Genomic DNA, 60,979 nt, shown 5'->3' on the forward strand with positions numbered 1-60,979 from the left:
GGTATGTAAACTTTTGACTTATAAACTTTGGGTCTATAAACTTTAGGTGTATAAACTTTAGATGTATAGAAATACTATATATATAAAATATTTGAATTCAAATTCAAATTTGAATCGGATATAATTTGTCAAGGTTATGGATACCACATACCTAATAGTAATTGACTAAATCTCGGCAGGATCCACCACATACCATGTCTTATACGGAAATTGACTTCAGATATGGAGGGAGTTCTGGATAAGAAAAGACAACCAGAGTTCTACATGGAAACGACGAGGATTACTCGGATTGTATTCATATTGGTTTCCCTAGTTCTACTTGGACGAGGGGACACCTATGGGTATAAATACAAGCCCCCCTAGGAGGACAGGGGGACACCCATGATATGAGACGATCAACAACCATCATGGGGGACGAGACAATCAACACCCAACGGGATTAACACCTGACAAAATCAACACCCAACACAATCGACATAGAAGCCACAGCATACAAGCCAACATACACCAAGACAAGCCGCCGGATATCGACATCAGAGATACGCCTGGATCGACCCTATCCGGTACCTTCAGAGGCCGGCCATAGGGATCTAGCACTGTCTCTGATTCCGTCAGGGCGCGAGCTCAAGGAGGAAGGCTACCCTGTTGTCGACTACGAGTCAGATCTTCAGACCGCCATGTCGACAACAGTTAGATAGGCTACCCCACATATTGTACTGGTGTGATTATAGTGAATAAAGAGCAATACCGGCTTCGGCCAACAGGATGTAGGGTTATTACCTGACAATTCAGGGGCCCGAACCTGTATAAAAATCCTCGTCCCCATCTCTTTTACCTCAGTCTCGCATATATCCTAGCACCGACGATCCCCATACTGTCCAAATACCGTAGTCGAGACATCAAACGTCGACATAATTCAAATTTAAATTTGAATCGGGTATGTAAACTTTTGACTTATAAACTTTGGATCTATAAACTTTAGGTGTATAAACATTAGATGTATAGAAATACTATATATAGAAAATATTTGAATTCAAAGTCAAATTCGAAACGGGTATATAAACTTTTGACTTATAAACTTTAGATCTATAAACTTTAGTTCTATAAACTTTAGGTGTATAAACTTTAGATGTATAGAAATACTATATATAAAAAAAATATTTGAATTCAAATTCAAATTTGAATCGGATATATAAACTTTTGACTTATAAACTTTTGGTCTCTAAACTTTAGATGTGTAAACTTTAGGTGTATAAACTTTAGGTGTATAAATTTACTAAAATAGGAAAATAATGCAGTGCCAAAAATAAAAACCAGGTGGAGGGAGGGAGGAGAGGATCGATCGCTGATCCATCCCCAGGGCGATCGATCGCCAAACAGGATTTCCGCTTCTTAGTGACCTAGAAGCAAATGTTGAAAAATAAACCATTTGGAGCATGCATGACATCAGCACATAAGACCATGCACTGATCGGATTGGTGGACTCCCCGTACAGTACACGTGTATCATCTCGGGAGCCACGTGTGATGGCTGTTCACCATATGCAAGTCAAATAAGGTAATTAGTAAGATTGATTTTTAATTAATCTAATAATTCCGTATATACATCCGGCATGTATCTACAAAGGTACGCAATATTATATACACAATTTACCGTACCTACTTTTCAGATCATACAGTATTGTCAGATCAATAATTTATTATGTTTACCTAGAGCATACTTCTTATACAATATCCATTGTGCGAGTACTTCCGACGATAGGCCAACTATTGTCTAACGCCGGGGGCTCACTCCGTTCTCTTATGTATAAATCATTCTTGTTTACGGTTTACATAATGCCTAATAATTACATCTGCTCGTTATGTCCTGATAATACTAGAAGATCCATGCAGTTTTTTGAGTACATACTCGATATTATCTGCTATATATCTTGCATTCTAGAAAATATTTTTCAGGAACAATTGAGCACTCGAGTAGGTTATGATCGAGTACACTCCATTATCGAGAACATTCTCGACAAATGCGGAGTTATCGCACCCAACCTGCCAACGAAGACCGACGACCTATCTCATAGCACCGGCCATCGCTGGACTACTCGAGAAAAGGTTGTTAACGGATAATTCCTCGCGAACGCCGTCGGCTTGATCACCCGACATGATTGCGAACGGATATCCGGATATGCTATAAGTTGGGTATGGGAGTCATGCTGGCCACATGATATGCACATGTAATAAACCAACTTTAGCGCCCCTATAGGTGATTAAGAGACTCCTACTCCTGGTTCTCGAACCAGTAAAACGTAGTGATCTCTCTTGCCTCACTTTAAGTGGTCGAGTTACGACTACTGCCTGGTCCTCGACCAGCGATGTAGCGTTTCTCCCATCACTTCCACTTTAAGTGGTCAAGTTACGACTACTGCCTGGTCCTCGACCAGCGATGTAGCGTCTCTCCCACTACTTCCACTTTAAGTGGTCGAGTTACGACTACTGCCTAGTTCTCGACCAGAGATGTAGCGTTTCTCCCACTACTTCCACTTTAAGTGGTCGAGTTACGACTACTGCCTGGTCCTCGACCAGCGGTGTAGCGTTTCTCCCACTATTTCCACTTCAAGTGGTCGAGTTACGACTACTGCCTGGTCCTCGACTAGCGATGTAGTGTTTCTCGTTTCTCCCACTATTTCCACTTCAAATGGTCGAGTTACAACTACTGTCTGGTCCTCGACCAGCGATTCTCCCATTACCCCTGCTTCAATAAAGTTGATGTTAGGTACACAAGATCGCCAAGTGTTTTACCCAGAGATCCCTTACCCAGATGACACCTAGCGTTGAAACCTATCCTACTGTCCCTTTACGCCGTCTTGACAAGGCCTCCGAGGAACCTGAGGGAACTTCGGCTGGGCACGCCCAGAGCCGATAAGGCCTTGTCGGATCCTTCAGAGACGAAAGACCATGTAAGATCTGGTCGTGTAAGAGTTCTCGCCGTGCGTATTAACTAAGCCGTGTAATCGGAAATGGATTTTCCAACTTCACGGCTAGGGGCTAGAATCAGTGCTTGTTCAACCGAGGCAGGTCAAAGGTCCAAGAGCCTTATCTTCTGATAACGATTCTCCGACGACAAGGCTGGGGGCTACGGAGAGTGTATGACTCTACAAACTGACTGATCGGAGTCGGTAAGAGAGAAGACACTCATATACAAAGCACTGGTCTGTACATTCAATTCACTAGTCTGTCATATTATAACGTGTCACCCTTTGAGCGTTCGCTCGGGGGCTATTTTTATTTGATATTCTTTTCTGAGTATTGATTTCAGGAAAATTCTATTCGACATTGACGAAGACTCCATGTCTCTATGGTTCTACACCAAGATCGACTAAGGCGAGTACGACCAATGTCGACAAAGTTCCGTCGCAGACTCTACGCCTTCTCAATCGCTCGAGAACGGTTGCTAGATCTCGACAAGGAATACGGAATGAAGAGATGGTGTACCCGCCGAGATAAAATTTCTTGACTTCAATCCAAATTCTCGATTACAGCAAGATGTGAGAATTAGTCGTACGCTCTATACTTTCTCGGTCGACATCAGAGATTGACTTACACAAACCCTTTCGGTGCTCGCACGAGGTTGACAAAGGAAGTCCAACGTTATCTCTAAACTCACCGAGAACGGTCACATGAGCTCGATAACAGTTACTCCAATGTTTGCGCGCGGTTGAGAATATGAATTCGTTCATTTGCATCGAAGTCGGGGGCTACTGTCAGGGTTATGGATACCACATACCTAATAGTAGTTGACTAAATCTTGGCAGGATCCACCACATACCATGTCTTATACGGAAACTGACTTCAGATATGGAGGGAGTTCTGGATAAGAAAAGACAACCAGAGTTCTACATGGAAACAACAAGGACTACTCGGATTGTATCCATATTGGTTTCCCTAGTTCTACTTGGACGAGGGGACACCTATGGGTATAAATACAAGCCCCCCTAGGAGGACAGGGGGACACCCATGATATGAGATGATCAACACGATCAACAACCACCATGGGGGACAAGACAATCAACACCCAACAGGATTAACACCTGACAAAATCAACACCCAACACAATCGACATAGAAGCCACAGCATACAAGTCAACATACGCCAAGACAAGCCGCCAGATATCGACATCAGAGATACGCCTGGATCGACCCTATCCGGTACCTTCAGAGGCCGGCCATAGGGATCTAGCACTGTCTCTGATTCCGTCAGGGCGCGAGCTCGAGGAGGAAGGCTACCCTGTTGTCGACTACGAGTCAGACCTTCAGACCGCCATGTCGACAACAGTTAGATAGGCTACCCCACATATTGTACTGGTGTGATTATAGTGAATAAAGAGCAATACCGGCTTCGGCCAACAGGATGTAGGGTTATTACCTGACAATTCAGGGGCCCAAACCTGCATAAAAATCCTCGTCCCCATTTCTTTTACCTCAGTCTCGCGTATATCCTAGCACCGACGATCCCCATACTGTCCAAATACCGTAGTCGAGACATCAAACGTCGACATAATTCAAATTCAAATTTGAATCGGGTCTGTAAACTTTTGACTTATAAACTTTGGATCTATAAACTTTAGGTGTATAAACATTAGATGTATAGAAATATGATATATAGAAAATATTTGAATTCAAATTCAAATTTGAAACGAGTATATAAAATTTTGACTTATAAACTTTAGATCTATAAACTTTAGGTCTATAAACTTTAGATGTATAGAAATACTATATATAAAAAAAATATTTGAATTCAAATTCAAATTTGAATCGGATATATAAACTTTTGACTTATAAACTTTTGGTCTCTAAACTTTAGATGTATAAACTTTAGGTGTATAAACTTTAGGTGTATAAATTTACTAAAATAAGAAAATAATGCGGTGCCAAAAATGAAAACCAGGTGGAGGGGTGGTGGGAGGGAGGGGGGAGGGGATCGATCGCTGATCCATCCCCAGGGCGATCGATCGCCAAACAGGATTTCCGCTTCTTAGTGACCTAAAAGCAAATGTTGTAAAATAAACTTTGATAACAAAAAAAACTCTAAAATCAACTTTAAATTTAAGATTAAAAATTCAAATTTTGGTTTGGCTGATAAGTATAAGTATAAGCATGAGCGAAAAGATTAGTCCAGAAGACTTGGACCTTATGGGCCAAATTCAGTTGCTGGGCCGGATGGAGAAGAGCCCAGAAAAGCGAGGGGTCCACGAGACGCCACGTCGACGCCGCAGCGCGCAATCTCTTCACCGCGGAAGCAGCCAAGCCCTCCCGCCTCGATCGGAAAAGCTCTCCATTCTCCGCACCGCACCCCGTCGCCGGGAAGCCTCGAACAATGAGCGCCGCCGCCGCCGCCGCAGCCGCCTCGGCTGCCAATGTCGCCGTCATCGGGGGCGGAAGTAAGCAGACGCAGCCCATTCCAATCCCTCATCCTCTCTCTCTGATCCGATTGCTCCCGTTTGAACTGACCCGTACCTGCGATCCCCTTTTTGGTTTGTCCACCGATGCAGTATCGGGCGCTGTATGCGCGTCGCTGCTGGCCGCGCGCGGCGTGGCGGTGACGCTCTTCGACTCCGGCCGCGGGGCCGGTGGCCGCATGGCGCAGCGGAGGTGCTCGACCAATTTACTGCCCGGGCCGCGTGTGTTGGTTCCGCGCTGATCGGTGCTGTTATTTTTTCCACCCCATTTTGCTGGTTTGTGTGGGCGCAGGGAGGTGATGGAGGACGGCACGGAGCTGCGATTCGACCACGGCGCGCCATACTTCACCGTGAGCAACGACGAGGTTGCTCGGGTCGTGAGCGGGTGGGAGGCGCGGGGGCTCGTCGCCGAGTGGAAGGCCATGTTCGCGTGCTTCGATCGGGAGGCCGGCAAATTCACTGATTTCGAGAAGGTTCTAGGCTTCGAAACCCTCCCATAGTTGAGGCTTCAACTTGAACATGTCACGTATCTAGTGGTAGCATGACTGTGGGAATTGGGATAGTTTACTGGTGAACCCCTTAACTGAATGTCTGAATGCAGAATGCAGTAGGTTGCACTTGGAATAGTAAGCCATCTTTCTGCTGCCAAATCTACTCATCACTGAATATATAATGTGCAGTACTCTAAAAATTTAGTGGATAGATCGAACTACCGTTACTCACATGTTCAGAATCAACTTAACCTGTGATGTCTCTGATGTTGATGGTACTATTGTAGTGCTGATCCTTATCAAAAGATGGAGTTGGGGGTGGATTAGAATGATATGTAGTCTTATGTATCTGCACCGCTTAAAATGATACTTTCTACTTACTAACATAAGCTTTCTGGCATTATATTCGCACAGGAGGGAACAATTAAGAAGTATGTGGGAGTGCCAGGCATGAACTCAATATGCAAATCACTTTGTCTAGAGGATGGTTAGACTTACTTTGTAGCATTATGAGTTTATGACTCTTCAGTACCAGCAATCTAGAACTTGCTGCTCATACATGCTATCTCTTGTGCCTGTTAGGTGTGGTGGCCAAATTTGGTGTCACCATTGGCAGGATGGACTGGATTCAAGATAGGAGTTCATGGTTACTGGCTAGTTTGGATGGGAGAGATCTTGGCCATTTTGATTATGTTGTAGCAACCGATAAGAATATAGCATCACCAAGATTTTCTGGGCTAACTGGAAGACCACCGCCTCTTGGTTCGTTTTATTCTATTATCTTCATAATATGCACTACCATAACACAAGTTTCAAAATAATGGGTTTATGAACTTATGTTATGTTTTGAAAGACAATATTGTACAATAGTTTTTTTTAGCAAATTATATTGATCAGGAGGTCTAGCACTACAATTAATTAAAGAAAATATTCTTTCACCATAAATTCTTTGTTCTAATTTTTCTGACGGTTTATGGTAACCAGGATAACCATATTTATCTTTGATTAGAAAAATAACTCTTGTTTTCTATAACTTAATTTTATCATTGTCTGTATCTTAAGATTTCTACATTTGTTTAAAATGTAGTAATAGATTGACAAAATAGTGAAGACAGTAAGAAAATGCTCCTATATGAATCTATGCCTGCCTCCTTATGGAAGATTGTTCCTTTTTTCCTTTTAAAGAATATGGTTTTGCAGCTACCATGTCCAAACAATAAGTTGACAGCAAGAAAATGCACATTTAATGAAGGGTACAATGCAGGTTACTTAATGTCAAAATAAACCGGTGTTTGATTGGACTCATGTAGGATACATTGTACCATTGTTCCTAATTACACAGAACAGCGGTATTTTTATGATATCTCAGCTGAATGTCTGAGCAGTTGCATTATTTTTCCTTCTCAGATTTGTCATTGCTTCCACAATTGTCAATGATGATTCAGGATATCCCTGTTCGCCCCTGTTTTGCTCTTATGTTAGCATTCTCAGAGCCTTTGACTAAGGTATATGCAACCTACATGTTAGCCATTCATGTAACTCCAGATCATCACCATTCCCCTCACTTGTTCTTCCACTTACCTATTTTATGATGAAATTTCCATGGCAAGTTTGTAACACACTTCATTCTTATCAGTTATTACAATGCATTTCTACTTGCTATTATGTTAAGTTGAATAGGATTCCATTATCTTTTATCAGTTGTCACAGCACATTTCTGCCTGCTATCAGTTATCACAATACATTTAGATGGAACCATTTGCTGAGAAAAAAATAAATTCCTAAATAGCATAGCACTAAAGGGATCTTCAATCGCCCTTATTATTCACATAATCTAATCAATCCTGCAAGTTGTCTATTATATGATGCTTGGAAAATTTTGTAGTTTTCATTCAGTCAGTTTATTCTTCTGTCCCATGATATTTCAATCAGGTACCTGTTCAAGGTTTCTCATTCAATAATTCTGACTACCTAAGCTGGGCCTTTTGTGATAGTAGCAAGCCAGGACGTGCTCATGTACCGCTTAACAGGTGTGTATTTATTTTGAGACTTTTGTACACACTGAAGATCTTTTGCTGTGTTGTGGTTCATTTTCATTAACTCTGTGTATTCAGTCAGTCTTGGGTATTGCATTCGACAGCTGAGTATGCTTCAAAGGTAATCAATAATATTGGTCCACGGAAACCTTCAGCTGATGCCCTTGCTAAAGTGGCAGAGGAATTGCTCAAAGAATTTCAGGCTACAGGATTGAACATACCACAGCCAATCTTTATGAAAGCCCACAGATGGTCAGTATTCTAGGTTGAAATCTTACCCAATTATTGATGCCATATTCCGTCGACATTGCTAGTTTTCATGTTAAACAAAATGCAGGGGCAGTGCTTTCCCAGCCATCGCTATAAGTGGAGACGACAAGTGTGTTTGGGATAAGAGCATGAAATTGGCTATTTGCGGAGATTTTTGCACAAGTCCAAGTGTGGAAGGAGCAGTCCTTAGTGGCATGAGAGGAGCCTCCAAAATACTACGGTGTTTAAACTTTCCGTCAGGGTTGTGACTTGTGAGTTGTGGCTAACCTCCTACAATTCTTCCATTTCCTCCTTGGTTTGTATTTATGTGCATCCACTTTACAGAAACAGTTAATCAAACCCCAACTGAGAGTTGAGGGCCATATTGTTTACCGACCAATTAGGTATGAAATAAGAAATCAGTACCGATGGCAATGTTATTTTTTATGAAGTTTATTTGCTTTATTATCTATTCCATGTCATATAGAAAAGCCAGGTTCCACTGGAAGTGCTGTTTCTCTGTTGGCCTACTATGCCTTGGACTAAAACACACTAACTACAAGTCTAGGTTGTCTGCCAGACAGAACCTTGTATGAGTGCACAAGATGAAATGCATGATGGATATTGTAAAGAAGCCATACACCAACCACTCCTGTTATCTGGTTGTGTATCATGGAATGTCACCAAATATTACTAGGGGGTTAGGGAACATGCTTGTCATGCAAGTGATGTAGCAGAATAGCCTTTGGAGAATGCTTGCTGAACATATTAATTTGACAGAAATGAAGGAACAATAGTTATAATTGATCAAGATTTGTTCTGTCAGTTGGTCTCAATCTCAATTCGGTGATACTTTATACAGATATGTGGAAATGTCTGCATACCCTTTATATTGGATTCTACTTCCTAAAAGTTCAGAAGTCTAACTGTAGCACATTCAAGGTGACATGATTATAATACGGTCATGTAATGCTTGAAATGTGAGTTTAAATATACTTTACAGTTACAATTTTAAATCCCATTTCATTGAGGACAAAGTTTTGCACTCCAACAATTTCTTAGCATCAGGAAAGGCTATGATTTTTGTGGTCCATAGGTCCTGTAAGGACCATCATATCTTTAAACTGTCATATTTAGATATTCCTTATAGCTTTTTTGTGTTCAAGTCTTCTACCCTTGCAATGATATCAGATGCTGCCCAGCGACCTAATATAATAAATGTCTAAGTGCACTGTTGGGAGAAATCTTTTCCAACCAGACTTCATATTCTTATAGCTTTGTTTTTAATCTAATTTGCCCAACAGAGCAACTTTCAGTTTAGTTTGGTAGTGTCTACTGATGTATTTTGGTACAATATGTGCTCTATTGTGAGTGAATAAATAGGTTAGTAAATTCACACTACTATTTGGAGCTAGAAATGCTCAAAGCAATTGTATCGCTGCACATAATGGTTCCACATCTTCAACAGAAACAGGTACGATTTTCAGTTTAAAAGAAGGCTTTGCATGGTTTGTTCCCTATGTAATCATTTCAATTATCTGTTGCATATTCTCTGAGTTCATCTTATTAGCCTTTACATTCCTATATCCTTGCATCCACCTTTTCCTTTTCTTGTTGAAGAATTTTGGGTTTGTCCCACAGGAAATTTTCATGTGCAAATTGGTCACCCTTCATGAGCATCTGTGAAAAAGGTAAGAGAATATAGCCTTATCATTCTCCATTTTTTCAAGGTATTAACTGTCACATTGAAAGGGTATATAAACTATATATAGTTCTTAAGACTATAAGCACCCACAAATTTCTTTCAGTTCAATGATTATGAGATTGGCAATAACCCAAATATGCGTATACATCTTCTGTGAGCTACTACAGAGTACTTTTCAGAGTAGCTTTTTTTTTTGTTTAGTCTAGGCCATACTTACCTGATAAATCTATACCTGGGCCTGTTTCTTTTTTTTTTTCATTCTATGAGAAAAATCCCCTTTTACTCTTGTTTCCCAGGCCCCTCTCCTGTTGTCATATATTACCAAAACAATGCCTCTTTCTCTTGAAGATGCAGTGAACTGCATCTACGACTCTGTTATATATGTCAATGAGGTTGCAAATTCATAGTAGGAAAATGCATTTGGCTATAGCTATATTTTGCATCTTTATTTATGCCAATTCAAATGCTATATAAGATATATATTGCACACCTATAGAAGTATTGCTTGCGTCAATAGTACTATACAATAATCAATACAACACATATCTTTTTCTTTAAAACTTCCATTGATTAAAACAATCTAATCGGCTGCGAGTTAGGTATAGGCAGTCTGCATGCGTTGCTCGTGCGCTATGCAGACTGATTGTTCTTGCAGGTGAGCAGCACATTTTCTGAAAGCTTCATCCAGGGTCCCAACTGAATCGAAGTACGCTACGCTGCTCACAACAGTCACAGCAGATGCATGGTCCTGGCATGGTGGCGTACGTGTGGCCACCCAATCATATATATCTATCAACCTGTCAAGTAAGCAGTCATTTTCCATTCATTTGATGCAGCAATATCCGTATCTTGTGTATTTATTTTGGATGTAAAATATGGAAGCATTTTATTCTCTTGCTCGTGTTTTGTGCTTCTTCAGAGTTTACCATTTATTTTTGGTAGTTAGGACGATCCGTCATTTGAATTTCAGACTTCAAGAAATTTCTCCATCGACTAATCATAAAAAAGAAGGAACGATCCATTGACTATTAATAAATGATGACTATAACGCAACTTTTATCCATTTCACAATTTATAACCTTGATGCTATGGCAACTACATACTTCAGCAGCTTAGCTACTTGAAAATAGCAGGCCAGTACAAAATGGAAGAGAACAACCAGAGAGCCAAATAAAAGCATGAGCATGAACAGTTTTTCCTTTGTCTGTATTGACGAATTTCGTTACAGAGATGCAGGATAGGATTCCCTAGACAAACACTGCAGGTCTAATTTGTCTATGTATATAACTTCATTAAGAAAACAAACTATAAGATCGTCTATGACAAAGCAACAAACATTAAAAATCTCCACTACTGTAGCCAAACATGTGACTAAAGATCCTAGACCCCTAAATAACCCGTCATTCTGACTCCCCAGAGTAAACTATAACAGAGGGGACGAAGCTGGTAACTGCTAACTAACCTTACCCAGGGCGGTTTTTTTCTACTTACAATAGTTAATCACTCCTCTTTCCAAGAAATCGCTTTGCAAACGTGGTTCGATCATCTTTTTTGTGCAAAAGGAGCGAGATTAGATCCAACTCTTCAAGTTGCAAGTTGTTGCATGGCTGATGAGTGATGGCTCCATTACTTCATCCCTGGGTAGAGACTAGAGAGATTCTTGGCTACTTGCATAGTTGCATTTACAAACACAAACAAGCCATAGCAGATTTATGTACTAGTAATGCTACACGTGTGACCTATGTACCTATGCATGCATGAAAATGGAATCCAAAGCAAGCAGCAGGGAGGGAGGGGGACAAGACTATAGTGTGGGCATGCAGTACTCAAAGCCTCAGCTGTACTAACTGGGAGTGTCTGGTCCTCCCAGTGAATGCCTGAATGGTGCAGTGAATGGTGATACCGAGCTCATGCCATCTGGTGCACAAGTGCTGGTTTCTCATCAGTGATCTATCTTCACACTGTAGCATGCAGTACAAATTACTGCTTTGATCTTTGGAAAAAGGCTGGTTGGTGTGGCTGGAGTGAAATTTTATATTCCCTCCTTTGTCTTAGGCATTGTCCTGACTCCTGAGTAGTACCTGTTTATCACCCCCTGGAGCTACTTTTGCACCACCAGCACTACTTTGTAGCCTGTAAGTTGTAACCTAGATCATTATGCTTTATGCATGCCTATTTACCTACTAGTATGGTCTGGTGCTGTTTACATGATGGTTTATCAACATTGCTGTTAGGCCACTCCATCATAGAAGGGGACAGTATATGTAGGTCCGATCTGTGGTGTCTGGTAAAATATACAGTAGCCCATGCACTCAGTTAATAAGCTACTCTTAACATGACCTAAATGCTCATTACTTGGGATTTAGGATCAGCTCAGTCCCCCACACCACATGAATAACAAAGTAAGACATCCAATCCTTCAACCCAAGTTGAACATGTGTTTCCTGACATCAATATATACATGCATTCTGATACAATCCCTGTTTTCTGTGATCTTTTCATTTGCACTATATCTTTTGATGGGTGGAATCAATGGTGTGACGCCTCTTGCAGGAGAGTATATATATGAGGCAAATCACATTTGAAGACAAATTTGCTGGATTTGGAGCATCTCAAGCCATAACCGATGCCCAGCTCGGCAGCTCTCCAGGCCTCCACGTTGCATGAAGAGTGCCACCTATTTCGACGGATCAAAGAATACATCACCAGCCCGTCAACACGCGCACCTCGGATTTGGTGTTTTTACTTAAAGTGAGTTAAGCTGCATGCTTCTTGCAGTCGCAGATCCGGGTCCGGCCTGCCCAGAACCTGTCTCTCCGCTGCGTTAAAGGAGTAATTAGCATACTCCCTCCGTGTTCGTAAATAAAGTCGTTTAGAACAATATTTAAGTTAAATCTTGATAATATAAATCATAAATAACTCTCAAGTTGTTGAGTTTGAAAATATAAAAATTATATGAATAGATTTGTCTTAAAAAATACTTTCATAAAAATATACATATATCACTTTTCAATAAATATTTTTATAGAAATAAGAAATCAAAGTTGTGTTTTGGAGACCGTTTCGCTGTCCTAAATAACTTTCTTTATTAGTATGGAGGGAGTACTGCTCCTCTGTTGGGCCTACAGGTAATCATGGATTTACCATTTTTCACACCCTCGTAGCTTCTGAAATACAAGAATTCTAGTACTATTTGAATTCTATAGTCAGTTTCATTTGCGTAGGAAATAACTATTGCTTTTCTGGAATATGATTAGCATTTGTTCCCTCTGGGTACAGAGAAGAAAAGAGAAATCCATTTTGCATCGAAAATCTAGACATCAATATCTCCATGACGTCTCATTCATTTCTATAGTTCTATCACATGGTAAACATTGTGAAGTTGACCGATCATGAATGAGTTTTGCATTGGATTGTGTGATAGCAGTAAATGCAAATAGCCAGATTTTATGCATGTTACTACTAATTTACATTGCCAGACAAGTTCTACCCTACCCACACTGAAATTCTCCGTGCATCAACGGGGAACGGGGTCATCACGCTAGATGTGTGAGCAACTACGTTCTATTTATTTTCTTTTGTTGGAAACTTGCGACTTGCGAGCAACTACTGTTCTGGAATCTGGAGTCTGAAGCTTGCAACTTGCAACAGCTCAGGAGTGTACCTTTTGTATTGCCTGTTGAAATTCTGACAGTACAGGCCAAGTACAATTTCTTAGAATTGTTTCATTAAATCTAGCACTTTGTTTCAGTGATCTGATCTTCTTTTTAATTAAATATATTATTATTTGCCTTGAGTTTCTTTGATTGCAGGTTGCAGCTATCACTACTAGCAGTACTTAACTTGATTCTACAGCTTTTAGTCAACTTACCAGCTCTCCATTAAGCATCCTAGGATTTAGAGGGAGATTAAAAAAAAAAACAGGCATGTCCTACGTACAGATCACGGCAAGCATGCACATTTTTGTTACTCTGCATTTACAAAATTCAGCCAAAAATAAGGGGAGAGAATCAATACATCGGAAGCACATTTCGCTTGCCACGCACGCACGTCTACAGGTCTACAGGATGGTGGTGAACATCTGGCTGACCAGGTTCGAGTACGACGTCGGCGGCGGCGTGTGGCCATCGGCGGCGGCCGCCGTCGCCGGCGCCGACTCCGACGGCTGCTGCTTGACGACGGCGGGGGCGAGCGCGCCGGCCGTCCTCCGGCGATCCCGCTCCTTGACGAGCTCGTGCGCGAACCACTCCAGCTTCTCGGCGTTCGTCTGCTCCGCCAGCTTCTTCCCCCGGAACAGCACCGACTCCACGTTCTTCTGCGACAGCATCTCCTCCGCCACGCCCCACCCCGCGCCATCGCCGCCGCCGCCGCCGCCGCATCTCATCCCTCCTCGGCTCGCCCGCGGCGACCCCATCGCCTGCAAGATCAAAGACACCAATGGAGATGGAGATTGATCAAGCTAAAGCAAACGCAAAGATATCATGGTGGTATAGTGATGGCTGTGAGTTCTCTGACCTGTATACGGATGTAGTTGTTTGTCCTATTATGTCCGAACGCCATGGCCACTGCTTGATCCACCTGGAGTCAAGGATGCGTCGGGGAGAAGGCGTTAGCCAAGGGAGCACGAAGAACAAGAATGCATGCGAGAAAGGAAGAAGAGGACCACACAGAGAGACACACTGGATGGATTGTTTTTTTCTGTACCATGTCGGCGACGCCTTCGGCGGCGATCCTGACGATCTCGGATGTCGAGGCGGCGGCGCCACCGGTGGGGCGGTTGTCGCACTCGCCGCTGCCGATGGAGATGACCAGGAGGTCCTCGACGCCGGCGGCGAGAGGGAACTCGCGCTTGTTGTTGAGCACGTGGGTGATGGCCGCCGCCGTGGGGTTGCCGAGCGCGAGGCCGCCGCCGACGGCCGCGATGCGGGTGGCGCCGTCGGAGGACCGCACCTCCACCGCCGACGCCGAGCCGTCCGACCCGGCGCAGGTGGCGGCGCACACGTCGCGGAGGCGGAAGTCGTACGCCGCCGTCTCGACGGCGTCGGCGCGGGAGAAGAGGAACGGCCCCGCCGACGCGAGGTCGTAGCACGGCACCAGCACCGGCCGCACCGTGTCCCGCAGCGTCAGGTCGCCGAACACCTTCCGGAACGCGGCGCCGGGGCGGCGGAACAGCGCGCGGATGCCACCGGCGGCGCCGCCGCCGCCGCCGCCGGACCACCCTCGCCGCAGGCTCCTCATGAGGAACGCCAGCGCGTCCTCGGCGGAGAACATCGGCCGCCCATCCCCGCCGCGCGCGACCAGCATCGCCGCGAGCACGCCGCCGGCGCCGGAGCCAGCAGCGACATCGAAGAAATCCGCCAGCCTCGCCGTCTCATCCCCGGTCCGCCGCCGCAGCGACGCCTCCAAGCTCACCAGCGCCGCGCCGGCGAGCAGCCCATCCGCCGCCCGCCCACCCCCATCAATCGACAGCACGCACACCTTGCCACGCTCCACCACCGCCGGGCCTCTCGCCAGAGTCCCCTTCACCGCCCCCTGCGGCTCGTCGCCGCCGCTGAAGACGAGCTTGGGATCATCGTAACCGAACAAGAACTTGCTCTCGAGAATGGAGAAGATCTCGTAGGTGAGCTTGTCCACGTCGAGCTGCCCGGCGGCGGCGGCGGCGGCCGGCTCCATCGCCGGCGAGGGGAGGGGAGGAGGGGTTTTGCGCGTCGACGTGCGGAGCGCGTGTGGGCGATCGATCGAGCGAGCAGTTGGTAGCACGTACGGGTAGGATTTATAGAGGCGGGATGAGAGGATGAGTGGAGTTGGGTTCGTGGCGTTGACTGACACACTCACCGGTGCGGCGGCGAGGTAACGATATGACCCTGGCTGGGCTTAATTACTCGAGTTTCGTCGTCTCGTGTAGTTAAGTGTGTAACTCGTGCGTCGAGTCAAGAATTGGATCCGGGTATTTGGGTGGTAAATTGGTGATTGAGGAGTATTAATTGGCTGATTTGGTTCAATAAGGGCATGTTTGGATTAGTGCTAATTTGTGCCATGCCAATATTTTAGTAGCTTCATGATAGTATTTGGATTGGCTAAATAGTAATAAATCTACTCTATGGCACTACCAACATTTTGGTAGGGCCTCAAACCAAATCAGCCCTAAATCTTGCGAATTTTGGCCGTTTGATCGACATCAAGATTCGTGCACTAGGTCACCAGTAGTTGAACTTTTCTTTTTAGAACTCCAGTGGTTGAACTAGAAATTTAATCCATGGGATCAATTACTGTTTGTATTTTAGGACCCTTTGAATTGGAGGAAAAATATAGTAATTTTAGAGGATTTTAATCCTATAGGAAATTTTCCTATAAAGCCCTTTGAAATAAAGGATTGAATCCTTCACAATCCTTTAAAATTCCTATGGAATGGACAATCCTATAGAGATTTTGGAGAAAATTTAGCAAGAGCTTCAACCTCTTGGTAACTTTTCTTTGAGTCTATCTCTCTCATCCAATTCCTGCGTTTTTCATGCGGCTCAATTAAACGGTCATTTCTATATTTTTTCTGCGTTTTACAATCCTCTGCTTTACATTTACATTCCTATCAAAATCCTACGTTTTTCCTATTCCTACGTTTTCTCAATCCTGCGATTCAAAGAGGCCCTTAGTGGGGTCATTTCTCTAAGGGATTAGCTATATAACTTTTGACCATTTTTTGGATGAAAAACTTTTACATGTAATTATGGTATAATTATAGTTACAATGTAACTGGCATAAAACTGATTGGAATCGTGTCATTGCTTGGTTGGTGAGGGACCCAAGCATGCACACTTGAGATCGTGGGTTCAATCCATACATCCGGGAAATGATACAGAACGGTAGCACGTTTGGACATTTCTCATTATTTAACACGATATCGTCCTATAGTATTTTCCATTATTTAGCAAATCCGTTTCTCTAATTGTGGTTTGCGGGGAAAAAGAAGGGACCTTGGATAGTTGTTAAACCCTTGGGCAGTCCAATTGACCAGCCAACCAATTCAAAACCCGGACCGCTATCTTTTACGTCAGGCATCCAAACAGTTCGAAGCAATGCCGATTTGTGGCGATAACCGTCAGTGGTATATAGTTATATACACACTGTGTTCAGATTTTAGGATTGGGAACCCAATCTTCCCGCACGGAAAACAGAGCGGTCCATTAGCGTATGATTAATTAAGTATTTGCTATTTTTTTTAAAAAAATAAATTAATTTGATTTTTTAAGCAACTTTTATATAGAAACTTTTTATAAAAAATACACCGTTTAACAATTTGAAAAACGTGCACGTGGAAAATGAGAGGGAGGTGTCGGGAATTTGGAGTTCCAAACACAGCCAATCGCCATTGGTTCAAGCCGAACCGACAGTAATGAGCTGATAATGCATGGTCGTGTGCTACTAGTATGGTGACCAAAAATCATTCAGGAAGCCATGACAGCTTCGACGTTTGGTAGGATTTTGGATTGGGGGGATGAATTTGTCACGGATACGATGGACACATTCGGAAGGGAGGAGGTATCAAGAACAGAATGATTTGGTGGTCATGCATGGATCTACACCAAAAAGAGGTGAGCCGCCAGCAAATTAAAGCTGGGGCATGGTCCAGACTCGAGAGGGAGGTGAGAATGTGAGGATGCGGCGTCAAGAGAAGCTGAGGAGGTTCACGGAATTTACTTCATCCGGTTCATAATTATTGATGTTTCCAATATAACATAATCTTTAAAATATATTTTTATTATAGTGTATATAGTAAATAATTAATTTTACTTTGTTATAGTCCTTTGTAAGATAAATCAATATATGTTGCTTTATTATTTTTTAAAAAATAATTAATAGTCAAAGTTATAAAATTTAACCCAACGTTTCGAAACGTCGAGAATGTGCATATTGCATGCATATATATGCAACAAGTTATACATATGGTGCGCCTACGTGATGCCCGTGGATGGTGGACGCAGACACGCAGTCGCGCAGCTAGGGGATTGCTAGAGGGTGCCAACACCCCCCATCTGAACACCACCACCACACCCAACTGTTTTTACTCTATATTAAGATTAACTAAAATAAGTATTTATCTAGTTTATTTGTGTAGCTTGAAATTATTATCAGCTTAGTTAGTTAGTAAGTCTAAAAACATTAGCAAGAAACATGATCTACAAAATTAGTTTGTGATTTCTCATCTTTTTCAAAGTAAAATAGATTATACTTATTTGTGAGATTATTCAATAGTTTACATTAAAAGAATTTAGCAATAAATTAAAGACTAGTTTCAAACTTTGGATGATATTATTAAAGGGCTAAAATTCCAGTTTTTTAAAGGATTAGTTTAAACATTGGTTGTTATTGAGAGTAACTATTTGACCCTTTTTTTACTATCAATATTAATATTGGTTATTCATTCTCAACTCTTATGGCTTACCCTCACCGACATCCTCCTAATCTCAAATCCTGGCTTCGCCTCTGGGTGGACGTCACTCCGATCCATTGCTGGAGATAATTGGTTGATTTTTTTTTAGTAAATTACACTTTGGTCCACCTTTTATTACCCAAGTTTCAATTTGGACCACCCTTAAACCTATATTTTCAATTTAGACTGGGTAAATTTACTATTGTTGCGGTTTGGACTACCATGAACAACTTTTCTCGTCATGTTTAACTTCCCTTTCGGCAAACATATGAACCATATATAGAGGAGATCGGCCGTATATTAGAGCTGATGTGTTTAAGATCGTTGATTGCATGAGAAAAAAAATCGTTCGTGGTGGTCCAAATCGTAACAATGGTAAATTTATCCGATCCAAAGTGAAAAGATATGTTTAAGTGTGGTCCAAAGTGAAACTTAGGTAATAAAATATGGCCCAAAGCATAACTTAGGTAATAAAACTATAATTGGTTGATTCCATCCGTCAATTCCAAAGACAACGTGCGCAATGCACCCGGCCGATCGATTCATGGTGCTCTGGTTGAGCGAAACAATTCATGCCTCTCTGCCAGGATTATCTGAACCACTTTGCCAATGCCATACATGTTTTTTTTGAAAAGAAGCCAATGCCATACAGATCACCTCAATAGATACCCGTATGGTCGTAATAGCTAGCGTAGTATCCTTTCGTTGTAAAATGAATAAATTTAATATAAAATATGATATATTCTTAATACTACAAATCTTAAGAAGTTTATATCATTCGTATCTTTATTATGTTTGTCTATTTTAAAGTGAAGGGATTACGTAGTTGGCAGTGCTGCGTACGTACGTGGTTGCTCCTCCCGGTATACGTATGTGCATGTGTCCTAGTACGAGAGCCAGACCAAACAGCCACACAGGTACAAGCCGATTCATATGCAACGCAACGTACTCCCTCCGTTTCACGATGAAAGTTATTTTAGTATTTCACACATTCATAACTAGAATAATTTTAACTGTGAAACAGAAAAAGTAATATGCAAACCTTTTGCTCACACAGTCACACATGCATGCATGCAGATACGGACGCGGACGGATGCGATCGAGCGGTACACGCAGGTGCAGACGCCGGGGGCACGGGGTGTACGGCTCATATGCGTGCTTGCCGGGGCGGCCGGGGACATCGCCGGCCCGCCCCGATCAGGACGCGTCGGCGCGCCCTCCGCCGCCGCCGGGCCACCACACTCGCCGTGCCAATGCCTCCTGGGCCCAGTGGACGCATAGGATATGTGAAAACCACGCAGATGCCTATTGTAATATCCCCAGATGCACTTGATAGCGGTGATAGAAAGTGCTTGTCATTTTAACCCCGAGGTACTCTGTTCAATTCCCAATTAATTACACGATTGTAATTATTTGATAATTAAGTTCCTCCTTGGTTATCTTTTTTTCTTATAGTAGTACTTTTGTTTAAGAATATAAGCATTTTTAAGCTAATATTAAGAAAAAAATAATTAACGAGTAGAGGTAAGATAGAAAAGAAATTAAATGACGGGTGATTAACGGAATGGTATTAGAAATTTCTACAGTTTAGAACAAGATTTAAATACCAGAATTTCTTATATTCTGCCTACTGAGGGAGTACTAGGGTGTGTTTAGTTCACACCAAACTTTTCATTACATCACATCACATCACATCCAAAACTTTTCTACACACAAAAACTCTCAATTTTTTTTCCAAACTAACAACTTTCCCCAAACTTCTCCCCAATTTCAGAAACTAAACACGAGTAGTACATGGCTGCATGCGTGGACTGATATCAACGTGACAATATGCCGGTATCCTATGGTCACTGCACGCACGTACACTTTATAGCAACCGGTAGATCGATCGATCCACAGACCGGGGAATATATCACGTCGTCGATCCTGCTCCTGCATTGGCCGGGGTAGATATATAATTGCAAGAATATATAATTATAAGCATGCATCAGCTACGAACAATCCACTACTGTATTTACTTTTCGTCGATTTGCCAACGATCGATTAAATTATTTCAGATGGGGGCAATCACCCGTGGGGTGCTGGGGAAATCTGCTGCTGCTTGGTTGATACCTAGAGGCTGTGGCTTCCTAAAGCCTAGAGAAAAAAACATCTGCATGCATGGCCCCATGTCCACAAAGTATAAAAGAAAAAAACGAAGAGAAAAAAGCAAACCCCTTGCATTTTTTTTCCTTTTCTTTTGGCGAGGAAGAGCTAGGTAAGGCCTTGGAAACAATTTGGTCACTAAACCAGCTAGAATCTAAATAAAGTGTGTAATTTCTTAGCTAACGCCTTCTTGTTAATAGTTTATTTTTGTCTGAATTCATTTTTTTTAACACACTCATATACACAAACACGCATACTTGTCTTTATAAACGTACACATGCACACCTTATGCAGTGATTGGTTCTTATAATCTTCTCAATTATTGTTTGAGAAGGTGGAGATTATGGGAAAGCTTTTCTTTTTTACTTGAGTGGTACACTCGTTTCATGTGTCACTCAAAAAGTCATAAAAAATTAAAACAATTTGATCAGTATGTAATATATTACTTCGTAAACATACAAATTTAAATTCGACTTACATGAGTTGAAACACAAATGATAAATGTGGCTATCAAACGTGCGTAACTTTTATAGTTGATATTTGTTGTTTCTTTTCCAAATTATATAAGTCGAATTTGACCTTATATGTTTGTGTAGTGATATCTATTTTATAAAAAAACATTTTTGTAACATTTTGAAAGATATGCATGAAACGAGTGTATGTCTACTTGAGTTACACAAATCATTTTCAGAGATTACAGTAGAAACTGTACCTGATATAAGCTCATCCAAACAAGGTTTAACACATAAATGGGACGGCCGGTGGCTGGTCACTGGTAGGCTGTAGGCCATCTGGTGACACAGTGACTTCTTGCAACTAACTGGGCCGTGAATTCTGTCTAAAATAACTGTAACTTTCTATGTAATGGGCCGTAGGTGTCAATAACTATCACGAGATAGCGTGTCCCCCTATCATTTTGGGGCCTAGCTAAGATCAATTTCCTAGTTAATATGCATGACAAGTACTAGTTATGTATTGTTAGGGCGTCAAATCCGAGTGACTGTACATGGACAACACTGGGAACAAAGGTATCACCAGTCTATGAATCCCATTTGCTCCAATGAAGATCTCAGAGTCCTACTTAATTGCATCCCTTTTAATGATTAATCAGCATTGGACTTCTCCTACCAATTAAGATGTGATTAATTAGTTCTCTTGATGTGTGTTGGCTAAGCGCGTCTTGGCGTGTTGTGTTTCGACCTAATTAAGGATTTTAGAGGCATCGATATGATCGATCTCGTGTCATGGGAAATTAGACGCAGCTAGGTGGTGGTTGGGGCGCACATTTAGCAGCAAAAGCTTCCTATTAGCTATATAAGTGTAAGCTAGCACGGGTGCTTGACCAACTTTGTTCCCCAGTCTAATGCTTAATCTTTCTAGCATGTCAACGTCAGCTAAATTTATGGTTAATTAATGTTGTCAGATTCATTTTATGACATCTTTCCCCTCTCTGTTTACCTAGGAGTATATCATTGGTGTCAAGAGATAGAAATTTAAATCAGGAAGCTAAAAATATTAATGTTTATGCTGCTTATTTTGCCATCCAATTAAAAATTAAAAATTCAAATTATTGGTTTGCAAATGAAATAACGATATTGATTTGGGATTGTATTGTGGATCAGTTTGGAAGCTTTGAGTCTGGTTTCTTAATGTTGCAATGGCCCAAATTAAAATAGAGTAGGTCCGGTACAACCAGTGATGGCCCTGAAATCTACATGACAGGACAAGGAATTTTCTGGTCAGATTTCATATATTGCAGTGCAATCATGCACAAGGAAGAATTCTTTGAAGCTAAGGTTGGGTGCACAAGATGATTAATAGCCGTTGATCATGTAATTTGGTGACTCGGTTGAAGAGAGCCACATTCCATGGCCACTAAATTTTGCTTGACTTACGGTCTAAAGATAAAATATTCTTCAGACAAAGAACTCAAAATCCCGCGTTGATCATAAGTAGTCACCGTCTCAAAAAAGAAAAAAAAAAGTTGAGGCACACTGATTAGGCTCAACTCCATATTATAATTCCACTTCTTGTTGGAAGATGATGAAAGGTGACAGCACTAGCTATAGTAGTAGATGATAAGAAAGTTACACAACACGAAGGTCAAGGGAGGATATAAGAGTATTATGTCTTGACAAGTATCTTTCATAAAGTTTTAGATTATATTATTTATTTTACTCACCTTGTTTCTTGATACGATTCGCCGCTAGCTACTCATTGCTACTGTAGAATTTAAGCTTTGTTAGTTAGCTTTAGGGAACGTTTGGTGTGTGACATATGTGAGTGTAGGTTCTCATAGCTGCTAAGGAAATCTGACGTAACACGTAACGCATTGATGTGCTTAAGCTCACTAATTAAGTTGTAGCACCCGAATCCATAATTATTGCAACATTCGTCAAAAGTTGCGGAGATTAATTAGTTGCAACTTCTTTTACTAACTACAGTGATCATTTCAACAAATATTAAACAGCTAAAAGAAAGCCTTGATGATGCTTCATCTATTTCTTCTTATTTGCTGGCCGCTTGCCTCAAGCACACAAATTCTGAACTTTCTTGTTCCAACTACACATTAATAAAAAAATTACTAAAAGTACAACGATTTCAGCAAAAAAAAAAAACAAGAAATCTATTTCTCGTGTCTTAATTCTTGACTTGGTCTAGTTTTCATCGCAATAGATAGTGTGCTCCTTATCCTAAAAATTAGTGTGTTATTTGTCCTAATCCTAAAAATGATGGTGTGAGAGGAGCTTGTTTAAAGTGGAGGCTCCACAGAAGACTGAAGCAAACACGACCAAAGCTACCACACATTCACACTAAACAAGTGCGCACGTACTCCACTTGTTAATTTCAGTGGTGCCGGCCGCGATGATCGCAACCCAACCGATAATGCGATGCTTTACACAAGCAGATTAGCGCAAATTACGTACAAAAGTGTGAGTTTTTTAAATTCCGGGGAAAAGTGTAATTTTGTTTAAGCAAACTTTGTGCCCCGTCTACTCGATACATCATCTTGTATGTATCATGAGCAGGGTGAACGAATTATAATAGTTCTCGCCTCAGTGCAGGTGATTAACAAAACTGTGGATTAGGAGGCAGATTGCATATTTGTTGGAGCTGTTTGGTGTTAGTGCAGATAAGCATTTGGTGGTGGCGAAGCAGCAAAAGGAAGGGAAGGAGCACAGGAAAAGAGGGACATGTTCAATTCAAGAAGGTTCAGAGCACTGAAGAACAAAACTCTTGAACTGAGACCCTGCTGCTGCCTAACTTGTTAAGAGTAATATTCAGACTCTTGAACTGAAACTCTGCTGCAGCCTAACTTGTTAAGAGTAATATTCAGAACCTTATTCTGTATGTTGTATGTATTCGTATCATTATATTGCAAATGGAACAAAGGGAACATACCTCTTCAGAAGCCACCGTTACAATCATCAGAAGGTGAACAGGCCCTTTCATTGCGTACTTCGCTGAACAGGAGCAGCAGCAGCTACTGCGTTGGGCATATAAGTACAAGAAAATAGACCAGCCATAAAGTAATGTACTGTCCCCAGTTAGATGGGGAAACTAGGAGAGGATTGCTCAACATCTCGTACAAAAGGCCTAAGAGACACTCCAGTTGCAACTCACAGGAACAGTGTGTATCATAGTCAGTGAGTGCATTGCAAATGATCACATTTGGTTTCATCAGAGCAAGCTCATCAAAGCGGCACAGTATGCCTAGATGCTGCATAAACTGGGGAGTACAGCTACCTACACGGGGCTTGATGGACGCAAGAAGCATGGCGGGTGGTCCTGAATCCTGATGAATTTGGGGGGCACCACGAGCTACAGGGAGCTTGATGGATGCAGGAAGCACGGCGGTTGGGTTCATGGCGCCCCGAGAAGCCATCGCTCAGTCAGGTATCTTGCTGCGTGCGCTCCAAAGCAGACTCCGAAGCAATGGGCCTTTGAAAACTCCGTCACAACTGCAAAAGAAACAGGAACATTGTGATCATCAATAGTATGAGCTATGTATTAGGTTCCTATTCATCAAAGAACATCCCTGTCAGTACTTTTTTCTAGAAAGAGAAGGGTGCATCGATATATTAATGCTTCAGAACGATGAACCTGTTTGTATTTAGGTTATCTATCCAGAATTCAAATATGAAGTATCGGAGTGATAAACGCACTATACTATTGATTCTGTATTGGACTTGCAGCTTATTTCAAAGAAAAATCTAGAAGATGGAAACAATAAAGCTGAGGCATCTATCAATCAATTATGTGTGATACGGTGGGATGTGCAAAACCTCAATTATTTGATGCAGATGTTTGGTAATCAATATGATCCAATCACTGGAGATTGTGACAACAGAGGTGCCCTTTTCACCCTAGTATTGTATAGTAGTGCTTGTGGAAGGACTGCAGAGTTACTAGGATTCTGTAATTCAGTGCCAGTTCACACAACATACATAAAGTAATGACACTAAAATCTACGATTTCCAGCTTTTCTACATGCTTTTCAACACAGCTACATTCAATGACCAGGGATGCTGCATAAGTTCTATATACCCAATGGAGGGAACATGAATGTTACTGGAGTGGGAGCACAAGAAAAAGGAACAGCTAAACAACATTGATACAACAGTTTAAATTGTCATAAACAAAGACGAGAATTATCCGAGGAAAGAAAATGTGCACTTACCTCTCAGTGCTACAGTATTTGAAGAGAGAACAGAAATTTCAACAAAGAATATAACAGATGACGGAAACTCCCAAACCTGCAAAATTTGATGATGAACGTGAAAGGAAATAAAAAAGTCAAATAAAACTTAGAAATAAATCATCACAAAAATCTTCTATACCATCATTGCCATGAGAAATAACTTGAAGTAGCTTGAAATGATGACGGCTAACAGAACCTCCCTATACCTGAGAAATGACAAAGTAAGCGCAACTGTTAACCCATGACACATTTAATGTGAAATTCTGATATGGTTTCATCTTCTACAACAGAAGTGTACTATTACAGAATCCCTACTGGTTGCATAATTCCAATTGAGAATACACCAATTCATTTGCGCGTAATGAACTACCAACAAATGTAATTGAAATTTCCACATCACAGGTATTCAATGTACCTTCTAATATCAAAAGATAGTTTTAGGATAAATTGCACTTCCAGGAATAACATGGTCATAAATACGATGTTCCCTAACAATGCATCGCCCAGAACCTGAAGAATAATAGACACCGGATACATTACTAAGGTAATGAGCAGCAGAAACATAGAACTTCTCAATGCAGTCAACTTTAATTACCTTGCTGCAATTGAGAATCGCTGAGAATATGTTTATGGAAGAATCCCCATCAGCTATGTTGCCTCTTGAAAAAGATATTCTGACTTACATAGTTAAGGGGTGCTTAAGTTGAATATATACATAAAAAAAACCAAAATTGAAGATGAACATTTATAAATAGAATGGATACATGCATCAAGAACAAGATGCGTCAGAATGGACAACACCAGTACTCCCTGAAAAGAACAAAAATCAGGAACATAGGAAAATGTAACTCTTGAGTCTTGACATACCCCATTAAACAAATTCAAAATATCAGGGAATAACGGCTAATGGAACTACCATAAGGTGACAGAAAGTTATTACAAAAACGTTACCAAACTATGCAGTTATAACTTGAATGAATAGAAAACTGTGTATTCCATGGGATTGGCTATTTTAAACTATTGTCAGATGGACTGACAAGGCATAAATGGCTAAAGATATCATGTAATACAGAACATAGACACCAAGAATATACTAACTAACAAGCAGATCTAAGACAGATGAAGCTAATAATTCTTGAGCAGCATGACAGACAGACAGGACAGAGTACAGGTAAAACTAGGAAGAAGCATTGTTGAAGAAAACGGAAGTAAACATCAAAAGAGCTGAGCCCACCTCCTTTTTCATTTTAACTAAAAGTAGCATGTGAACGAGTTTGAATACCATATGATTCCCACCTTGTCAAGTGATGAATAAATCCTCAACTTATTAAATAGAAGATGACGATATGCTCTTGTCTTGTGTAGAATCAGATCAATCAAGATTATCTACGAAAAAAAAGAAAGAATAGTTAAATGCTCAACTCAATGCATCAGTTCAGCAGTAAATAAACTGCATATGTGATGCAAACAATCGGATCACACAAGTATGGCGAGAAATTCGATATCATCACTGCTAGATTAACGCACCATGAACTCGCACTCGATGTAGGGATCAGCAACAGCCTTGCAGGTATCCTGCACAAGAACAGGGCATCCAAACTTAAACAGATTACACGCACATGACAAAAAGGATTTACACATGCCCAATCAACAACACTAGTCCCTCTCTTACGCATTTCATCAAACGGATGTTGCCCGGGGAGTACTGCATGTAGAGCGTCTTCACACGCCGGCCACAGCCGACGCAGCGCGGCCGCTCCTCTTCTCCTTCCTTGGCGTCTCCCATCAAAGCCGAAATGCCCAACCCCAACAAGGAATCGATCCCTGCTGTTCAATCGGGGGACAGGCAGATGACCACCCAAAATAGCTTAATCAAGATAGCAAAAAGTTAAACCGCGCAACGCCAGGTCAAAGCACGGGAGCGGAGGCGGATCTGGAACGGCGAAAAGATCGCCGGAGCACGGGGGGAAACGAACAAGAAGAGGCAACGTCGCGTACCTGCGGCGAGAGCCCCGACAGGGGAACCGCCTTACCCCCGTGCGGCCGCGGCGGGTCAGGGAGCCGGGGGCGGCGCCGCCGGTCGCCGGGCTGCGGCTGCGGCGGCGGCTGGGGTGGCGTCGCGTCGTCGGTGAGCTTCGCCGGCGACGAGACGAGACGAGGACACAGCTCTCTTCTGGTGGGCTTTAGCCACATACAAACAAATGGGCCCAATTGCAAGCCCAATGGGCCGAGAAAAAAGCCCATCGTCAGCTGGGGATGGTTTCTGACCGTCCGATCAAAGATGGACGGTGGAGATTCACCCATGGCGGACGCGTGGGGAGCAGGGAGAGGTATTTTGGCTTCTCGGGTTGTTGGGTTTCCGGTTTCCTCCTCATCGGCTTCGGCTCCGACCGCGACGACACGAGACTTTTCCTGCCTCCGCCGCCGGTCTCGGCGTGGTGCCCTGAGGCGGCGAGGCCGCCGTGAGATCTCAGCTCCGCCGCCCGTGGGAATCGAGCTCCGGCCCCGTGCCTTTTCCTGCCCCCCCAGGTGAGCGAGCGAATCCCGAGCTCCGTCTCGTCCGCGAGCTCCCTTTTGTCGTCCGATCTGGTCCTCCGGGTTCGAATTCTGGGGGATCGGTGCTGGTGTTGGTGTTGCCGTTGCGGTTGAGGGATATCGAGTAGCTCGTTGTCCGGTTTTTGTTTTTGCGAGAGCGGAGGCTGTCTTATCCGTGTGGGCTCTGGGAAAATTCTGGGGATTTGGATGGATCTGGTAATCCGATGGATGATATACTGTTACAATCATTCGGAGACGTTAAGGGATTTATGTGAAAAATGTAGCATTATGTTCATGGAGAGATAATTGAAGATCGTTACTGTTATATCTTATGAAGGGTTTGTTATCGAAGAATTCGAGTGAAATGTTAGAGAGTTTCTACTTGGTTTCGTGCAACGTTAGGACAGTGCGTTATTCCTGTATGACAATGCTGATATGGTTTGTGCAGCTGAAAAATGGGGAGGATACCGTCTCTGAAAAATTTCAATGCCTTCCCCCATGCGGAAGACCACTTACTAAAGAAGACTTACTCTGGTGCTATCGGTATGGGAGATCCTATTTCTTCATGATTTTGTCCTGTGGGTACTGATGTTTCATTTGGAGATGTTTGGTTGATTTGTGCAACTATGGATATGTTTGCAGTCACGATTTTCGGACTAATTATAATGGTTACGTTATTTGCGCACGAGCTCAAATTTTATCTTACCACCTATACTGTTCATCAGGTATGGTTGGTTGTTTCCTTTTCTTCTATGTCTAGCATGTGCAACTTTACTGTAATTTTGCATATAAGTTGGTTATTTTGCCACTCAATAACAGCTTTTAATGATATTTCATTAGTAATGGGAATATGTATGTAGGTGATAGCTATCCTGTTTTGGTCTATTTAACAAAATTGACCAGAGAATCTGTATGATGACAGAAGGGTATCTTGGAGAACTTAACCATGATTTTCATTGAATTACATTATTCTAATTGTTTTAAATATCTACTGATTGCTATTTGGATATGATGATTTTTCATTCCTTGCTTCGGTCCTTACCAATGCCAATTTCATGGGCCTCTCATATACTCCCTCCATCCACAAAAGTTAGACATATTTCACATTTGAGTTTTTCCAAGTAAGTTGTTCCTATTTGTAGTCTTTATATGCATTCAAGACTTGAATCAAGAGATAAATTAAATGTTTGATTAGAACCCAAAGAGTCATTTAAATACTCATTGGTTGCATGCTTGCATTTACTCCTTGATTTTGTAACATCTAAGATGATTTAATTTCTCCTTGGTCTTAGTGACAAAAGTAATAGGTATAACTTTTGTGGATGGAGGGAGTATCTTACTAAGAAATCATGACATGAGCCATCACTATCTAATTGATGCTGTCTGCAGATGTCTGTAGATCTGAAACGAGGAGAAACTCTGCCAATTCATATAAATATGTCATTTCCCTCTCTACCATGTGAAGGTCAGTTATTGATTAAATGCATCCTTATCAGTTCGATATGAGGTTTCTTTTCAACGTTGGTTTGCAAGGAGATTATGGTTTGACCTTTTTCCCCTGGCTCTTTTGTTTAGTCTTGAGTGTGGATGCAATTGACATGTCTGGCAAGCATGAAGTGGACTTGCATACAAATATTTGGAAGGTACCACCTGACATGAACACTTTGTTACTCTGTGACTTAGTGTATGTTCTATAATAGACAAATTCAGTAGTTGCACTAATTATCCTCATTGCTTATGACGCGGTAATAATAAATCCCTTAATTATGGATAATAACACATACTCGCTATCCATGGTGCAGTCATAGTATTCATGCACCTAGAAGGGAACATTTTCTTTTAGCCGTTGACTGGCAGTGCATGCCTTGCTCTAGTGCAAGCAGTATTCTTCATTTTTACAAAACAAATATATTTTTTCCCAACAAAAGTTGTACCATAGTATTTTTCTCAATTCAGTATCTGGCACTCATATAATGTTTCTAACCTTACCTCTTCTGCTGAATGCAGCTTCGCTTGGATAAGTATGGCCATATCATTGGTACGGAGTATTTAAATGATCTAGTTGAGAAGGAGCATGGGACTCACAATCATGGTATACTCTGCTGCTTCCATAAAGATAAAACTAATGTACACTGAACTGCCATATGAATTATTGTTGTTTCAGTCCCTAGTGTGTACATTGTTTCCTTCTTTTGCTCACTGTAAATTGCAGCTCGCTAGTAATAGTTGTTTGCAGTTATAATTGTGGTCCAATTATCCAAACAATACTTTAAGTAATATATTAAGGACACAGATCTAGGGAAACCCTTGAGACAACAAATTAACTAAATCTATTGACAATATGTTATAGTCAGAATGTCCCATTTGATGCGCCAACATGCTTTATACTGATTTAGTTAAAATGTCTGATGTGATGGAGAAATATGCTTTATTTAGAATGTTCCATTAAGTACGTAGCCTGGAATGGGTTCAAGCATGGAAACAGTGTTTCTTAGTAATATAATGTTTGCCTTTCTTAGTATATAAGTTCAAGCAAAAAAGAAAATTGATTGCAACAATGTGCTATCGAGCTTGCTTTGGTACTTTCTGGAAAGATGTACCAGCCACCCAAAAAAAATGGTTCCAATAATTAGCTATTTAGCTTGCTGTCATGGTCAAACATTGTCTTTGCTGAAAAATTATCATTGGAAAGAATTAATTCTCGTTTCGAGTAACATATGGATTGTCATTTGGGAAGGTGGGAGGAGGGATGGTGATGTAGAACTTACCATCACTGTCATTAACTCGAATACTTTTAGTAGAGATAAAAAACAATCAAATCTAGTTATTTTATTGGGATTATCTACTTAAGTAAAAAAAAACCCTACCTTATCGCTTCTTAATGTGAAACTTTCCCCTTGAAAACACAGTTTAGTTGACAATCTCTTGGCGCTTATTTTTCTATACATAATAAGCTAGTGGTTTAACAGATCATGACCATGAGCATGAAGATGAACAAAAGAAGCAAGAGCACACCTTTAATGAAGATGCAGAAAAAATGGTTAAGAGTGTGAAACAAGCAATGGAAAATGGTGAAGGGTGCCGAGTAAGATATTTCTCTACCAGTATCCTTTAATTTATGGAATGGTATTATTAAGGCTATTATCATCAGGCATACCATGTACTTGTTAAAACATTTTGCTTTCAATTTTCACAGGTTTATGGTGTTCTAGATGTGCAGAGGGTTGCTGGTAACTTCCATATCTCGGTTCATGGTTTGAACATTTTTGTTGCTGAGAAGGTTATTCATCTAAAACTGCATATTTTTTTTACTTCTGTGCTTCCATCTGTATGCTTTTTGCTGTGAAATATGTTAATTTCTTTTTGTATGAAGTTGCCAGGATTATTGTATAAGCTTCTAGGTTTTCAGTTTATGACAGATCATGTTCACAAGGGTTTAAAATTATTCAACTAAAAATCCCTTCAGAAACTATTGAAACCAGCCAGCTCCTACTTCCTGGTAATGCCATATTGGACAAGTGCTTTGTGCATCTTGTACAAGACTTCCTAAAACTGTCCACAATTAGGATAATGTTTTAATGGTAAACAGATGCTAGTGATTACGAGAGAAGGAAAATAACACAACCTAATGATAATAATAATAATAAGTTAGCCAGTAAACAACTCAATACTCACCAGTTTGGTGCACACCAGATCAAGCTGGGATTGGAACAAAAAAAAGGACGTGGGAAGTATCTTCTTTTGGCCATCACATTATATAATTGTCAGCTTATATGAACCACAATATTTTCTTTACATTGGATGTGCTTATGTCTCTTCGATTTTTATGAAAAATATGCATTAAAAAGCAACCACCTAGGTAGCTAGGCGGTGCACTACTGCCTAAGGCGCCTAATTGATTTATTATGCCGCATAGGTGGCTTGCTAGCCCCGTCTTATGGTGTACTACACTCTGGTATGCCGCCTAACTAGCACATAAAGGCCTCAGTGATTTCAACCTCTTTTTGTGCTACCTATAAATAAGTGTTTTATGCTTTTATTTGTATTGTTATTACTCTCTATGTAAATTTTCATTTTCATCTGTTGTATGTAGATTTTTGATGGGTCAAGCCATGTGAACGTCAGTCATATCATCCATGATCTATCCTTTGGTCCAAAATATCCTGGAATTCATAATCCACTGGATGAGACTACAAGGATACTCCATGATACAAGTGGGACCTTCAAATACTATATCAAGGTGAGTTTGAGTAGTCATTCATTTAGTAGTTCATGTCCAGACAGCAATTTGCAAGTTCCAACATGGACAAGGCTTGCGAAAGAGGATGCAATCATGAAAATAGAAGTTCACATATATGCATAATTCAAAATCATCTATGGATCCTTGTGGAAAAGAACTCCATCCCTCCTCCAACTTTTTTGTCCTTTTGCTACAAACCTATGTAAATCGTTCTTTGGAGCTGTTTCACCATCAGATCAGATGGAAATCCATCACATTATTTGTTTGAGAAGAAGTGTCCTCATCTGTTGTAATTGATATGCAGATTGTTCCAACCGAGTACAGATACCTCTCAAAGCAGGTGTTGCCAACAAATCAGTTTTCTGTCACCGAGTATTTTGTTCCTAAACGCGCTACTGATAGGTCCGCGTGGCCAGGTAACTCTCCCTTCACTACAAGCGTGGTATATTCATCTGTTTCCAGGACTAATATGTTTTCCTTCTGCAGCTGTGTACTTCTTGTATGATCTCTCACCAATTACAGTCACAATCAAAGAAGAAAGAAGGAACTTCCTGCATTTCCTCACCCGACTATGTGCAGTTCTTGGCGGTACCTTTGCAATGACAGGTATGCCTCCACAGCCTACAAGAATGTGTGTTTTAAAAGCATGCTGGTGTTAGGGATTGGCGTCAGTAGCAATAGTTCATTGGTAATCTCATATGCATGATTTTAGAGTGTTATTTTTTTTAAAAAAAAAGGGAGTAATAATAACAATTTCACTCTAAAACTGATACCAATTCTGTCATCCTACGATACAGGAATGCTTGACCGATGGATGTACCGGCTTATTGAGTCTGTCACAAAATCAAAGACCAGAAGCGTACTACGGTAATTGCGCATCACATGATAAGTGGAGGCAAACTGTGACAACCCTGTGTGTTGTCACTGGTCATACAAATCAGTCAGAGCATATCGTCTCAGATACGGTCAACCCCAGTGGGTTTTCATGTTTTGATATGCTCTATGGCTCGATTGCTTAAAATACTTATGTTGTTAGCTTTGTCATTAATCACTCATGTTAGACTGGCACGGACTCATAACAGTTTTGTAATCAATGATTCCCACAAATCGGAGGTGCCAACGTCGTGTGATCATGGAGAAACAAATCCCAGTATAGCCTGATAATTCCAAAAAAGCAGAAAAAAAATCAACATATAAAACTTTGATACTCTTGCATCACGGACCAACTGAACGTTTGTTTCGTAGACAAATTGTTAGTCAAGTATATTTTTAATTCCGGTTTATAGAATTAGGTTAATGATATTTCAGAATGTTACGTTACAACCTTGAACTCCTGAGTTTATAAACCTTGTTGGGCAAACAAAAATACACAAGCACGACATGCAACTAAAACTTGCAACATCCAACATGGACCAAAGTTTCTCGTTATACAGGTAATCTAGCTATACAGTTAGTTGGCAATATGAGTTTTGAAAGATGAAAACAGTTACATAGTGGATGATTACAAAACGTGTATCTGGCTAAACAAAGATGCGCCTATCCCGTCTACCCAAAGACCTGAACAGTGTAATCTGTACATTACCAGGCCACTGGCTGATAATTATTCTCTACAGAATGTCGTTCTGAGTTTCTGGCTTGTACGTATAACTGCATGACCTACAAACACTACATGGAGCTATTTTCTGAACGTGTATATATATAGCTGCATATCAGAAGGTGAGTGCTACTTCAGCTGGTTCGAAATACGCATCAACAATCAACATCCTATGATATCGATAATTCAGTCTGAGAATCCTCCACTTGATCTACAACTGGAGCTTCACATGGCTAATTGGTTATGCACATGAGCGGATGAGCCAGGATATCAGTGTGTCAGTTGTACCCTCCTGGCAGTAGGTCCTCATGAGTCTACTCTTGAGCATGCCTGCACTATTTGTATTCATCATTCAATACCCAACACTGGAAAATTCACCACAATTCATACATAACTATAATATGAATATAAACCTATACGGAAAATCATATTGAAAATTTGAAGTCGATGATGATTGCAAGGATGACAGGTGCTGCAAAGATTTCTTTTAAAGAAATGCTATTAATCAAAGGCTGCAGTTCACAGTTGAGAAACTCAAACTACTAATTAAAAACATATTTCTTGTTGTCTCACCTAGTTGCCCTTTTTATGCTGTCGTATCATCTTTGTTCTGATTACTTCTCAAACCTGCAACAAGCTTGCATGTCTTCAAGAAAGCATCTAGCAACTGCATACAGAGCACTCATATTATTACTCAGTTGTTGCCACTATTAAACTGGTCATTGCAGGATACATCAATCCAAGCATGCAAACTCTTTGCAAACTAGGAGTACTGGAGATCGAATGCTCTAAGCAGCATTTATATCAGGATATAAAACACTTACCCCAGGATATTGCTGTAATGTAGGGGAGTAGCGATCAAGAGTTACATATATCTTCTGAAGAAGGTTTAAATGTGAATTAACCTTGTCGCCCAAAATGACAACCTGAATCACATCGGAAATATTTCAACGTTGTCTCTTTGAATTTATAGCGATATATCACAGTTGTAGTCAAACAAAGCTTAATTAATCAATGAAGTATTCCGTGTGAAGAACAGTCTGAGGTTTACGCCCAAAAAAGGAAAAACTGAGGTGCGACTTAAGTTGAGATTAGGAGTTGTTGGATCATGATAGGATATGAGGTGTTTGTCGTTAGTCCTTACCAGTACTAAATAAGCCTATGGGCTGTATTTATGTATCAGTTTGTCAAGAAGAAACTCACTAGAGGAAGCCCCTTTAATGGTATTTCCACAAATCTTCAAGTTCTCAAAGGGGAGTTAGAATATACCCTTGATTTGTGCTTTAAATTTGGTGTAATTTCCAAAGGGAAATTGGACAGGCAAAAACAAAGAATTACCTTGGCTTCAGCCTTCTGGAGCTCAGAACGCCTTGTTTCTAGCATTTGTTTGTACCAAAGGCCTATTTTTGTTAGTACAACGGCTTGTCTGACCATGTGGTTGCAATGATCACTCAAATCCTCTGACCTGAAAGCAACAATAATCGCATCGAGTTATAATGGAGCATATTCTTAAAAAAAAAAGGACAGCAGAAGTTGCAGGTCAGGTTTTGGTAAGAGCCAGGCTGCAGTTTTCACAAGCAACAAGCGACAACATATACACTTCTAAATCAATCCTATATGATGTATTAAAGATACTAACAAAACCTTGTGTTTGATATGCTGTAGATGATATTTGATATGCCAAATTGGATTTATATTTTTCAAGTAGTAAGTCGATGCAATTACAGAAAAAACAAGTGGAAAGGAAGATAGACAAACCTGCTTGCACTTCTTTCTACTGATAATTTTTGCTCGATCTCCACAAATTCCTTTGACAACTTCATAATAGATATTAAAATGCACTCCAGTTGCTTTTCTTGCTCATTTTTGGTGAAAATACCATTATAATCGATATTTTTATTTTCAACTTCCTTCAATGCAGCTGAAGCAATTTCTAAACTTGAGTTAAGTTTGACAAGTTCATCATATTGCATATCTTGCTTGGGAGTCTCATGTGATCTTCTTGGTGATATGTGAGGCGCCACCTCTATATCACGCAAAATGATCTCTGTACTCTCTTGCTTGATGACTTCTGGATCTTCCTGTTTATCTTGGATCAAACATTGCTCTAACTCTGCTATTTTTTCTTTTAACATTCGGTTTTCTTCATTTGACAAACACAAAGCCTTCTCCTTTTCAGATATCATAGCTTCAAGAGAAGACAGTTCTGTACTAAAATTCGTTGCAGCATCATGCATGCTGTTCATAGAATCATCAAGCAACTTTCTTGTAATAGTTTGATACACTCCATCCCTAACACCGGCTTCGATTTGGAGATCCTCATATTCTTCTTTAATTTTGGCAATTTGTCTCAGGAGATCGTCTTCTGATGACAACTGAATAGACATTTCTTTACTGGCTTCAGATAGCTGAGATGATAATTCCTTGACATCCTTCATATTATCTGCAAGCAAACCTCTAAGATGCTGATTTTCGTAATATAAAGAATCGATTCTTTTTGCTGATATGCATCTTTCATCCAGTCCATCATTAGTCATGCAAAGTGAAGGCATCTTTATGTTCTTCGAAATGATTTGGTCCATTCTAGAAATAATCTGTGGAATTTTCTTTCTTAACGGCTCAAATTCCACATCATTCTTGAGAGTAAGCAATCCCTTCTCCCGTTTGAATTTGAAGAGCTCCTCGGTCTTCTCCTGCAAATCCAATTCATGCATCCTCTTCAATTTGCTCATTTCGGACTTAAAATAAGTTATGATCTCCTCTTTACTCATACCATTCAGGTGACGGAAGTCAGATTTTTCCAAGACAACCATGGACTTCTGTTTCCTGAAACTCTTATTTTCCTCCGCGCGAGATGAATGATCCTCCTTGTTTTTCTTTCCAAAGATGTTGTACTTCCACCTATTGCTCCTGTTGCTTGAAGTTTCATGCTTGCTGTGAGAAATATGTGATTCTTGTAGTGAGGGCAACAATAGCTTAGAAAGAGCACCCAGATCATCGCGCATGCTGGCAAATTGAGCTATGGCATCCTGCCAATTTTTACTCATGGAGTTTGTCATAGAAATTTGCTCATACAGCTTCCTCTCCATCTCCTCTTGCAAGCCACTGATGAATTCTCCTATTGTAATGTTGATGACCTCCAATTGCAACTCATGCTCCCACTGCAGATCAGACACCGACGAGCTGTCCATCTCCCTAGCCTTCCGAAACACTGTGGCCAGCAGTAACTTCAAGGCATTGAACCTCTCATCAATCTCAATCAGCATCACATCAAGAGACATGCCCAGGTGTGTACCAATTATATACCCATTATCCGGCAACGCAAAGTTTTCCAGCCCAGTTACATCCCCCTTGAGCCTATCAAGTTGGGTATCAAGCTCCTGTTCCATCAAATCCATGAATTCTGCATAGTTGACCTGCCCATTTGGATTGAAAACATGCCGGTCTGACCACGATACCGCTCTTTTCGATCCTTCAAAGCAGTTGTCAGAGCTGGAGTTGGACTTGATGGACAACCATCTCGGCGTCAGTGCCGGTGAATCTTCAGATGTCATTGATCCACTGCTAAGCCTGCCCCTGGTGTCAATAAAAGATCCACTGCACAAGCCCGGAACGCTGTCACCATGATCTTGAGGCTGCACAACACTGGCTGGAAAAGCTGATCTGTGGTGGATCAACGGGTTCAATCTGTCACTCAACACCTGCACCCATTTTCACACTCAGTTTGATCATGCAAGCAGATACCGAATTCAATCTTGAGATTAAAGTAGATAAAAGATGACAGAATTGAAACCTTGAGCATCGGAATGATGCGGGTCAACTTCTTTTGAAATTGAATTAAATGAATATAAATATACTGCGATCTCACATGAGTACTGAATTGTGAAGAGCTAGCAAATAACTGATCATCGAACACGTCAGAAAGCACACAGGCGAAACCCGGAATATTTCTAAAGAAATCTCGATATAGCGGGATGATACAACAGTACGAACTACGAAGTCACTGCAGAGAATTTAACCCCGAAAAAAAAAACCCAACCCATAAAAAGGCAAGCCGACGAACCCAGTTCCCATCCTCATGATCAAGCATAAGAACAACAACAAAAATTAAAAATAAATAAATAAGCACGAGGCGCACGTATCAGCCGCGATCACATCACAGCACTCACAGGAGAGGAGAAGAGAGAGACGGAATCGGGCCGGATCGCTTACCGGCGGCTGGACGGCCTCCATGGCGTCCGACGACTCCGGCCGCCGCCGCCACAACGCTGGCCCAGCAACTTCCCCTCCTCCTTCCCGCCACTCCCTCCTCCCAACTGACGAGCCTCGCTATTATTAGGGCTTGTTGGTGTACTTACAGCTGGTAACCTCCAACTAATCACTCTCATGGATGAGAGACACCCAAAAAGGCCAAGAAGGGGTCAGTGGAAGAGAAGCGGAGGCGGATAAAACGGACAAGTCAGTGCTGGCCTGGGCGGAGACGACGGCGACCGGGGATGGATGGAAGGGAGTGAAGCGGAGCAGCGCACGCCGCCGCGGAGGGTGACGGCGAGATTATTACGGTGGTAGTAATTGCGATTTCGAGAGTGATTAGTACTAGGCGAAAGCAAATGGAGACGCGACGCGGGTGGATGGTCACGGCCTGCTGACGTGGCCGCGGTTGGATTAATCGGGTTGACGTCGGCGGGGTGGTGGGGCCCACCGCAGGTTGTGGGCCCCACCTGTGCCAAAGGCCAAAGAGGAATGGTGGCAAACTGACAATGACTGACAATACGTAGGCCACTGCGAGAGCATCAGAACATGACCATTAAATTAGCGTTTTCAACTTCCAAATTCTCACGGAGAAAAGAGAGAGGGTACGGAAATTCAGTTTGGCTCTTGTACATAATTTGTGATGAAAAATCTTACATGGTATTCCATCCCTCCCTAAAAAACTAACATAGTAATGAATGTGACGTATTATAAACAAATCTGGACGTACATTTGTCTAAATTTATAGTATTAAAATGTGTCACATCTAGTTTTAGATTTACTTTTTATAGGAGTACTATGATAGTCATTTATGATATAAATATATATATAAATGACTAAAAGAATTATTTACCATGCTTTCTAGTTTTGCGTAACACTGTTCTTTTAGTTTTTTTACGGCTCCTTTGGAATGCAAGAATTTAACAGGTTTTGGATCAATTTCCGTGAAATCTCTGTAAATTCCATTCACTTGAAAAGAGACCTTAGTGCTGTATAGCGTCAGATTTCAGATCTTGTTGGGATTGTGCTGAGGCACGTTAACGTTTGTGGTGGCGTTAGGTGATTAAACAGAAAAACAGCTCATGTAATCTACTAGATACAAGACAAAGCATGTGGGTGTCATAAAATCGCAAGGGTAGTTCAGAGTTTGTATATTTTGTATCAGGAGGATTTAGATTTGCTTCAGCTTGATCTGAATAACGTCATTCACCAAACACAACGTGGCTGGCTGCTGCTGGTGAATTTTGATCACCAATGGTCGGAAACTCTGAATGGGCCAAAGCATAGCTCAGCAACAAATGCAGGTATTTCATGACTCTCAGACATTTTTCTCTGAAGATTTAGTGAGATCAGATAAGAGTGCCATTTCCTTCATTCTAAAATATAGCAAGCTAGCACTTGATTAGACACCATCTAATACTGCAAAAATCTGGATAGACAGCTGAAATTCAAGTTTGACAATAAAAAGGTTGTGCTTTGAGGACGAAATTTGCTATAGAACACTTGAAATGATAAACATAAACAGCTCACAAGCCACAAGATGGCTACTCCAGCCTCCAAGAGCACGTTTTAGTGATTTTTTCGGCGGATTATATTTTAATGATTTGAATCAACGATATCCCATCACTTTTATATGCATAGACAATGACAGATTGACAGGTACCTGAAAATCAGCTTCAGACAAAACACCTTACAGTATGGTAGATAGCAAAGGTACCAGCTGCAATAGTGACAGGCAAAAGTTACATGCTTCCTTTCGTTCATCATGTGATGCAGAAGCTTATGAATTACATGGGTGATTTTATGATTCATATTCAGAAAAAAAATGATGATTTTACACCACCCTACAAGAATCATCAGATCATGCGTTTTGTTTTCTCTTTTTCACTGCGCAACAATCATAATCCTTGGACACTTAGATCCTAGTAGACCTCAACGTGCCATTGCTTGTTCTTCTTGAGCTGGGATAGCTTCTGCTCCCAGCTCTCCCCTCTCTGCTCCGCCACTTTCTTGAGGGTGTCTTGAATCCCAGGCATCATCCCCTTCAAACCACAGAAGTAGATGTGCGCGCCGCCATCCAAGAGCTTGAAGATCTCGTCGCTGTACTCCTCGATCTTGTCCTGGACATACATCTTGCCAGCGTTCTTGTTTTTCTGCTCCCTGCTTAGCGCTTTGTCATACCTACAAATTCAACACAATTCAATTATAGCAATATGCACGAATATACTTAACAAAAACAGCTCATTTATGTGGTACTCTCAAAGTCAAAGCTCAATAATTCTATGATGGCATCAGTTGACAGAGGCATCTATGTTCATTATGTGGCGCTGTTTCAGCCAAGTATGCATGTAGTACTAATAATTAATACGAAGAGTCAAGACAGATGATGTCTAGCAACCTGAAATTGTCTGGATACTGCTTAAGGTAGCTTGTGAACTCTTCATCATAGAGAAGGCTGTCAGTGTTAGCCACACCAAGGAAGAGCCAGGCCAAGCCACCAAATCTGTACTTTGGGACATCTTCCATGAACATACGGCGTAGGTAGCCACGGAATGGAGCAACACCAGTGCCAGTAGCTATCATGATGTGAGTTGCATTTGGATCTTCCTCAGGCAGGAGCATTATTTTGCCTGACGGACCTGGTGTTCAGAAGGAAATCACTGTGAGATACTTGGCATCCATCATGTGCCACAAAGGACATGATGACTAACAAAGAAAAGGGTAAACTAAGATGCGATTGCAAACTTTAGTAAGAAAGGAAAAGAGCAAGATAAGATAATCATATTGTAGAAGGGGCATAATCATATTAGAGGAGAGGCTATTGGAACCTTTGTTGCAGAGAACCGTTTATTTGTTGTTGGTATGTATGAACTCAGAAATAGGTTGTCTACCAAAGGTGGGTTTCAGGAAAAACGCAACTAAAACAACTAATTTTGCTCCGCTTGGAATTAGAAGTTAAACAACCTCATAGGAAACTCACAAAGCCTTTGCATTCATCTGAAGCTGAAAGAAATCAACTAACCTGTCACTTTAACCTTGTCCCCTGGTTTTGAATTACATAGGAAGTTACTGCAGACACCATTTTTTGAGGGGTCCTCCTTGCCAGTTTCAGGATCATAATAAACGGCACGGCGCACACATAAACTAGTGGTCCTTCCATCGAATGAATCTCCATACCTTGTAGATGCAATTGAATAAAGACGGACATTATGTGGTGCACCAGGCTTCTTCGGGTTCTCCCCCTAACAAGCAAAAATGCACAGGGTTTAGAGAACAGTGAAGAGGGTGATGCCCATGGAGATACCACTGGAACTGTATTAATAGTGTGTGCACATACTCAAGTCTCCTATCAAGAGCAGGTTTTCTCACCTAGGTTTACAATTTTAAGCCATTGAATAGAACATTGGAAACAGTGTCTACAGAAATAATCCTAATATACTACCGACTATATCTTTGTAAGTTCTTAATTAATAGTGTCAACGAGACAATCGTTCAATATCCAATCAGATAAATAGACTATGAACGAAACCGACAAAGCATAAGCATAATGTTCTATTTTAAACAAGGAAAATGATTGAAAGCAGGAATTACTTACTGGAGGAATAATGCCATAGCTTTGCCCCTCCCAGTAAGGCACATTGCCACCATGATCAATAACAATGTGGCATGTCTCTCCTGGAGCCTTGGGGCCTACGATCCTCTCAACCGAGACAATTGTGGCGGTGTAAGGCTCCTTTGGTTTGTATGTGTTGAGCGGCGGCTCGTTAGCACTCTCCAAATCAAGAGGCTTGACAGCAACCTTGCTTTCGCTCGCTTGCTGAACTGACATGCAGAGCACCTTGTTCGCATGCCTCGGTCGCGTGGCCTTGCTCTCCCACGCCAATGTGGTGCCAACCCATGATTTGTTGCTAAAGCTAATATTGTTGCTACCCTGAGGAATCACACAGAATGAAATCCAGCACATAGTTTAGCACCACCATTCAAGAACGCTGTGAATTCAGGATAAACAGCCTACTAAACCAAAACCCTGAACCCTGATAATTGATCTGCACATCGAATTAACAAGCAGCAGCAATATCTGGCGTTGCCTAGCTCTCAATAGCGCTCAATACTGAACCAATCTGAGATATATCCCATAGATTTGTATCCACCTACTACACATTGACCAATCCAAGCCCGCGGAATCCTCACAGGATTCCACCCAAAAGGAAGCAAGTTCTACCATCAGGGGCACCAAACCACGCACCTGGATCCCAGAACTCCTCAAGCCGCGATCCGAGCCAGCCGGAGCAGAGACAGCAACCTGTGTCAGAAACAGCCACAAGAACCCCCATGAACTCAGCACCATCGCGCGCAGCGCGACAACCAGGGGATCCAAAAAACCGCGAGGACGGCGCGTACCTGGGACGCAACGGCGGTCGCCATGGCCGATCCTGAGGGAAAGCAAGGGTCTTTTGATCTGGAGAAGGGAGATGAGATGAGTTGAGATGAGATGGGAGGGGAGGAGGCGGGGTTTATAGACAGAATCAGAGAAGGGGGAGGAGTGAGGTGAGCTCTTGAGGTGCTGGAAGGGGCGACTTAAGCTATTAGCTGCTTAATTGCGTGATTAACCCGGCCGCTCTTGGGGTTGATTTAAGCTTTAGCTGCTTAGTAATTTCGTTTTAGAGTTTGGGTTTGGGGTTTGATAATTTAAAAAAAAAGATTTTGTTTTTTTCGTTTTTGATGTTGATTAGATTAGGGGGTTTGGGTTAGGTGGAGGTAGCAGCAGAGGGTTGGGTTGCCTGGCTGCTTGACTAGCAGAAATGGTGGCTGCAGCTTGAGTGCTCCAGATGGCTGCTGATAAAAATGGCTTTGTGGTGGCATCAAGGGTCACCTTTGGCCTGAAGAGATGCATGTATCCCATGGAGCTAGCCAGATGCACATACAACTTGTATATTATTAGCTTTTTAGTTTTTTGGAACAGTACATGAGTTGGCAGCGTGTGCATGTAGTGCACAAGCCGGTGTGTATCTGTTGGACATTTTACTGCCAAAATGTGTCAAATCTTGGCGAAAAAAAAAACTTTTTTAAGGATAGAGGGGGAAAAAAAACTTTGTGATCAAAGGGCTAGATGTTTGCCCTTGCACCAATGAGCCATCATGTGACTGATCACATTGCAAATTTACCCAAAAAAAATTAAAAAAAAGCAAGAACAAAAGGTAGCAAATTTATGGCCTACTATGCTCATCAAATGTAATCGGGTCATGCAACACCACAGAAGAGAACCATGTAAGTCTGATGTTTTTACCTTTGTTTCTCCATTTCGGACTGTTCACCAAAAGCTGAGAACTACTTGTGCAGAGAGCTGCGCAATTCTGTTGCATTTTTACAGCATCACAGGATAGCAAGCAGTACCTTTTAACTACAACCAACACATTTCTTATCCTTCAATGGCACACGCCATTTCTTTTTAAAGGTAAAACTAAAAGTATAATCCTTTTGGTAGGCTAACTACAGATGGACTAGTCCTGAGTCCTGACTTCAGGCATATGATGAGTTGCAAACAGCCAGCTTCGTTTCAGATGATCACATCCCCATGATGTGATCAAGGCCTCCATGAGGAGCTCCTCCCATGCCGGCCATAGTCATGTTGTGCAGCAGCTGCTGGAGCCAACGCCTTGTGACATGATCATCCTGCGCAAGTAAGATGAAGGTGGAATCAGGAATCAATTGAAACTTTTCTGTGTAAATTATAATGTAAATATTTTGCGGTAAAGCGATGGTAACTGGCAATGTCGTGAGTTGAGAGTTGAGACACACACCTGGAGGAAGTTGTTGAGGGTTCCATCTTTCAGCGCGTTGGGGAGGCAGCTGTTCAGCGCGGTACATGCCCTGCATGAGATGAAAAAACGAATTATAGGAGGCCCCAGGTCTATTTTGAATTTACGCATTGACCAGTTTTCTGCATTTTGTAATCTGTACAGATGATGGAATGAACCTGGAATTTTCTGACAGCCTGAGGTAGCAGCGAATTATGTGCTTCAGCAGTCTTGGAGAAGGTTGATCAGCAAGTGCCTGAACCATCTGTGATAGAACACTGGCTACGGCAAAGAAACGTTCAGCAGTAGCACATATGTAGCGAAGCCCAACATCATCAAGCAGAATCTTTTGAACAATAAAGGTGGCAACCTGCAAAAATACGTTGATTGGATTAGCAAAAATGAAGCACCAAATCCATCTAATACAGTACTACAGCCTATTGCTACCAGGTACAAGTGCATCATTATTCCCGAACAAATATTTGTTTTCCCTCTTTTAACTCACACATATAGCAGCTTAGAAAATTGTCAAAAGAAACTACGACTTCCTTATAAGATCAAACCAAACAAAAAGGAAGCAAACTACAAAGCCAACTATGATGCATAATCTAAGCGGTTCATGACCATTGTAATATTAGGTTCCAACATGACTTGGTTACATAAAGTGTAAGATAATCTGACTTAACAGGGATAGAGAAAGAAGAGTTTTGCTCTATGTAAATTTCAGTCTAGAATAATTAAACATACCAAAGAACATGTGAAGTGTTGTCAAGAGCTGAAAACAGTGGAAGAACTACAAGAGAGAAAGGAGGCAGGTAGCTACACACCGTTTTCGAAAGTTCACTGCCCATCTCCATAGTACGGAGACACAGAGGAATTATTTCAGTTTGCAGCAGAAACCCAATGACTTCAGAATCATCAACCTGCATATATTGCAAAACAAAACCGAATTAACTTATTGAGTATGCTCATTGACAAAATCAAAGTCTGGTAAAAGCAACTTGATCATTAATAAATCATCGAATTGTTTGGCTCAAACTCTGTAAAACTGTTGATGGTTTTACCATCTTATTTTATAAAATTAACTACAGGGCTTAAACCTGGTAGTATGCCCATAAAAAAAACATCATCGAGTTGTTTGGCTCAAACTTTGCAGTTCACATAGGGATATTTGGGGATCCAAACCCAAATCAGGCCATTTGATCAGCATGACTAGATAAGTATCCAGTGTCCACAAGAACTGTCATGAAGAAAGGGAAAGTTCTACCCATAGTCCATACCATTTGCACCATCTTTTCTTTTTTCTTTCACCCCCTCCCTCTCAACATAGTTTTGAGAACTGGACCAAACCACCATTCAAGAACAGAGAAAAAATTGAACAAGCAGCTTGTCCAGAAGTAAACCCAGAAGGAAAATAACAGGCAAAGAATATAATATACTAGATATACCAAATAAGTAGTTCAAACTCACAGCTTCTCTTATACAAGAGGGCTTGCCACCCGAAGTGTATCAATTGTGAAGTTGTTGGAATAAGGAAAGTTATAGACTCATATTAGATATACGTGAACACAATGATACTCTTATAAATTCAGGCCAAAATATTTCCCAAAAAGTCATGTAGAAGGGAGTCAAAAGAGGAACATGTAGAAGCTGAAGTGCCCACCCCACCAGCATAGGTAAGGTTAAATTGAACCACATGTCAATCACCTGAACAGCTGAATAGGGATCTTAGTAGATCAGAAAATGGTCTAGCTTTAAAAATCTACGCTTCCACTCAAGAAACACACCCATATCCCTCATAATTTTCATAAAGTTCTGGCTTGCAATTACCTTCACAAGTGCGCCAATGACACCCAAGCTGGTAAGCCTCAAGTACTCAAAAGGCCTTGTCTTGCTAGTAGTATTCAAGAAAGGGTACAGATACAGTGGGATGTGAGCTGAAAAGAAGAAGGGAAAAATCAAGAGAGGAAACAGGTCACTCACAATAGCCAACTGGAAGCATAAAGCCACATACAGATGAACATTCCTATGCGCAAAACTAACTAGATGTGATTAGTATTATCTGAAATTTTCAGCATTGGGACTGCCATAGTCCATAAGTAGGTCATATTGCTCACAGCTGAAACTAAATAGATGCAATCAGCATTATCTGTTACATGGTTTTTTTTAATAAATACAATAATAGTGTGAACATAGTATATTGGGCAAGAGGGGAAATATTCTTGAACAATGAGTATCATCATGGAAATATTTAATACTTGGAATAAAAATGGCAGCACTTATTACCATTCAAGAAAGGAATCCTTGTGTCACTGTGTGAGGCAACACACTGCAATAAAAATACAATGAAGTTTAGAAAGCAACATGTTGTATTAAATCAGTTTAGGGATCCTAAGCTGATACTACCTCCATCCTCAAATATAAGGATTTTGCCTATGTAATTACATAGGCAAAGTCCCTTATATTTGGGGATAGAGGTAGTAGCATTTTATCAATCCCCCTTTTATGCATTGCAACATGCTGAAAAAATAGCCTTCTCTCATCCCATCATGAGGCACCAGTGTCATAAGTAGAGATTTCTCACTGTCGTAAGGTTTCTTTCTTTCTCATGTAAAGGTGTACCTGAAGAAGTGCAAGTGCATTGCAGACACGGTTTGAAGCCCCTGGAGATAATGTTGGGGGTGAAAGTGATGGATAGATTGACACAATCTCCTGCATTATCCAAACCACAAATAAACTGAATGAGAAAACCATGAAAGACTCAAATGAATTTCTTTTCGGAAGAACTAACATTCGTACTCAACCACACTGACTTAAACAACATGAAGAATTGTAACCTACCTGGAGTAGTGCAGCAATTGTTCCATAAGAGTGCCACAGGAGTGGAGCAAGATCCTGAAAAATCTCTCGCTTCTGGAAAAAGAAGTCCATGAAAATCGTTAGGCAACAAAATCTCTATTCCCAAAATGGTCAGGCGTGACGAGAAACCAACAATGATTTATGAATTTCTTTGCTGAACAGCAAAACGGAAAAACTAATCAACTACCAAATAGGAGAATCTTCAAGAAGCTATATGCCATAAAGCACTGAATTGGTAAGATTCCACTCCATAGATAGAAACAGTCCCCAATACACTTGCACACAAAAGCACAATCACACATTTAACTCTTGTATCAGACCATTCAGGGTGTGTAACCACAGGATGCCAAACAGTACATTTAGGAGTACTATGAAAGCATCAAAATAAGGAAAGTTACGCCTAAATTCATAAACGAAAAATGAGTTGTGAGTTACTGTTTTCATTGTCTCGTCTAGGGTGGAGCAGATTGCAAATTTCATTCACCGCTCCTATGCCCAAGCAAATCTTCGTACTCATAGGCTGCATGGATTCAATTCAGCAAAGTGTACCTACAGTCCTAGACAAGGATAAGTTTGTCGGGGTCTGACTCAGATTTGGGTGTTCACACTTGTGAGGTACTTACTAGTCAGAATCAGACAGGTGTTGCCATGTCGGAATCCGACTCAGACACGATGTCCGATTTGGCAAAATAGTTTTGGGCCTGGGTTTCCAGGCGCAGCCTGGACCTCACCATTTTACTTGGGCCACGGCCCCTTTACATCTACGTGGATCATGTCGGAAACAGTGGGCACCTGGATCAATTTGTCCAATCCACTATACCTGCAGGCCGACCCTTTTCGTTTTTATGGAAGGCAAACCCATGAACTAAAGAGGACTAGGGAACACTGCAAGTGGGGCTTGGGCTTCAAAGGAGATCTGCTAACACCATGCATCTGGAGGCTGGCCCAGGATTTGAATGCAAACCCAAGCTATTGGAACTCCCAAGGTCCCACGCCACCAAGAACACAATTTGGCGGGAAGTTGACTTGATGGAGAAAAATTTCAACAAGTCATATATTTTTAACTGCTTAGCAACTCTGGATTCATAGGTATTCAATTTTTCATTGTTACAGTTGTCAAATTAAAATTTTAAAAAAGAATGATGTATTCTATATTTGTTGCCTATGACTTCAAACATTAAAAAGCAAAATAAGCAATTTCACATATTAAAATCCAATTTGGGCTACTATTAATGTTCTGTTAAGCAAAAAGTAGTTGTTTATGTTAGTGGTTACGATTGGTTTGCTCTTTACACTCATGCTATAGCGACAAAGAAAATATCTAGTGAATATGTAACTTATCAAGATTAAATGAAAAAAAGTACAGAGCATGGTGATTCTGACTTAATATATATATATATATATATATATATATATATATATATATATATATATATATATATATATATATATATATATATATATATATATATATATGTATATCTTCTAGTTCTTAGATTAATTGGTACTCTTAATAAATCATGGGCTGTGCCTTCTGCTGTCCAATCCTAACAGAACGTAGAATACAACCACAGCACTATCCATTTTAATAAGAACAACCCTAAGTAGAACAAACTAAGTGACCTAACACAGACACAGACACAGAAACAGAAATCCCAAGTGACCTAACACAGACACAGAAACAGAAATCGCAAGCTGAGGATGCCCTCTGGAGATAATTAACTCTTTTGCAACCAGGAGATATGAACATGTATAGCAGATAAACAGAACAAATATTCTGAATATGCATCATCACAGCATAGACATCAAAACAAAACGCAAATTCCCACTCACAAATAAAGCTTATATGATTCACCTAACTAAAATTAATTGAAGGATTGCACAAAATCTCTAGATTCTCGTCATTGCCGGATATGGGGAAGGCAGAATGTAATGAAACTAATAAGCTACCACATCTGCATACCACGAACTCCCAGAGAAGAACCCTCCGTACAAAAAAAAAGGACTGGTTTTTCCCATACCAAACACTGATCAAACAGTAGATGGAGCAAGCTATTTACCCCTGGATGAGTAGCATGTGAGCCGATCTGCGTTCAGAACAGACTACTAGCATCAGATGATCAAGTCCCAACCTACTTTTGCCTAGACAGAGCATTACATCACAAAGGCTGCAACTTTCGTAGGCACCACATGGCACGTACAGATTCCCCCCCCCCCCCCCCCCCCGAATCCAACCATAAAATCCCCCTCGCCGGAGCCCACAGCGATCGATCGAGAGAGAGGAGGATAAAAAAAATGAAAATTGAGGAAGAGGAGAGAAAACGCATAGCTTCTCGCGACAAGGGGAGACCTTGGAGAGGTCGAGGAGGGCGTTCTCCCGCAGCTCGGGGTCGCAGAGGTCGAGCACGAGCTGCTCCGCGGACGCCATCTTCCGGTCCTTGGCGGCCCCCGGAGCCGCCGCCGCCGCCGCCGACGACGACGAGGAGGCGCCAGGCGAGGGCGGCGGGGGCGAGGGCGCGGCGAAGGAGGCGGCGCCGATGGAGAGCGACGGCGGCAGATTCGCCATTTCGCGGAGGCGGCGGCGGCGGTGGAGTGGAGAGGGGAGACAGGACAGGAGGAACCGAGCAAGGCCGAGAGAGTGTATATACGAGGAGACAAAGCCGGCTTTTTTACTAACTACACCCTCCACTAAAGTAGTTTTGTTGTTTTTAGAGGTACGTTTTAGACAAAATAATATGGAGTATTTTGTAGTAAGGATTGTAAAAATATTGTTACACTAAGTGTTTGGCTTAGGGTGTCAACAATGGCATGATGTTAGGGTATACGAGTAGGTGACACAAGTAAGAACTTTTACGTAAAGGGAAGTTTTGTTGTTTAGAGGGTACATTTTAGACAAAATAATATGGAGTATTTTGTAGTAAGGATTGTAAAATATTATTACTAAGTGTTTGGCTTAGGGCATCAATAATGGCATGATGTTAGGGGGTTTGCGAACTTTTATGTAGAGGGAAGAGCGAGAGAGAAAAAAGAGTACCTTCAAACAGCCTAGTAGATAGCTTAATACTCTCTCCATCTACTTTTGATAGTCATATTTTCAAATCTGGAAATTTTATTTTTGATAGGCATATTTCAATTCAACAATCTATCATCTTAATGACTTTCTCGGATTTAATGCATGACTCTCCATTCTTTCACACATGATTGGCTACATGGGCATTGAGAAATGTAAATATTAATGAATCGTTTATTTACAAAGAATGACTAGTAGCATGTTTAAATGGATGATAAGTAGAATTACTTATTCTTGGTCTGTGTGCCAAGATGAAATATGACTATCAAAAGTAGATGGAGATGGAGGGAGTACCATCTATACTCGTCTATAAAAATAAGGTTATTAATTATTTAATTTTATTTGAAATAGTTCAATTGATTATTTGTCGTCTGAGTCGTATGTAGTCCCTTCATCCGCGATTGGTCATCATATTGCTAAAAACAATAAAAAAAAGATCCATGTTTGATCGTCGCAAGACGTTGGGAGCTGGCAGAAATCAAGTGGAAGACGCTAATGATGCTTTTGTATGGTGTGTTGCGGAAATCAATTTGGGAGTAGTTCGTATGCATGGATTTTATGCGATCACAATAAATTGGCGCGACGCGCGGGCGAGGCCAATGCGCCATGCAGATCATGATGGCGTGCATGGATACGAAACGTCAACACACGTTGATCAATACTGATTAAGTGTCATGGGGGGTTGTATTGGTACCGGGCACAAAGCAAATATGACAACCAATCAAAAAATGGAAGGTGTATATGTTTTTTATATATAACGCACAATGGTCATTTAAACCATTTATGCTAGTTTTTTTTTTAAGAAAACCGATCATACTTTTTAAAGCGACATGCTTGGTAGGTACTTTTTTCCTGGCTTATAAATTGAAAAATAGGCATAGCTGTACTTCTACTGGTAATCTTAGCAACATAACGCCCAATGCTTAAAAGGAGAAAAAGAAAACCTTAAATAAATTTAAAAGTAAGTTATAATACTAAAATTTGGCCTTAACTGATAAGCCAACGAGGAGCTCTACGGGTAGACTTTACCTCTTGAGTTATATGGTTCTAGATTTTCACAATACTCAATCTAATTTAATCTCAAACAACTACAAAAACACATATTTACTCGACTTTGCTACCATAAAAAAACTTGTCGACCATTGAAGATTATTGCATCATTTTGATATAATATGTTTGCTGTTTTGGGCAAATACAATTTCATAGGACTGTAAAATTTTACATGGAAGGGTTCTTTTGTCAAACCTTAAAATCCAAGAAATATGGGGGGCCATAAGCCAGACTTGAATCAACAAAAATTAGGGTTTTCTAAACCTATACTAGTATAGTGTTTAATTTCATTTCAGTTACTATTGTTATTTTTCCTTTTTTTTTTATCTTCCCAAATACATCCCTAAAACTCAGCCCATCCATGTATACGAGCCCGTAAGTTTTCTACTCATGAATGGGCCACAATTTAGTAGAAAAGGGCCAAAAATTCAGGCCCACAATATTCTCAGATGCGGATATGCGGCCCAGCTGAGCAACCAGCCTCCGCCCCCCTAAACCCCAGGAGGCGGCACCGCCGCGGCGGCGGCGGCGGCGCTGAGCTCTGCTCCCCTCATCGGCGCATCCCCATCCGCTCTCAGATCACTGCGCGCTCGAAGCCTGAGATTTTCTTTAGCTCCTTAGCCGCGTGTTGCTGCTGGTGCCACGCGTCTTGATGTTTCTGTATGTAGCCGTAGAATCTTGATGCGGGTTGTGTAATGTTCGAAGATGGATCTAGGAGTATGGCCGGATATGATGCGATTGTTTCGTTGTGCTTTAGTTTAGAGAAATGGTGTATTTGTAGACGGTTGCTAGTATCAGTATGATTGAGAATGTAAACCTTTGATATCAAGCAACGTTATACCTACTGTGGCAATGTTCTTGCTTGTATTGCCATGTTTAATCGCGTAGTTTCTTTGTGTCAAATTATATGTAGCATAATTTGTGGAGGTTGGGTAAAGTGATCTTTGCGAACGTTTTGTACTGATGAATTTTCTGGGTTGAAAGATGGGCATGGTCTTACCCAAAATACCTGAGCAAAGGGCTACAGGTGTTCGCGGAGATTGGTTGTGCTTGCTTTGAAATCAATTGAACTGTAACCTGTTGAATGTCGATTGCGGTCTTGCAGATCATATGCATGGATGGTGCATTTGCATCCTGTGCTTTTAGCATGAATTCTAGGAAGGTAACTGCTGTGATTAGGATGTTGTAATTTCAACATTCTCTCCCAGTTTTCACTTTTCAGTGAACTGACATTTCATTTTCGCCTAATCAGGGAGGATATCCCAGCCCCAGTTCAGGTAGCTGCTCCAGTTCTTGGAGACAATGGAGAGCCCAGCTTGTGATGAAGAAGACGGGTGCTAAACTGCTCATGATGACCTTGTCAAGGGTCTCCGTGAGGCTTGCTAAAGCTGTTTTTTCGAACGGTCAAGCCATTGCCAACGTTTTATATACTTCCTCCGTCCCATAAAAATTACATTTATAGCTAATTTAGGATAAAACAGTAGGATTGGAAAATGATCACAATGGCCTTATTTAATGAACCCATTGCATGCACACATTCCATATATACAAATGATTAAAAGGAAGTTTGAGAGAATTAACCATATTATTAGCATGCTTAATTACATGCATTAGCAGCCCAAATTACATGCTTTAGCGCCAAATGGATTTGGCACCAAAAATTTGCTGCTTGCATTAGGAATCTTATCTAGATCAATCAATTTGCTGGCTCTGAAAGTGCATTAATCCTCCTAGTGGGTTTTGGTGATTAATGACAAATGTGGTTAAGGGACTAATGAGCTCATTGAGTAGCTTTCAGGTGCATTAGTCCAAGGTGTGGAAGATAGATGCTTGGAGACCCCCCAAAAAGTACAAAATCAAAGCGGACTGGAACTCGAAAGTGCATAGGATAGTTTATCTTTTGAAATCGAGTTTTTAGGAAAAACCGTACTATTAAGAGGGATTCCAAGTGATGCTCTGAGATATATCAAGTGCTCTTAGTGTGAACCAAGTGTCAAGTTTCCCTAGGAGTCCTTTTTTTGCAAATTCTCCATCTGTCCAAAATTGCAAGTCCGGAACTTCCTGTCTTCCAGGTCCAGAAGTTCCGGTCTTATGAAAAAGATTTTCCTAAGTGTAGTCTGGAAGTTCCGGTCTTCCAGGTCCGGAACTTCCTATCTAGTTTCCAGTTCAAATTTGTGAGTAACGTCTAGATGACGTCACCTAGCCGTTATACATATACAGCTCGTTTCCAGCTCGTTCCTTGGCCATTCCACTTTCACTTTTCGAACCTAGAGCTATTGCTAGCCTCTCCCAAGTGTTTCTTGTCTTTTCCACTGAATCTAGAGCCTAATTCTTGTGTGAAAGAGAGATTGAGAGGGAGAGAAGAAGATTTGGAGAGGTGTGAAGACTAGGATCTTGGGTGAGCATTTGGAATATCTTGTGGGCTGTCATCTCGGTGCTTATTACTCTTGGAGATGATCTCCTAGACGGTTAGGTGTCACCCACGAGAATCCGTTGCATATTGTGGATGTCCCGGGTAAGTTTGTGAAGGATTTCCTCTCCTCCAAAAGGGAACGAGGTAAGTTAGTGAAGTTCTTGTGCTGAGATTCTAGAGGCTTTCCAAGTAGAGCAACCCACACTTGTGGTGGATTTCTAGAAGTAGGTTGAGTTGGATCTTGGTGGTCACTCAATTCTAGAAATTTGCCTAGGGGTGTTTGGGGTTGAAGGCTGTGGATTTCCTCTGGGGTTTTTGCACAAGTGAGGCAAGGAGTTAATCGAGACCCAGCTCTTGGAGCTCCTCAACGGAGAGTAGGATCACAAGATCCGAACTTCGGGAAAAAATCGCTCTTGTGATGTTTCTGTGGATGATTCTGTGATATATCCTCTGCTTAGAATACCTGTGCACCATCTTGTGAAGATTGGCTTAGTCTCTTGTTTCGAAATTTAAATTTCATCTCTGTTCTGTTACCCGGAAGTTTCTGTCTTAGAACACCGGAAGTTCCGGAGTTCCTTACCAGGAAGTTCCGGGTCTGTTTGAATTTTACCGCCGCGATTTGTTTTTAAGTTTTCAGGAACAGCCTATTCACCCCCCTCCCCGCCTCTAGTCTTCATCAGCGCTGTTCAGGCTCCACATGGCTACAAATACAATTTTTGTGGGACAAAACCTTGGAGCTAGAAATACGATTTTTTTAGGATGGAGGTAGTAAAAAAGAAGACGTTCCATTTTAAGGAGAAAACAAGACCAACCAGTTAATAGGCTTGCTAAAGCCACTTGGTCACTGTTCCTAGTACAAGAACTCTTGGCGAATGGGCTGGGTTTAGTACCTGCTTCTCTTCTTATTCCCAATATTTTAGGTCCTAAATATCAGCATGAGTGAGAATTTGGTTACATCTACATTAGCAAAGTTCTCTGTTGTGTCAGTTAATCCAGCGTGCATATCAGTGTAGTAATGTGTACATCTTATTGTAAAGGTGCAATATCTTGATTCTCAAAAATTTCCACTTGCTATATTTGATGCAGCTTTGCAAAATTGATTCATGTGTAAGGCTAGAGAGGTGGTCGGCTGCTCATGTGTCGTCGTGAAGGTAAAGTATCGATTCCGTTATTGTACAAAGGAGAATCTCATTCCGATTATATAAAATCTAACATTTTCGTTTTGCTTTCCTCTAACCAGGACTATGGTGAAGGAATCAGAATGCTTTAACATCGGAATATGTCAAGTCACACTAGGGACAGCTCTCAAGTATCTGGAGTTTTCAAGATGCTTTTTGTCCCTCATTTAAATTTGTATGAAGTCTTGGAAATGATTAGATTATGAAAAATTTTCATCTCTGAGGATGCCAACTGAAGATCTTGTTTCTGGTGTTCTTGGCATCATGGTCTAATTACCAGAAATGAAGATCAATATAATTTTTCTCGGTGTTATGCAAGCATAATCCCTTTCTACCGGCAAAAGTTACTACAACGAATCATTAAAATTGACTTTGCACGATCATTAAAATTTCATGCTTGAGCTTGCATGATCTATTGTGCTAAATTGTGTTCTGATATTGTGAGCACTACAATGTTGACAAATCCGTGTTGATCACTACAATGTTAACAATATCTGATGTACTGATATCTGATCACTATGTGTGTTTTCCCACATGTTCAGTTTCAGTTGGTTTGGTGTGTAAAACTGATTGCATATGGTCCGACTATAATTGACTGAAAGATACATTGATTTGGAAATCACAACGAGATCTGTAGTGAATCATTTCACATGAAGCAGCAAACTGCTGGAAATTTTGCATCGGTTGGCTAATACCTACCAGCCATCTCAAATTCTCTATGATATTTGATATCTTCCCTCTGTCATATTTTGGGACGGAGGATCCCTTATATTCTGGGACGAAGGAAATATTATGGGACGGAGGAAGGACATATGCAAATAGAATTTCAGTTGTTTCAAACTGCATTATGTGCTAACAACGAATTCTTAATTTCTCATTCACCTGTTAAAAAAACAGCATCCAGAACAGCACAGCAGGTCAATCACTGAGCTGATTCGCATAGACTGAAGCTTATTTAACAGGTCGAAACCAGATACAACTGATTGTAGTCATAGCTCAAAGCACACCATCATATTGGATCAGTACATACAAAGCGTGCGTATTGACACCGTCTAATTGGATTAGTACATTCGAAGTGGATAAGTAGGCTTTGGTTCACCAGTCCATGCCTAAATTCCTTGAGGTAAACAGATCTTCAACGTAGAGAATTACTGGTCCAGATGCTCTGATGAAAGTCTGCATTTGAACCTTTGCCGAATTTTCTGCAGGGGGCAAAACGAAACAGAGGAGCAAAATCTCCCAAGGTCAGAATAATGTCATAACATGGTTAGAAAAACTAATATATCTTGTTAATTTGATAACTCATCTATTACATTTTCTACTCTTTTCTGGCACTTGATTAGTTCATATACACAGATACACTGGATACCAATATGTGTATTTACGTATTACTAGCTCTCTTGTAGCAAACAGTTATGCAAAAATAACAAACTATGTACTTTCTAAGATATCCCAAAAACGATGTGATGCAATCATGTCAACCAAAAAATATATATGAGTTGCTTGCTGTCAGCATGGAAGTTTAGAGAAATCAGACCCGTCACTCACCATCTTCATTCAATTTCTTCAGGAGCTGCGATTTTGAGGGAAGGGCGTACATTCCAGCAGCAACGGCTTTCCTTATGGCCCACCCATGGTGAGGAGCAAAAACCTGAGCATAAGCCTTAGATGCTGCATCCCTTAAGGAGTTGCCCCTGAAATTAGTATGCAAACGTTTTGGTCACATTTACTGAACATGCATCCAAGAGTACCAACTTTAGAATAACTGAGAAGGAACCAACACCAAAATTCAGTTTATGACTTTAACTTACTCTGTAACCAGTATTTGCTCAAACAGAATTTTAACCATATCAATCCCACGCTTAACCCTCAGCATATTCCTAGTATGGCTCCCAGCTTGCCTGACGGTGCCCTTCTGAATGTCCAACTCAACCATCTCAGGCAATTTTGAGATTGACTTGGATGCCTCCAGCAAATCATCAACCTGCACTCAATTGAGAGGAACTAAATCAGACAACACACAACAAAAGCTCAGAAAAGCAAGTTATAGTTAAACAGGTTACTCAAGGGATGCCTAGTGGGGGAACCAAGGCGGCATTATCATCAATTTTGCAGAAGTACAAGGTCCTGATAAACAGAAAAACTGGTTTGCTAAATAGTAAACTTACGAGTAACTGCTATACTGGATAGGATTCTAACACAAACTACTAAGCATCCACCAAGTCAAAGTCATCGCAACACGGATTAGGTGATCTGATCCTGATGCGTGCAGACATTCCTACCTGACACTTGATCTAGCCATCTAGGTGATAATTTCAGATCATTTCGACATAATCACCTAGCATTAAGCAGCTCAGATTCAGGTGATCCCCTCAATCTAGCCACAACCATGCAGACTACTTCCTCCGTTTCATATTATAAGACTTTCTAGCATTGTCCACATTCATATATATATATATATATATATATATATGTGTGTGTGTGTGTGTGTGTGTGTGTGTGTGTTAATGAATCATACATGTGTGCCTAGATTCAATCTATATGAATGTGGGCAATGCTAGAAAGTCTTATAACCTGAAACGGAGGTAGTAGCAAACAATTAATAGCCGACCTAACTCCTAAGCAGCAAAAAAAACTCATGTCAATATTCAGAATTTGGATTGAGTCATGTCAATTCAGATATATCTGAGTTGCTTGCTCTCAGCATGGAACTGTACTAGATATGATTCTAACACCAACTACTAAGCATCCACTAAGTCAAAGTCATCACAATTTGGGAGGTGATCTGATCCTGATGCGTGCTCACATTCCTACCCTTACAGTTGATCTAGCCACCCATCTAGGTGAGAATTTCAGATCATTTTGACACAATCTCCTAGCATTAAAGCAGCTCAAGTTGAGATAATCAATCCCCTCGAGGTCTCAACCTAACCAAATCCACACAGACTAGCCAACAATTAAGCCGAGGTAAGCAGCAAAAAGAGGTCAATCTAGTCAAGCAATTCCGACGAAACCTCGAGGACAAGGGAGAGCGAAGACTAGAGAGCGGGGGTGGCGGCGGGGGCTTGCCTTGGCGACGTAGTCCATCTCGGCGAACTTGAAGGCGATGCCGAGGCAGCCGAAGAGGACGGAGACGTTGGAGCAGGCGCGGGCGAAGGAGCCCACCTCCATGGCCGGGCCGGGGGCCTGCTGCTTGGCCACCGCCTCGAGCTCCTCGAACGACGCCGCGATCCGCCGCAGCGGCTTGTCCCCGTCGCTCGACCCCATCCCCACCTCCCGCTCCCGCTTGCTCCGCCGCTGCGGCTCGTCGGCGGCGGCGTCAAGCTCTCCGCCTCCGGGATGGTTGGGGTGGGTGGGTCTCTCTCTCGTGTGCTTTGCTTTTGGTTGTGGTTTTACGCGTAGAGGTGAAGGGGAGGAATCGAGTTCGCTCTGCAGTGGGCCGGAGGAATATTTGTATCGTCTCGGCCCATCGAATGAGACCGACGTGTCGGCTCGTCGATCCTTTCTATTCCTAAACCTGAACTTTTGCCTCCTCTAGAAGAAGCTGAATTTTGCTTTGTCCAGAAGAAGCTGAAAACCCCGTATTTTACTTCCTCTGAATGAAGAAAAAACGAATCTTTGCTGCATTGGACTGAAATACCTCGTGTAGATCAGAGCGAGTCTGAACTCCAAAAAAAAAAAAAAGTAGAGATCAAGGAGTCTGAAACTCTTCGGTAGAACATACTAGGGGACTGTAGAGTGTAAACATGGGGCTGTTTTGGATTAAAACCAAAACATACCCTACCAAAATTTTAGTAACTCAAATAGTAAACATGAATTTTGGTAACTTAAATAGTAAACATGCTAGTTTGGATTGGACCCAAATAATTGATATTACTCATGTTTAATTTGGTCACATTCAAAAATTTCTCACCATACTACCATAACTAGCTGGGTGGCCCGCGCAATTGCACGGTTAGCACCCAAACAAAATCATATATTTTTTAGTATGATTTTACTTAAAATTTATTAAATAGCTATCTCATTGTTTTTAAGACTTTGAAAGACTAAACCTTATCATCCTCGTGTTTTCAATTATATAGTTTTTAGAAGTCACACCAGCTGCCCCTTATGTCATCTCCTTCTTTATTTGCTTGCTTGCTTGATCTACCATTATTCCTATTCATTCTTCTTCGAACCTTTAAAAATTGGATTTTACAGTTTTAGAGCTTATTGTCACGTTGGGTTTCATTTTTATAATTTCTAGATGTCCCGTTAAACGTTGCCATTATACTCCTCTACGGCCTGTCCACTGTCTCTTCTCTTTATTGTCATTGAGATTTTAAAAATCGAACATAATTATCGTTTGGGTTCATTTTTACTTTCTAAAAGTCCTGCCAAACCGTCAGTAGCTTTGCCATTATACTCCTCTACAGCTCGCCCGCTGCCTCCCTTCTTTATTGTGATTGAAATTTTAAAATTGAACATGATTATTATTGGTGTTTTTTTACTTTTTAGAAGTTCCGAAACTTTAAATATTGGACTTGTAATTTCATTTTTTATAACTTTTAGAAGTCATATCAAACGATGCCACTATGCCCCTCTACAGCCCGTCCGCCGCTTACTCTCTATTGTCATTGTGATTCTAAAAATCGAACATAACTATCGTTGAAATTCATTTTTTGTATTCTAGAAGTCCCGTCAACCGTCGGTGGCTCTGCAACTATACTCTTATACACCCCGCCCACTGCTTATCCTTTTTATTGTCATTGAGATTTTAAAAATCGAATAGAAGTCCCGGCAACCGCCTTACTCGTTTGCTTCACAACCTGCCTGACGTCTTTCCTTTTAATTGTCATTAGGATTCTATTTGGTGTTTCATTAATAATTTTTATATGTCGTATCAACCACCACCACTCTACTCCTTTATAGGCATGTTACTTAATTTATCTCGTCATTTGTTTTAGATGGTCTTTTCTTTCAATAATATTTATTTTTATCACAAATTTTAGTTATTTATAAATTGTATTTCTAACTGAAATCTTATTTTTCTTTTTCTAATTTCAGATTTTTTTTAAAAAATAGTTAATACAGTATTGTGTTCTTTTATTTATTTTTTATTTTTTTTAATTTTCAATTTCAGTTGTTTCAAAATTATATTCCTACTTGAACTCTCTTTTAATTTTTCTAATTTTGGATATTATTTTATTTTTTTAATTCTAAATTTTAATTAATCTCATATTGGGTTATTATATGGATTCTTCTTTCAGTATTGCTTATTTTTAATTCCTAATTTTAACTAATTTTAAATTGTATTCCTACTTGAACTCTTCTTTTACTTTATTTTTCTAATTTTGGATTTATTTATTTTTATTCTGAATTTTAATTAATCTCATATTGGGTTCTTATATGGACTCTTTTTTTTAATATTCCTTATTTTTAATTCTTAATTTCAGCTATTTTAAAATTGTATTTCTACTTGAACTCTCCTTTCCTTTTTAATTTTGGATTTATTGGGTTCCTATATAGACTCCTCTTTCCATATTGCTTTTGGACTCTCCTTTCCTTTTCTAATTTTGGATTTTATTTTATTTTTATTTTGAATTTTGATTAATGTCGTATTGGCTTCCTATATGGACTCCTCTTTCCATATTGCTTATTTTTAATTCTGAATTTTAGCTATTTTTAGATTGTACTTATACTTGGACTCTCCTTTTCTTTTTTCTTTTTCTCCGATTAATGTGGGAATTTCTAGCCCCCACAGCGAACGTGTACCTCCTTTCAAAGTTGTTTTAATAATATAATAGATTTGGCTTCATATTGGTATCAAACCAAACATTAATTTTGCTCTATCAAAAAAATTGGTAGCGTCGAAATTTATCTAGGTTATGGCACTACCAATGAATTGGTAGGGTAAAGAGCACTACCAATAAATTGGTAGGGTAAAGAACCAGGCGCATCTTGCAAATCATAATCGGTTCATCTCATCAAATCTACTAGCGTAGCGTAGCAGTTTGACTCTTGAGGAAGCTGCATCCTTTAGGCCTCTCATAGTGCAAGCTATGGGGCCCGTACCCCCAGCCCAAAAAATTGGTCCTAAGACACCCATCCCACAGTGCAAGCACCCATGGCTTAATCGGATAGAGGCACTGGTAAAGGGTACCAAGCCCACAGTGGGCGTGACCCTAGCTTCCGGACCGGTGGAGCGAACGAAAATTTATTTCCTCCACCTACCCCTTCCACCCCTTCCTCTCTCGCGTGAGACTTCTCCTCTCCTCGAGTACTACTCTTCTCCTCTCACGCCGGGAGGCGACGGCGCTAGCAGTTGCCGCCTCGTTGTCGTGGTGGCGGCGCCGCCGCCTTGCCTCCTTCCCCTCCCTCTCTATCCCTCGCCGCACCTCCTTCTCCTCCCTCACCGCGACGCCGACGGGAAGCCGCGGCGAGGAGGCGTCCCCGGCGGCGGCGGCTGGCGCGGTGGCGGAGGCTCGACCGGGGGACGCCTCCACCGCGGCGACCTCGCCGAGGGAGACCTCGAGCAGCCGCCGTTGCCGCGAGGAGGAGCGAGTGGGCTGGGCCGGCGGCGGATCTGGCGGACGCGGCGCTCGTCGGCGTGAGGAGCGGCGAGTGATTCGAGACAGCGGCGAGGAGGAGTCCCCGAGAAGGCACCGGCGCAACGGTTCCCCTCCCTAAGAAGAGGCATGGCGGAAGCGGTGTGGTAGAAGAGGCGGCGCGGCCTCCTCCTCCCACGCCGCGGCGGCACGGCCTCCTCCCCGTCGACCGTGCCGCTGATCCTGACCCCACCGGCGCC

General features: G+C 41.3%; 8 protein-coding genes and 1 long non-coding RNA gene across 17 annotated transcripts; 3 read left to right on the plus strand and 6 right to left on the minus strand.

The window, feature by feature from the left end:
* The first annotated feature begins 5,304 nt into the window (after window positions 1–5,304).
* Window positions 5,305–9,049, plus strand: LOC4334332 (uncharacterized). Of its 6 annotated transcripts, XR_010740137.1 has the most exons (11): window positions 5,305–5,430; window positions 5,542–5,641; window positions 5,741–5,921; window positions 6,354–6,426; window positions 6,522–6,701; window positions 7,347–7,444; window positions 7,872–7,969; window positions 8,054–8,227; window positions 8,313–8,496; window positions 8,570–8,628; window positions 8,712–9,049. XR_010740137.1 is itself a non-coding variant. In XM_066308758.1 (10 exons), exons 1-9 carry the CDS (start codon window positions 5,367–5,369, stop codon window positions 8,491–8,493), a joined length of 1,149 nt encoding a protein of 382 aa, XP_066164855.1. In that variant the 5' UTR covers window positions 5,305–5,366; the 3' UTR covers window positions 8,494–8,496; window positions 8,570–8,689. The 6 variants fall into 6 exon arrangements, 2 of the variants coding, with proteins under 2 accessions (XP_066164855.1, XP_015629823.1); XR_010740139.1 differs by lacking the exon at window positions 8,712–9,049 and having other exon boundaries at window positions 8,058–8,227; window positions 8,570–8,689; XR_010740140.1 differs by lacking the exon at window positions 8,712–9,049 and having other exon boundaries at window positions 8,080–8,227; window positions 8,570–8,689.
* Window positions 9,050–13,839: 4,790 nt separating this feature from the next.
* Window positions 13,840–15,673, minus strand: LOC4334333 (patatin-like protein 3). Its single transcript, XM_015774332.3, has 3 exons — window positions 14,634–15,673; window positions 14,445–14,507; window positions 13,840–14,346 (listed from the first exon to the last, which is right to left on the minus strand). The coding sequence occupies exons 1-3, from the start codon at window positions 15,600–15,602 to the stop codon at window positions 13,990–13,992; spliced, it is 1,389 nt and encodes a 462-aa protein (XP_015629818.1). The 5' UTR covers window positions 15,603–15,673; the 3' UTR covers window positions 13,840–13,989.
* An 8,260-nt stretch (window positions 15,674–23,933) lies between these two features.
* LOC4334334 (protein ARV 2) lies at window positions 23,934–27,368 on the minus strand. Of its 3 annotated transcripts, none has more exons than XM_015774348.3 (10): window positions 27,203–27,368; window positions 26,877–27,028; window positions 26,732–26,779; window positions 26,501–26,590; window positions 25,969–26,014; window positions 25,800–25,882; window positions 25,620–25,714; window positions 25,344–25,410; window positions 25,184–25,259; window positions 23,934–24,464 (listed from the first exon to the last, which is right to left on the minus strand). In XM_015774348.3, exons 2-10 carry the CDS (start codon window positions 26,988–26,990, stop codon window positions 24,367–24,369), a joined length of 717 nt encoding a protein of 238 aa, XP_015629834.1. In that variant the 5' UTR covers window positions 26,991–27,028; window positions 27,203–27,368; the 3' UTR covers window positions 23,934–24,366. The 3 variants fall into 3 exon arrangements, with proteins under 3 accessions (XP_015629834.1, XP_015629835.1, XP_015629831.1); XM_015774349.3 differs by having other exon boundaries at window positions 26,877–27,031; XM_015774345.3 differs by having other exon boundaries at window positions 26,877–27,071.
* A 209-nt stretch (window positions 27,369–27,577) lies between these two features.
* LOC4334335 (uncharacterized) lies at window positions 27,578–33,086 on the plus strand. Its single transcript, XM_015774344.3, has 12 exons — window positions 27,578–27,733; window positions 28,188–28,282; window positions 28,382–28,464; window positions 29,129–29,204; window positions 29,315–29,382; window positions 29,747–29,831; window positions 30,709–30,824; window positions 30,936–31,019; window positions 31,833–31,979; window positions 32,284–32,395; window positions 32,466–32,585; window positions 32,777–33,086. The coding sequence occupies exons 2-12, from the start codon at window positions 28,195–28,197 to the stop codon at window positions 32,848–32,850; spliced, it is 1,053 nt and encodes a 350-aa protein (XP_015629830.1). The 5' UTR covers window positions 27,578–27,733; window positions 28,188–28,194; the 3' UTR covers window positions 32,851–33,086.
* Window positions 33,087–33,387: 301 nt separating this feature from the next.
* On the minus strand, window positions 33,388–38,137 carry LOC4334336 (WPP domain-associated protein). Of its 2 annotated transcripts, none has more exons than XM_015774342.3 (6): window positions 37,786–38,137; window positions 35,332–37,274; window positions 34,912–35,038; window positions 34,398–34,499; window positions 34,147–34,240; window positions 33,388–33,903 (listed from the first exon to the last, which is right to left on the minus strand). In XM_015774342.3, exons 1-5 carry the CDS (start codon window positions 37,804–37,806, stop codon window positions 34,160–34,162), a joined length of 2,274 nt encoding a protein of 757 aa, XP_015629828.1. In that variant the 5' UTR covers window positions 37,807–38,137; the 3' UTR covers window positions 33,388–33,903; window positions 34,147–34,159. The 2 variants fall into 2 exon arrangements, with proteins under 2 accessions (XP_015629828.1, XP_015629829.1); XM_015774343.3 differs by having other exon boundaries at window positions 33,388–33,908.
* A 1,385-nt stretch (window positions 38,138–39,522) lies between these two features.
* LOC4334338 (ferredoxin--NADP reductase, root isozyme, chloroplastic-like) lies at window positions 39,523–42,644 on the minus strand. The gene is made up of 6 exons (NM_001402278.1): window positions 42,226–42,644; window positions 42,071–42,127; window positions 41,420–41,755; window positions 40,847–41,066; window positions 40,223–40,463; window positions 39,523–40,005 (listed from the first exon to the last, which is right to left on the minus strand). Exons 1-6 carry the CDS (start codon window positions 42,247–42,249, stop codon window positions 39,747–39,749), a joined length of 1,137 nt encoding a protein of 378 aa, NP_001389207.1. The 5' UTR covers window positions 42,250–42,644; the 3' UTR covers window positions 39,523–39,746.
* A 449-nt stretch (window positions 42,645–43,093) lies between these two features.
* LOC9272009 (uncharacterized) lies at window positions 43,094–49,093 on the minus strand. Its single transcript, XM_015774351.3, has 9 exons — window positions 48,832–49,093; window positions 46,464–46,535; window positions 46,245–46,334; window positions 45,909–45,951; window positions 45,453–45,559; window positions 44,450–44,545; window positions 43,802–43,992; window positions 43,626–43,695; window positions 43,094–43,497 (listed from the first exon to the last, which is right to left on the minus strand). The coding sequence occupies exons 1-9, from the start codon at window positions 49,045–49,047 to the stop codon at window positions 43,390–43,392; spliced, it is 993 nt and encodes a 330-aa protein (XP_015629837.1). The 5' UTR covers window positions 49,048–49,093; the 3' UTR covers window positions 43,094–43,389.
* Window positions 49,094–51,048: 1,955 nt separating this feature from the next.
* LOC136355556 (uncharacterized) lies at window positions 51,049–54,583 on the plus strand. The gene is made up of 3 exons (XR_010739825.1): window positions 51,049–51,763; window positions 51,854–54,165; window positions 54,255–54,583. It is a non-coding gene; the product is annotated as an uncharacterized lncRNA (long non-coding RNA).
* Window positions 54,584–55,091: 508 nt separating this feature from the next.
* Window positions 55,092–57,612, minus strand: LOC4334340 (accelerated cell death 11). The gene is made up of 4 exons (XM_015772670.3): window positions 57,262–57,612; window positions 56,004–56,176; window positions 55,741–55,886; window positions 55,092–55,394 (listed from the first exon to the last, which is right to left on the minus strand). Exons 1-4 carry the CDS (start codon window positions 57,457–57,459, stop codon window positions 55,288–55,290), a joined length of 624 nt encoding a protein of 207 aa, XP_015628156.1. The 5' UTR covers window positions 57,460–57,612; the 3' UTR covers window positions 55,092–55,287.
* Between the last annotated feature and the right edge of the window lie 3,367 nt (window positions 57,613–60,979).

This window comes from Oryza sativa, chromosome 3 (genome assembly GCF_034140825.1).
Source record: "Oryza sativa Japonica Group chromosome 3, ASM3414082v1".
Taxonomy (NCBI): Eukaryota; Viridiplantae; Streptophyta; class Magnoliopsida; order Poales; family Poaceae; genus Oryza; species Oryza sativa.

What these genes read in the sequence shown, in the direction of transcription:
- LOC4334332 (XM_015774337.3), top strand. Translation starts at nt 5,367, where the DNA reads ATGAGCGCCGCCGCCGCCGCCGCAGCCGCCTCGGCTGCCAATGTCGCC. An exon ending in ATCACTTTGTCTAGAGGATG is followed by an intron (nt 6,427 to 6,521) that starts GTTAGACTTACT and finishes TGTGCCTGTTAG; the next exon opens with GTGTGGTGGCCAAATTTGGT. An exon ending in GCTCATGTACCGCTTAACAG is followed by an intron (nt 7,970 to 8,053) that starts GTGTGTATTTAT and finishes CTGTGTATTCAG; the next exon opens with TCAGTCTTGGGTATTGCATT.
- LOC4334333 (XM_015774332.3), bottom strand. Translation starts at nt 15,602, where the DNA reads ATGGAGCCGGCCGCCGCCGCCGCCGCCGGGCAGCTCGACGTGGACAAG. An exon ending in CCGAAGGCGTCGCCGACATG is followed by an intron (nt 14,508 to 14,633) that starts GTACAGAAAAAA and finishes CCTTGACTCCAG; the next exon opens with GTGGATCAAGCAGTGGCCAT. An exon ending in ACAACTACATCCGTATACAG is followed by an intron (nt 14,347 to 14,444) that starts GTCAGAGAACTC and finishes TTGATCTTGCAG; the next exon opens with GCGATGGGGTCGCCGCGGGC.
- LOC4334334 (XM_015774348.3), bottom strand. Translation starts at nt 26,990, where the DNA reads ATGGGAGACGCCAAGGAAGGAGAAGAGGAGCGGCCGCGCTGCGTCGGC. An exon ending in ACATCCGTTTGATGAAATGC is followed by an intron (nt 26,780 to 26,876) that starts GTAAGAGAGGGA and finishes GTTCTTGTGCAG; the next exon opens with GATACCTGCAAGGCTGTTGC. An exon ending in CTATCTTTTGATATTAGAAG is followed by an intron (nt 25,411 to 25,619) that starts GTACATTGAATA and finishes GTCATTTCTCAG; the next exon opens with GTATAGGGAGGTTCTGTTAG.
- LOC4334335 (XM_015774344.3), top strand. Translation starts at nt 28,195, where the DNA reads ATGGGGAGGATACCGTCTCTGAAAAATTTCAATGCCTTCCCCCATGCG. An exon ending in TGCATACAAATATTTGGAAG is followed by an intron (nt 29,383 to 29,746) that starts GTACCACCTGAC and finishes TGCTGAATGCAG; the next exon opens with CTTCGCTTGGATAAGTATGG. An exon ending in GCATGGGACTCACAATCATG is followed by an intron (nt 29,832 to 30,708) that starts GTATACTCTGCT and finishes GTGGTTTAACAG; the next exon opens with ATCATGACCATGAGCATGAA.
- LOC4334336 (XM_015774342.3), bottom strand. Translation starts at nt 37,806, where the DNA reads ATGGAGGCCGTCCAGCCGCCG. An exon ending in TGGAGGCCGTCCAGCCGCCG is followed by an intron (nt 37,275 to 37,785) that starts GTAAGCGATCCG and finishes AAATGGGTGCAG; the next exon opens with GTGTTGAGTGACAGATTGAA. An exon ending in GTAGAAAGAAGTGCAAGCAG is followed by an intron (nt 35,039 to 35,331) that starts GTTTGTCTATCT and finishes TGTTGCTTTCAG; the next exon opens with GTCAGAGGATTTGAGTGATC.
- LOC4334338 (NM_001402278.1), bottom strand. Translation starts at nt 42,249, where the DNA reads ATGGCGACCGCCGTTGCGTCCCAG. An exon ending in CGACCGCCGTTGCGTCCCAG is followed by an intron (nt 42,128 to 42,225) that starts GTACGCGCCGTC and finishes TTTCTGACACAG; the next exon opens with GTTGCTGTCTCTGCTCCGGC. An exon ending in GCTATGGCATTATTCCTCCA is followed by an intron (nt 41,067 to 41,419) that starts GTAAGTAATTCC and finishes TTTGCTTGTTAG; the next exon opens with GGGGAGAACCCGAAGAAGCC.
- LOC9272009 (XM_015774351.3), bottom strand. Translation starts at nt 49,047, where the DNA reads ATGGCGAATCTGCCGCCGTCGCTCTCCATCGGCGCCGCCTCCTTCGCC. An exon ending in GCAGTGAACTTTCGAAAACG is followed by an intron (nt 43,993 to 44,449) that starts GTGTGTAGCTAC and finishes GTATTTTTGCAG; the next exon opens with GTTGCCACCTTTATTGTTCA. An exon ending in CCCTCAACAACTTCCTCCAG is followed by an intron (nt 43,498 to 43,625) that starts GTGTGTGTCTCA and finishes TTACTTGCGCAG; the next exon opens with GATGATCATGTCACAAGGCG.
- LOC4334340 (XM_015772670.3), bottom strand. Translation starts at nt 57,459, where the DNA reads ATGGGGTCGAGCGACGGGGACAAGCCGCTGCGGCGGATCGCGGCGTCG. An exon ending in GAGCAAATACTGGTTACAGA is followed by an intron (nt 55,887 to 56,003) that starts GTAAGTTAAAGT and finishes TACTAATTTCAG; the next exon opens with GGGCAACTCCTTAAGGGATG. An exon ending in GAAGAAATTGAATGAAGATG is followed by an intron (nt 55,395 to 55,740) that starts GTGAGTGACGGG and finishes TGCCCCCTGCAG; the next exon opens with AAAATTCGGCAAAGGTTCAA.